We start from the raw sequence: 67,152 nt of genomic DNA, 5'->3' as shown, positions 1-67,152 counted from the left end.
TTTTTTCCCATGGAAATATGTTTACTTCTAGAAATGCATTGTTCCATAAAAAATTAATTAGTAACATAATGAACTAATACAGTACAAGTCAAATTTCGTAACCAGAATGGAAGCATATATGTTTATGTGCACAGAGCTTCAAGTGTGCTAGAATTAAATTTGTGAACTGCCCAGAGAGCTTCGGCTATTGGGCGGTATAAAAATGTAATAAATAAATAAAATAAATAAATAAAATTAACATGTTCAGTGTCATTTCCCACCTTAAAATTGAAATAATGGGTTGGCTCCTTCCAATGTTTGCCCCCATGGCCTCACAGAAAAGTAGTTGGCAATTATCAGCAGCAATGGTTGCATGCCAGCAGGAGGTCACTGGCCATGAGAGCCAAATGTTCAACCTTCCCTCCAGGCCCAGGTTCTGAAATACCCTCATGCATCTTGTTGCTGCTTTTGATTAACAGTATCCTGAGCAAAACTAACTTTTGATCGGCCAGGTTTAACTGTTGATCTTACCCAGAGCCTGGAAATGGGGTGTTGCCAGACATTTACAGGCCCTTTCCTGTAGTTTCCCTACCATCATTCTTCCTCCAAGAATAGGTAACGTACCAGGCTGGGACTACACAGTTGCCAACTTTTGATCTCAAACATACTGGCTCCCTGGGCTAGAAGCAAGTCAGGGCAGAACCAGTTGGATCATGAGGTGAGCAGTGCTTGGTTTATCATAGATGGAACCAGGACAGAACTTTGTAGATCCTGGTGAGGGTGCAATCTGGAGCTTTGCTGACACAGACCATTGGTTCTGGTTTAAATGGCTCTGATGTCTACTGGCTTTCCAAATCGCAGTGCTGGTATCCTGCCAGGAGATAGTTTGGACTAGGAAATAGTGGTTGACTGGTAACCCGAAGAATGATTAGAAGCAAGGAAAGGATCTGTATTGTTGGGAAGCCTTTGGACGTTTAATTGTAGACACAGTTGTACTGCAGGCTGGAAGCTGTTGAACCCTGAGCTAGGCAGTTGCAGCATGAACAAAATCCAAAAAAGATTCCTCAAGGAGGCAGGGGCACCAAGGAACCAGTGCTGGCTCCAGGTTTTTGAGGGCTCTTTGGCAAAACACCTTCAATGGGTTTCCTCCCTCAGTGAGTCTACCTTCTCACCGCCATGGTCACCACTATTCTTGCTCCTATTCCTCTTTCTCATCATTGCTACTACTTGCTTTCTTGACAGCCAGAAAGCTGGTGAGCGGGTAGACGATGGCATCTACTGCTCCTTCCTCCCACCTCTACTGAAACTCTAGTGAAAGTCAGGTGAGCAAGCAAGTTGCAACGGCGAAAATGAAGAGCATGTCCAGGGTGTTCTTCCCAGTAAGCCCCCTGCAGGAGTGTGGGGCCTCAGTAGGTGCCCAACCATGCCTACCCTTGACACTGTCCCTGAAAGAAGCAAACGAAAAGGAATTTGAAGGAGAGATGGGTAATCTGGGAGCAGGGCTGGTGCCAGACTATTTCGCGCCCTAGGCAAGGTGAGCTACTTGCACCCCCAAAAATTGCCAACTTCGATTCAGCTGTTCAAGAAGAGTTTCTGAACTATTATATTTTCCTTTTATTATGGTTTTTTTTCTTAAAACAGCTAATTTGTATAAAACTGTGACCCTTAAAGGGCAGTCCTGCGCCCCTCTGAGGTCTGCGCCCTAGTTGGCCTAATGGTAGTGCCGTCCCTGTCTGCGAGAGGAGGATGGGAAAGTTTAGAGTGGAGAAAATGGCTGCAAATAAGAAGTATGAAGGAGCTCATGAAAAGGAGGAGACAGAATGACAACTGTAGATGGATTTTTCCTCTGCAACGTTTTACCATCTCTTTGACTTTGTTCTCAGAAGCCCTGTGGGAGAAATTACACAGCTGGCAAAAAATTGGGCAGAACCGGCAATTACTGTCACTAATTGGTGAGAATGTAACATTCATTTTAAAAGATCCCAAACTTCAGTTTCCCCCAAATGATCGCAGCAGCTTCCTCTGTCAAATGCGTTATAGAACAAAAGGCGATTGCAGATGAAGACTAAAGTAGAAAATCGCCTTCTGAAAACTGCCTCTTGCACACACACACACACACACACACACACACACACACACACACACACACCTCACCTTTCATTAATATAACAATCACATATCAATTGCTCTCTTGTGACCGAAATAGTATTGGACATTTTGTTAGTTATATTTATTCACAGCTGTTTGGTCTTAATCTCTTTTTTGACAATATTAGGAAATGGCTAGGCTGCTCTTCGTTTTTGGAGATGATTCTAATACCAAGTTCAAACAAACAGAAGCTGAGATAGTAAACCTCTTCAGATTGAAAGTTAGCAGGGCGGTCCCAAGACGTTTCTCTGCCTGAGACAAACAGCAAATGGTGCCACCTTTCCTCAAGTCAAAGTGCATACTATTCAAGGCCAGACACATTATTTTTGGCAACTGAAGCAGAAAATCCCACAAGCAGCTCTCTATCACCCAAGTAATGGAGGTACAATAATAATTAGGGCCAAGCAAGATTCAGTTTCAGAATTTCAAAGCATGGTGGCCATTTTGTGTGCAATCTGCCATTTTCTGCACAGTCCTAGTAGAAAGAGAGAAAGGTCCTACAGCTCCCAGCATGCATTGCGGACAATCAAATGGCAGCACTGTCTTCTCCATGGCAATAATGGACTAGTCTGAGTGATGCTGTGTCATTTGTTGAATGATGGACCTAGGCTAGGGCCAGATCTACACCAAGTAGGATACAACACTATGAAAGTGGTATGAAAACAGTATATGGAGGCAGGATCTACACAACTGTTTTATAGAAGTATTGAAGTGCACTGACAACTGTTGGGGCCCATGAAAACATACCATATACTGCCTTCATACTGCTTTCATAGTGTTATATCCTGCTTGGTGTAGATGTGTCATGGGCCCTAACAGTTGTCAGTGTGGATTTATTTATTTATTTATTTATTTATTTATTTATTTATTTATTTATTACATTTTTATACTGCCCAATAGCCAAAGCTCTCTGGGCGGTTCACAATATTATTGAGGCGGATCCTGCCTAGATCTACACTACTGCTTTACAGTGGTATTGAAGTGCACTGAAAACAGTTGAGGGCATAGCCCACATTCCATATACTGCTTTCAAATTGTTATTTCTTGTTTTTTATTCCACTTTCGTAATGATTTGACACAAGGTGTAGAACTGGCCTTTTTGTAATTTTAAGAATAGAAAGGGAAAGTTAAGCTAGTTCTTACATACCTCTTATGACTGATGCAACAGAACACCTCCCACTTTCGGGGCAGGGGTTGGATTAAGCACCTTGGATAACTCCTTTAGAGTTCTGACTGGTTGTGACTGAAACCCAGAGTGGATTTACAGCCCCACTGACACCAGAGCCACCAGCTTCCACTGCCTTCTAGAACACACAAGATCAGTCGCCTGAGGTGGTCATGCCAGGGCCAAAACATAGATTACTTTAAAAGTGTGTCTAGTAGGAATGTCTTTTGGGTGTGTGTGTGTCATTTTCACTCTACAATAAGCACAGGACCCCAATCCTGACTGGGATTCCTAGAACGGGGGATGGGACTTTTAATATCAGGATTGGGGGCAGGGGCACTGCATCTACTCTAGAGTAAAAACAAAAAGAAGACAGCGCTGCTAGACACACATTGAAAGTAATGTGGATCGCCCGGAGCAAACATTGTTATCTTTTCGGCGCCAGGTCAAGACTTTTCTCTTCTCCCAGGCATTTAACAGCATATGCTGAGTTTTTTAACTGATCCCAGACTAGTTGTTTTTAAATGGATATTGTTTGTTTTTGTTTGTATTTTATGCTTTTTATGGTTTTAAATTTTGTATAAGTGAGTTTACTTTGATATCAAAAGTAGTTTTATATTTGCTTTTTGCTTTCCCGTTTGACATTGGTTTTCCCCACCACCACCACCACCCATCTTCCCATGACACTGTTGGAGGTTAGAGGGCTGGAATATCAAGCAGCACTTTGAATGGCCTTGATTAGTAATAACATGTATAGTTAATTGGCTAAAAAAAACCCTCATTGCCTTTCAAAAGTTGGTTCAATCAATTAACAGCACAAGGGCACAGGCCTATTACATGTCAGCCAATGATTTTCAAACTCTATCTCATTGGGGAACTGTCCATGTCAAGTTGTCTGACGATAAATCCCCTGAACATCTGTTACGGAGCCCCTCAGTGTGGCAACGGATTCCGGGGGCATGTTGTTGAGGTGCAAGTTCAAATAAGTCTTTTACTTTTGTATTAATTCAAAAGGCTGCATTGCTAGGTTAGTTCAGGGAAGTATTGTTGCTACAATTTTTACCTGATATTTTCTTGTTAACCCATTTTCTACTAACCCCCATTTTTCTCTCTGTACAGCACTTCTCTGTACCACCACAGGACTCTCTCAACTCTCTCAGTTAATCCTCCCTCTTTTTCTTCCTGTGCTCCATAGGGCTTTCTTTCACTGCACCCCATAGTAAACACATCTCTCTCTCCCCCCGAGTTCTGTACTCCTTCTTTTTCCCTTTTCCCCAACCCAGAACCCACACTTTTAATAATGCATTTTAAATGTGATTACAATATTTATATGTGAACTACTTAGGGATTTTATTATATTAAGTGGTATAGAAGTATCACTCATCAATCAATCATGGCTTCAGCTCAGGCTAATGAAAATCCAATTAAACTTGACAAAGGTCAGATTAAGGACCAGATTAGATGGTTAGACAATAAATGTTTGTTTGTTTGTCAGCCTCCAAGGAAACAAAGGAGAGTCTTAGGCTGAGAATAAACAGTCATGGAAACCTTAGCAGTACAAAATATTGCAACTCAATACTTAGCTATGCATCTTCAAAGAATTTCTCAGGGCTAAAACAGACAGCGGAGGCCGGTGGTTCTGGTTTTCATGGGGCGGTAAATCCATTCTGGGTTTCAGTCAGAACCAGCCAGAATTCTAAAAGTGCTATCCATGGTGCTGAACTTATTTTGAGGATAAGATTCGGCTTCTTGGATATCTCCTTTAGAGGTCTGTCTGGCTCTGACTGAACCCAGAATGGATTTACAGCCCCACTGAAATTAAAGCCACTTGCTGCCACTGAAAACATATTTAACACTGTAGTTAGCAGCTATGGGGCTGGCTATATGTTTTAAAAGCCCCGTGGTGGCTGCACGATGCCTGGAACGCTCTTCCAGAACATTTGAGAACTACAAGTTCAACCGCAGCTTTTAAAGCTCAGCTAAAAACTTTTCTTTTTCCTAAAGCTTTTAAAACTTGATTTTGTTCTGACTTTATACTGTTAGTTTTACCCTACCCAGTGCCTGTTTACCCTACCCTGTGCCTGTTTGCTTTCTCTTCCCCTCCTTATTGTTTTATCATGGTTTTATTAGAATGTAAGCCTATGCGGCAGGGTCTTGCTATTTACTGTTTTACTCTGTACAGCACCATGTACATTGATGGTGCTTTATAAATAAAATAATAATAATAATAATAATAATAATAATAATAATAATAATAATAATAATAATATGACACAGCAGCCACTTCTCAGCCACCATGGAACTTTCCTGCAAAGCTGAGCATTGGAAAAGTCAGGGACTTACCCCAACTTTTCCCACTGCAGTGAGGTCACGTGCCTCTTGTGCCGGTATCATGCCAGGGGATGTTCCCAGGTGGAAGGCAAACTCTGATTGGTCGCAGGAAGCTGGGCAAGGGGCAGGTGACAAGACTGGTGAGCTGAGTGACAACCAGAAAGCCCGTGCTGCCTCCTCCAGTCAGGATTCTTTGCCCCCACTCCACAGCAGTGATACCATGGGGTTTGGCAGAAGAGCGGTGCCCGTGAGGCGCCATGAAGACAGGTTCAGCGTTTTCCCCCTTTTCACTCTAGAATAGGCACAGGGGGCACCATCTTGATTGGGATGCTAGAAGTGTAGGGGGGGTTAAACACTTTCCCCCAGCTATTGAAATAATGCCTGCTTTGACTCTAAGATACTGATTACACAGCAAGCCGGTTATTTCCCTTCTCATCTTGTTTTAAATATTTCATACCAAAGGCACTAACTGTAAAATTGTGGCCCATAAATGGTTCACATTTAGATATTTTGAATCCTAACAACAGAACTCTCATGAGATTTCTCAACAGATGTTTTCCTTACTGTGTTTTCAGACTGTGGGCTTTCAGCGGCTTTGGCAGAGGCACCCATTCCTGCTTTGAGTGCTTAGCTCTTTAAAGTCTGGTTATTTAACAATGGCTTGTTGTGTCGAATTATGGTTGCTGCCGCTTCTTTTTTTCCTGACAAACGCTTCATTTTTAACAGTTATGTGGCAGACAGGTACAACATGGCTGCACCAAATGAATGTGGCTGGTGCAGATGCGTGAGAAATTGGAACTTACCAAAGTTTGCACTTTTCCTCATAAACAGGACAGAAATAACTTGAGATTTTACAAAAAGGAATGTGGAAGGAAGCAAAACTGCAGATTTGTCTATCTGCAATACCTACTTGATATATATATATATATATATATATATATATATATATATATTACATTATATTATATTATATTATATTATATTATATCAGGTCACCAGTTTGAGACCTTTTCCAAACCTGAGTACCAACAGTCTATATGTGTGAACGCATTGAACATGGTTAGTGAGAAAACTTCATGATGTTTTCTGGATGTTTTCTTTTCAACACAAGATGGCAGCACCTGCTTAGTTTTCACAGATAAAAGTACCACAACATAGTGTGAGTCACCACTGTACATGACAGTTAAGAGATGACAAACATCATAAGGGTCACCTTTCCTCTGCTCCAATATATATCTTATATTTGGAATTGATAATGGTCAATATAGGCTACAGCAGGACACCCCAACCTTTTGGGGTCGGTGGGCACATTTGGAATTTTGAGAATGTCATGGGCACTCTCACAAAATGGCTGCCATGGTGAGCATGACTGGTTTTAAAGAATTTCCCAGAAGGCAAGCTGGTGAAAGTAAAAACTTGCCCAAGAAGCGAAGTACAAGGCAGGCATGGGATCTGAGCTTCAAAACACAACAGGACTGTTTTGAACTCAAATAAAGATGGTGCTTTGCAGTATGCCAGACTCCCAGTTAAAAACAATTGAAATTATTTAAAAATAAAAATAAAATCAAGAGAGACAGGAAGCCTGGCAAATGCCAAAAGGATATCAGTGGGCGCCTTGGGGTACCATGCTGGAGACGGCTACAGTATATGGAGATAATGGGAATAACATTCTCATGGCGACAGGTAATTTGAGTCAGGTGGAAAGGGGAAAAAAATCTGCAGATGCTCAGACACACTTCTGTTTAGTAGTAGTACTTCAAAGATGACAAAGTGAAGGCCAAGTGGAGGCTGGTGGCTCCAATGTCAGTAGGGCAGTGAATCTGCTCTGGGTTTCAGTCAGAACTGTAAAGAAGCTATCCAACGTGCTTCGTCCGGGGTAGATTCATGGCCCCACTGACATGGGAGCCATTCACCTTGGATAGCTTCTCTAGAGTTCTGACTGGTTCTGACTGTAACCTGGAATGGATTCATCACACCCCTGACACCAGAGCTAACAGCTTCCAGTGGTGGGACCTGACAATGAAATAGACTCTAATGCTAAGCCTTGGTGAGCTTTGGCTCAAACAATGCCATAAGTCTCAAGGCTAGGAGTGCTGGGCCTCTTTCATCCTAAGGACTGGATTCCATTTGAAGAAACTCTAGGGAGCCACATTTCAGTGGTGTATGGAGCTGAAGGCCAAAAGGGGTGGCGCCTCAAATGCAAGCATACTTTAGTTTAAGCATGTAATTAAGCTTTGGGTATGGTGGTGTTGCAACCTGTTAAAGGGGGAACTGCACAAAAGCTGTAAAAACACCCCAAAATTGGTTATTGGGGGGGGGGAAACGATGTGACCAGGAAAAAGGGGTGTGGGCACCTCAGGTCAACTGAAGGCCCAGATTGGGATTCCAGGGGGGCAAATTTGCCCCCTGGCCCTGTGGTTCTGCACCCCTGATTGAGGCAGTAACTCCTTCTCCATCTAAATAATTCTTGGGACTTCCCAAAATTAATTGTTTTATTGTTGTAATTTATTTTCGCAGTGTGTCTTTCTCTTCCCCTAGGTTTATTCAGAGCCATGCCTCATATTGTTCTAGGCAGGATAAATTATAGGGCACTGCCCATAAAAGACCAAGTGCATAATCTGGGATTCCTCCTGGATTCTAACTAGGGAAGCCCAGGTGGCTGTAGTGTCAAGGAGTGCATTTTACTAGCTTCAGCTGGTATGGCAGTTGCAGTCCTATTTGGAGAGGACAGACTTTGCCTCATTTATGTATGCACTAGGCTGGACTACTGCAATACAGGGTATGAGGGGCTGCCTTTGAAGATAGTCCAGAAACTTCAGCTGTACAGAATACGGATGCCTGAGTGTTAATGAGGGCGAGGTTATCCGATCATATGATGCCCATACTAGGCCAGCTTCACTGGTTATTGGTGTGTTTCCAAGCCCAATTTGAAGTGCTGATTTTGACCATTAAACCCTTAAATGGTTTGGGACCAAATTCCTTGAAAGACCGCCTCACCATATCAACCTCCCGCACTTTAAGATCAGCAAGTGAAGCCCTTCTCATTTGCTTACCTATGAGAGCAGTTAGGTAGGCGTCCACATGAGAGAGGACCTTCTCAGTAGTGGCCTCCCACCTCTGAAATAAATGACCATCGGGGGTCTGCCATGCTCCATCATTGGAGGCTTTTAAGAAGACCTTGACACCATAGTATTTTACCTTGGCCTGATACGATTGCTGTTGCGGCTGTTTTTGTTGCTGGTTTTATTATTGGTTTCTGTTGCTGTTTCTACTATGTTCTTACTATTTTCTTGTGTCTTATTGCTTTTAATGTTGCATTGGTTTTATGTGTTTTATTGTTGTATGCCGCTTTTGGAGGGCTTTTGCCCTGAATAAACAAACAACAAAACAGTGGTGCAATTAATGGTAGACGCTGGACTTAATAGTCTTTGCCCCTCCAGTTTAGATGGGAATGTGTATCACTTCACTCACTTGCTCAAAATGTGGTTCGCCAGCCCTTGCTGCATTTCGGGGGGTCTCCTGATGATACTGCTGAATGAGGCCCCGGGAATCTGCCCCAAAGTCCTACCTTGAATGCACCGCTACAAAAAAGACCTTCATTGCATATTGAAGGCTATCAAATTAATGGTGTTATAAACTTCCCTGGGCCAGAGGCCACTTCGACAAATGCATTTGTCAGGATTCCAGCAGGCGAAGCAATTGCAGCTTTCATCCAAAGCATACATACCAGAAGTAAATCCCATAGAACTGAGCAGGACTTACTACCAAGTAAGTATTTTTAGGATCAGGTCCCCCAGCCACCTACCCAACCCCTTTGTTGCATGTTGTCTCTAACCATCTTTAAAGGAAAAGGGAGGCAGAATGAGTGATAGAGTTCAGATATTTATTGGCATTAGTACATCGGCTTTTATTGTCAGGTCCAGGGTGACATAATTCTTCATAAAGACAGCATAATTGTCTTTGAATGTTATAAAAGGTGAAATTCATTCTCCTGGAAATTAAAGAGAACATTGCAAAGCCTCTCTTTAAAATGAAGGCGGCGGGGGGTGGCAGGGGGGACTGGCTGATACAGATGATATAAAGCCAGGGCCTTAATTCCTGCCTATAAACCTGGAATAAAGCTACCGAGAATTAGGCAGCAATGAAGATTGTAATAACCTGAAATTAGTTTAGGTATCCTTCCCATCTCATTTTTCATGTTGTAGGTCTATTCATCATGAAATGTGTTCTCCCCGTTGGCATTATTCCAGCGTCCTACTCTCTGAATGAAAGCAATAAAGGGACAATGTGGGTAGGCACTAAATGAAATATACATTATATCTTCCCAAGGAAGCAATCCAGCAAAGAGCAGAAAGCTCAGAGTTTATCTTTAACTTCGCTTACGACCATGCAGAGAGTGCCAAGCTGCACAATCAGCAGAATTACGTGGTTCCTGGACTGTATAACTTTTAGGTTGAATGAAAGGGATCAGATTTTTTAGGTCTTAACACATTTTTAACAAAAACTGCCTTCACGTAGAAACCTAACCTATCAGGAAGAGAGGTTGCAATATAACCATTTCTCTGATGAACTGGTTTTCTACTAGGCATGTGCTCCGCTCCGATTAGAAGCGCAGAAGCAGGAGCGAATTGGCTTGCTCCGCCTTGCCCAGAGGCGGAGTAGAAGCGGACCGCGGACCCCTAGAAGCAAGGCGAAGAGAAGCGCCCATTTTCGGAGCGCTCCGGTTTCCGCGTTCTGCTTCTATCGCCATCTTGAAACATTTCGCCCATAGGATTGCATTGCGGAAAAGAAAGGGGGATAACTGTGTTGTTTTTGAAGCTATCTTTCTAAAAATTCTTGTGCTTGGAGAGTCGTGGATGGGGGTCATTTTGAGACTACTCTCAGCTCTCTGCGTGGTGCAGGTCGCGCGCTAGAATTTTTTTAAAAAACGGCAGGAAAAATACCTTTTCTGAAGGGCTGAGGGGCAGAGTCAACTCCCAGTCATGATCACATGATCCCAAAGTTGGAGGAGGGGATAGGCAAAACAGGTAACTTGGGATTCTGGGAACTTCTCTTTCTTAGTCTGAACGGACTTTTCCCAGTGTTTTTTAAACACAACCTGTGAAATCATATACTATTCAAAGGAGAAGAAATTTCAGAGAAATTCTCATGGGTTTGGTTCAGAGTTCTTGTGCTTGCCTTTCTTGTGAGATGGCTGAAGTGTGTGTGTGAGTGTCCTGTTTTTCATCATATATTCATCTCTGGCAGCTTGTAGACCCCTTGGCTTCCTGGACTTCCTGCCCAGGGGAAGGCATCATGGAGTTGTATTCCTCCCATTGGGTCTTCTCAGATCAGGCAATCTGAGAGACTATAGAGCAATAGTGAGATGTGTAATAGGAAAGAATGATATAGACAGCACCCTAAGCACCTCACAGGGATTAGTTGAGATCAAAAAAATCACCAATACACATTCAGAATAAATTATAAACTGCCCTGAGAATGAGGCAGAAAAAGGGAAGCCCCTTTCATGGGGAAAGAAAACTTTCAGGAAATTCCTGAGATTTTCCTTTACTTACCTTCTAGAAATAAAAGGGCACTTTTCAGAATTTTCTCCACATTTTCTTCACCAATTTGTGTGTGTGTTTGTGTGGTGGCTGCATTCTCTCCTCTCAATGCCCTGGAGTGGTGCTAGGTATATGTGGCATTGTGGAGGATGCAAAATGGGGGCCAGGTTGCCAACACAGTTGGTGCTGTGGCCACTTGCAGTGCAGAAACAACAACAACCGCAAAACCCTTAGGAAGGAGGGAGGGAGGGAGAAAGAAAGAAGCTGTTCCTAAGGCTGATGGCCTACTTGTGAGAAATTGTTGGAGAATTTCTCCTCTCCCTGGAGAAATTTGGTGAAATTGGCCTCCCAATTTCTCTACCCAAAAATAGGGTGGAGAATTTTGAGAGGCTGCTTGTGAGCACAGCTCTAAGTTTCAATCTGAGAATGCTTTTATTATCTCACTTCCATATATATATATATATATATATATATTCAATCAATTATATATATGGAAATGAAACAACAACATTTTCAAGAGGCGCCAGAAGCCCCAATGTTGTATGTTTCTGGAGCCTCCTGAAAATGTCGTTGTTTCAGGAAGCTTTCCCTGAGTGACCAGCCGCGGTTTTGGGGTCTTATTAGAACTCTGTTCTTTTAAAAATAGTAATTTTTAATATTGTGGTTTTTTCTATTCTATCTGTTGTTCACCACTTTGAAATAGTTTGGATGTTAGACAACTTTTTAAAAGGAAAAAAAATCCCTCAATGCAACTTACAACAAATTAAAACATACAAAATTTAAAACAACTAAAAACCATTCCCCACTACCGCATAAAACAACTGCAACATCAGTGACAACTATAAGCAATTCAACAGATGCATTAAAGAGCCCGTCACATGCTATCAAATGCCTGGGAACAGAGAAAAGTCTTAATCCGGAACCAAAAAGATGACAATGGGGTGCCAGGCAGCCCTTGCTGAAAACATTTCATAATCAGAGGGGGCCACCACCAAAAAGGAGCCACAAAATCAATATATTTCTATCATTACCCATCTGGAGGGCATCAGGTTGAGGAAGGCTGATATATTTCCGTTTTGGAATGAAAGAAGCTATAGTTTCTTAAAATTTATCTTACTTTCCGCCTATCCTTCCCTCAGGATTCCCCAACCTGGTGTCCTCCAGATGATTTGGACTACAACTCCCAGCATTACTGACTATTGCCTGTGCTGACTGGGGCTGATGGGGGTTAAAGTCCAAAACACAAAGCACCTGTTTGAGGAAGGCTGAGATCGAGGGCAGATGAAAAGTTGGACATTTTGATTCAATATTGATCTGAGAGCAATGCAATCATTCTGTGCGTCCTGGTAGTTGGAATATTTCTATAAAAATGGGATTGCTCAGAAGGATCTTTTTAAGACATGAAGGGGCATGGGAACCACTTGAAAATCCTGACTCTTTTTTTTTTATCAGCCCAAAGTAATGCATCCCCAAGAAGACAGAGAAGATAAATGCTGTTATTACTTTGAATCTCTAAGAGTACACCCAAAAATGCTGACAAGTCACTAATCTCAATAAAATATATATAAGTTAATTATAAGTGAGGCATACAAGAGTCATCCCACAGATTGCGATCAACAAGATTCAGTGAAGGAACACTTTGTTCTTTGCTGTTATGGAGACAAGACGTTCTCTCTTTCTTTCTCACTTAATTACGGGCACATGGGCTTATAAAGGTACAACCTGGGGAGAAATGAAACATTTTTCAAAGCTGCAGGTGTTGATGGAGTGCACCTCACGCACGTACTTATACTCCAACCTTTACATTTATCATTGCAAGCTTTAGTTGGTCAATTAATCTACAAAAGTTTGGCAAAGCCACTTTTAATCACAGCTGAAAACTGGTTTACGGCTAACTACGGTCTTCAAAAACAGCATTACATCTACACAGAGTCACCCCTGAAGCTGGTTCTGCTACTCTCAGATTAAGGTTAGTAAGGGTACAATTAGGGTGACCATATAGAAAGGAAGGCAGGGCTCCTGTATCTTTAGCATTTGTCTAGAAAAGGGATTTTCAGCAGGTGTCACTTGTATGCATACAGCACCTGGTGAAATCCCCTCATCATCACAACAGTTAAAGCTGCAGGAGCTTTACCAGAGCTACCAGATACAAAAGAAGGCAGGGCTCCTGCAACTTTAATTGTTGTGATGAAAAGGACATTTCACCAGATGCTGTATGCATACAAATGACACCTGATGAATTACCTTTTTCTAGACAACTGTTAAAGATACAGAAGCCATGTCCTTCTTTCCATATGGTCACCCTAGGTGCAAACGTATACATGTTTAGACAGACAAGAATCCTACAACTTCCAGCATTTTCCAGCCAGACAGGCATCCTAAGGCTGTAATCCTATATCCACTTATGTGGGAGTAAGTCAATGGGACTTATTTCAAAGTAGACATGCATGGGTTTGTGCTATAACCAATAGGGTGACCATATGAAAAGGAGGACAGGGCTCCTGTATCTTTAACAGTTGCATTAAAAAGGGAATTTCAGCAGGTGTCATTTGTATTTATTTATTTATTTATTTTTATTACATTTTTATACCGCTCAATAGCCAAAGCTCTCTGGGTGGTTCACAAAAATTAAAACCATGAAGAACATAAAAACAACCAACAATTTAAAAATATGAATACAAAATACAATATAAAAAGCACAACCAGGAATAAAACCACACAGCAAAAATTGATATAGGTTAAAATATGGAAGTAAAACAGCAAAGTTTAAATTTAAGTTAAATTACGTGTTAAAATACTGAGAAAATAAAAAGGTCTTCAGATGGCGACAAAAGGAGTACACTGTAGGCACCAAGCAAACCTCTCTGGGGAGCTCATTCCACAGCCAGGGTGCCACAGCAGAAAAAGCCCTCCTCCTAGTAGCCACCTGCCTCACTTCCTTTGGCAGGGGCTGGTGGAGAAGCACCACTGTGGATGATCTTAAGGTCCAGGCAGGTACATATGCGAGGAGGCATTCCTTCAAATATGGAGAATTTGGTGAAATTCCCTCTTCATCACAACAGTTAAAGGTGCAGAGCTTTACTAGAGTGACCAGATTTAAAAGAGGGCAGGGCACCTGCAACTTTAACTGTTGTGATGAAGAAGGAATTTCACCATGTTTCCCCATATATACAAATGACACCTGCTGAAATTTCCTTTTCAATACAACTGTTAAAGATACAGGAGCCCTGTCCTCCTTTCTATATGGTCACCCTAATAACCAAGCCCCTGTCTTGATGGCTTCAGGTCTGCACCCCGAGGCCCCGGGCTCCCAAATTGCTGCTCCTTCACAGCATCTGCCAAATTGCCACTGCTGCCGCTGGCAGGACCAAAGAGATGGAAGGAACAGGGCAGCCAGCTCTCCTCCCTCTGAGCTCCCTCTGGCTGCATCGTTCCTCCCCCACTTTTTTATTTTTAAACTGTAGATGCGAAGGTTAGCATTTACAGATTAAAAATAAAAAAGGGGGCGGTGAGGAACAGGGCAGCCAGTGTGAGCTCAGAGGGAGGAGAGCCGACTACCCCATTCCTAACCCCTCCCTGGTGCTAGTTCCAGCAGCAGCAGAAGCCTCCCTGCTGCCCCGTTCCTCTCCTCCCACTCCCACCACCATTTTTTAAAAAAAATATTTGTTTGTTTGTTTATTTATTTATTTATTTATTTACAGTGTGGAGCCCAGAGCTTCCTGTTTGACCCCTTCCAACACCCTCATTACAAAAAAAAAAAAATCTTAAAAAGGCTCCGCAGAGGCACGGAGCCTGGCTTCATGCTAAAAAAGTCATGGCAAGTACCTGACTTTTTTAGCGTGGAGCTTTGGGGCTTTGCCCCTGGATCCCTTCGGAGTGGCGGCTGCATCATGTAGATCGCCCGCTGCCACTCCAAAACTACCCCGCGGTAAAGCGCCCGTGTAGACGAGCCCCAAGGCTCATTCCTATACCAATGGGGCTTCTGAATAGATGCATTTCGGATTGCCCGCCACGAGGCACTTTTGGCAGTTCCTGTCTTCCCAGCACCATCTTCCTCATGCAAAGCATGGCCTCTGCCAATTACCTATTTTTTCCCTGCTTTTGTCTTTGGGAAATGCTTTGTTAAAATGCCCTAAGTGTGAGGCCTAATGGGCATTTTTAAAGCTTGCATATATTAAAATGCATTGTGAACTACAAGTGCTTTTATTTCAGTGGAATTAGCACTGCTGGAGTTGAGCTTAAGAATATGCTGACCCCTTACTCTCAGTGGAGGCTGGTGGCGATGAATCTGCTCCAGGTTTCATTCAGAACCAATCAAAACTCTAACAGAGCTACCCAGGATAACTGCTTTAGAGTTCCTGCTGGTTCTGACTGAAACCCAGGGTGGATTCGCTGCCTCCACTGCTTACTCTGTCCTGGGGCAGATCCACACACAGGCTTTGGGATGCCCTGAAGGCGCTTTAGGGCGCCCCGAAATAGATGATTTAGATCCTACCTTAATCGTTCCAAAAAGAGGCGGCGGAGAAGGAGGAGGCCCCGCATCGCCCCTCGCGGGGACGGGATGAAGAGTTGCTGCGCCCGGCGGCTTCGCCGGGGAATCAGCTGCCGCCCACCTACCCGCCGGCCTCCTTTTGCCAGCGAAAGAGCCACCCGGGCCCACCCGGGTCGGAGAGCTCAGCGGAAGAAGCTTGGCTCTATGACCCGGGCGGAAGCCGGCGGCGGCTTCTTCTGCCGAGCTCTCCGACCCGGGTGGGCCCGGGTGGCTCTTTCACCAGCAAAAGGAGGCCGGTGGGTAGGTGGGCGGCAGCTGATTCCCCGGCGAAGCCGCCGGGCGCGGCAACTCTTCATCCCGTCCCCGCGAGGGGCGATGCGGGGCTGCCTCCTCCTCCTCCTCCGCCTCTTCTTGGAACGATTAAGGTAGGGTCTACATCATCGATTTCAGGGCGCCCTAAAGCGCCTTCAGGGCGTCCCGAAGCCTGTGTGTGGATCTGCCCCTGTTTACTCTTCACACTTGCTCTAGATTCATTTCTAGAATCTTTACAGCTTTAGAAGTTTTCACAACCAAAGATCTATTCTCAGTGCTTTGCGTGTGGTGATGGTATTGGTTCCTGTCTTATTAGTGTAAATCTCTCATGTGAGAGCTAAGACAATGGTGTTATCTACCCATGCACACCTGGCACAAGGAACAAGTACTTGTCCTTCTTTGTGTTTTTTAGAAATGAAAAACAATTCCACGTCTCTCCAGAGAAATGTGATTGCTTTAAATGAATAAATAAAAACCATTTCAATGATCACTTTCCCAGCAAGTCTTACAAAGAAAAAACCTCTTTTGAAATAAAACAGCATGCTAAAATTGCATAGACAAACAATGTGGCAATTTGTATTATATACACCTATTTACAGCACAAGACTTACTTCCAGGAAAGTTGAATTGTTCAGAAAGATGCACAAAACATTTGATCAGGAATTCTAACACAAGCTCGCATCTCATTCCGTGATGTAAGTGCTATAGGGCAAAACTATGTCACTTTTGGTTTAAAAGCTATAGCCAAGGTGGAAATTGTATGTAAACTGATGTTTGTGAATCATTCTAGAGCGGCCTTTCCCAACCTTGGGTCCCCAGATGTTGTTAGATTTCAATCTCAATATTCTTTGTCCATTGGATGACTTGCAGATGTTGGACTACAACTCCCATCATGTTGGCCAGGGGTGATGGGAGTTATAGTCCAACATCCGGAGATCCAAGGTGAAAGCCTGCTCTAGAGCAGGGCTGAAGAACCTCAGGCCTGGGGGGCCAAATGTGCCCTCCCCCGGGCTTCCCGAGATGGTCACTACTCATTCCATTACCCATCACCCTGTTACTCTGAGTGTCCGCCAGTTGTTTCTTGGTTGCCCAGGTTTTGCACAGGCTTTTCCCAGTCTAAAATATTGAACTCCCTTAGATACCTACAGTATCAATTTGGGAGGCTTGTAGTGCTCATTTCAAAAATGAGGTGAGTTACAAGCCCCCAAATTCTTTTCCAGCACAGATTTTAATGGAGGAAAAAAGAGAGGTGAAAGGAGCTCTGGGAAATGTAGTTCTCCCCACCTTGTACTGTTTCTTTTGCTGACAGTTGGTTCAATCCATGACTTGCATGTCAGGCATCTGAGAGGGAAGGCGAGGTTAGATCCATGGAAACCCCCATGATGGGTCTCCAAATTAACTGTGTCCCCTCTAGCCAGTCCCATGTGAATGTTACATTCTAATATAACACTTCTGTGACATTAGAGCACCCAGTTCCCCTATGTGGCATGAGACCCAACCATGTGCTGGTATTAACATTTAAAGCCCTAAACGGCTTGGGGCCAGGCTATCTGAAGGAACGCCTCCTCCCATATGTACCTGCCCGGACCCTAAGGTCATCCTCAGGGGTCCTTCTCCGTGAGCCCCTGCCAAAGGAAGTGGCTACCAGAAGGAGGGCCTTCTCTGCTGTGGCACCCTGGCTGTGGAATGAGCTCCCTAAGGAGGTTCGCTTGGCACCTACATTATATGCTTTTAGACGCCAGGTGAAGACCTTTTCATTCTCCCAGCATTTTAACAGTCTATAAATAAATTTTAACTTGGTGTTTTAAATTTGTAATTTTGCATTGCTGCTGTTTTTACCTGGTTGAGCTTTTATATTGTATTTTATATTATGGTTTTGTTGTTTTATACTGTCTTCTGAACAGGCCCATTGAGACCTTCATACTCAGTATTGGAAGGTTGGGGGTGGAGCTAGGGTTTATGGGGGATAATTGTGGGTGCGGCTTGTTAGCAGAACAGCTAGATTCTGAGGAAGGCTGAGCTGTGTAAAATCTTAGCAGAAGGAGCATACTTTTCCCCAGATGAATCATACTGGAGACTCTGGGTCAAAGGAATAAGGCTGAAGGCTGCATAAATTCGGCTGAGCAGACCTAGGTCTACACATCACCCAACCCTGTTCCATGGCTACATGTGTTCTTTAAAGAAAAATGGTTATGTGGAATTCTAATTTGTTTGTTTATTTATTTATTTCATTTCTATACCGCCCAATAGCCAAAACTATCTGGGTGATTCACAAAAATTAATTCTTAACACGAATGAGAAGGATACACAGGTCAAAAGCAAATACGGAGAACGGTTCTTCTCAAACTGCAGGCGGGTCAGTTCTCACTACACGAATTTGTGAATCAGACACAAATGTTGGATAATTAAGTGACAAGAAATAAAGTGATATACATGTGTGAGTGAATCAGCCCTTTTGTTTACTCAGGGAGAAAAGAAAACCCTACTGTCATTTGTGAAGTTCATAAAGTATGAGCATTCAACTTCCGATAATGAAAAATGAAAAATTCCCAAGCAAAAACTTGATAGTACATTTCAGCTGGGAATAAATTTTTATGGCTGTTCTCTAAGATTTTTTTCTTTTTTAAATGAAGGTCTATAATGGGAAAGCGGACTCTATCTAAATTCCAGTACAGAGAGCCATATTGTCAAAAAAAGATTTAGAAAGAAACAATTAACTATATGCTTTATTGCTTTGTTTTTAATAGCTGCGGTATTTACAGTCCTTCACTACCCACACAGTGATAACCTAGTAAATTAAATTTAGCAGCTATACAATCATGTACATTTTGCTGATGAAGCAATACGAGTGAAGGGGGAAAATATTTTTAAAATAATAAGTCTGCTTGTTGTAAAAATTAATGCTTTTGTGCTTTATCATTCAAATGGACTAAATTATAGATTAGATTAGCAGATGTACTTCTGTCTTTATTCAGTAAGGAAAAGCACATGAGAAAATAGCACACCTGAGTAATAGCCTCAGGATTGCCATGTTTTGATACTCCATTAAGAGATCTGCTCCCACACTCAGTGTTTGCTTGATTGTTGTATTATTACTAGAACTGGCCCATGGCCCTAGAAACGTGCAGCTTCAGAATGTAAGAAGAGCCCTGCTGGATCAGACTAAGGGTCCATCTAGTCCAGCACTCTGTTTACACAGAGGCCAACGAACTGTTGACCAGGAACTAGGGCTGCACTCCGCTTCTCCTCGGACCAGAGAAGCAGAAGCGGATTGGGGTGCTTCGCCTCCCCTTAAGGCGGAGGTGAAGAGGATCGGGGGAGCAGCGGAGCGTTGCAGAGCGGATCGGGGTGAAGGCGGATCCTTCGCCTCGATCCAGAGCTCGGCAAAAAAGGTAAGGGGGGTTTACTTGGCCCTGCCGCTGCCGCTGCCGCCTGTGTGGTGACAGCGGCAGAGCCTGGTAAGGGGGCAAGGGGGAGGGGGCTCTTACCTGCATCCGTCGTGGCCTGTCACTGGCTTCACTAGAGCCCGCGGCTCAACCCGGAAGTGTAGGCCGCAAGTGGGGCCTACAGTTCCTGGTTGAGCTGCGGGCTCTAGTGAAGCCAGCAGCAGGCTGGGACGGAAGCAGGTAAGGGGGAGGAGGGGGGGCTTACCTGGTGCCGCCCCCCGCTGTAGAGCTCCGATTTGGAGCTGGAGCTCCGCAGCGGACCCTAGGCGGATCAAGGCGGGTGTCTGGGAAAGCTGCCAAATGCCGACGCTAGATAATACGCTGGAGAAACTCACAGAAGTGCAAAGGTATTTTATAGTAGCACACACAGGAAAGCAGTTACTAGATGGGCAAACAGGAGACACAGACAGGAACGTAACTGGGCAGGAGTGGGTCAATACAAGGCAAGAGTCCAGGTTTACAGCAATTAGGGTGGTCAGTAGCAAGTCCAAGGTCAAGGGCTTCGGCAGGCAACGTGGTCCAGAGTCACTCCTAGGGTCAGCACGATGGGCAGGCAATGAAGTCCAAACACGGTCCGAAGGTTCAGCAAGGCAAGAGCAGGGAGACGTGGTCAAGAGCCAGTCCAAGGTCATGGCAGGTATCAAGGTAGGAGTCCGAGTAATCAGGCAAGGGAGTCACAGGTACCAAAGACCAGGGCTTTCGCCAGGGAAATCAGTTAACCTCTGACGAACTTCCCTCGGCTTCCTGCTGCGTATTTATGCTGAGTCACGCTCCCCCAGGTGCTCCTTGATTGCTCGGCGTTTTAGATAAAGCCTGCGGGAGCGGCACCTAGATTCCTTTTCCGCACACTGCTGACTAAATGATGGAGCTGGTAAGTCTAGTTCTTCCTCTGGGCTATCGGGACTGGCGGAGCTTCCTGCTGGCACGCTTGTGCCTGGCTTCTCCTCCTCTGGCTTGGCAGGAACCTTTGCTGACCCTGGTTCCACGCTCCCTGACCTGGGCTCCTCGGCACTGGGTCCAGCCTCCTCCAACTCCTCATCCCCTGACTCCATTCCCATGCAGGGCATGACAGCGGGCCCGATCGATCGGGAGCAAGGCGGAGCGGGGGGTCCATGCACAGCCCTACCAGGAACCCACAAGCAGGGTGTGAGTGCAATGACACCCTCCTGCCCATGTTCCCCACCAACTGGTGTACATAGGCATACTGCCTTTGTTACAGGAGGCAACATCTAGCCATCAGGACTGGTAGCCATTGATACCCTTCTCATCCTTGTTGATATTCTCCTTATTGATGCCCTCCTTATCCTTGCCATCCTTGATAATGGTATTTTAGTGGAGAATTGTTTTTAGCTGTTTTAAGTTTTGTATGTTTCATTTTTGTTATAAGTCGCGTTGAAGTTTTATTTTATTTTTTCCTTTCAGAAGGGTGTCTAAGAAATCAAAATTAGCCGGTTTAGCTGAGATGCAGAACTGGAGGCGTGTTGTTGCACCTGCTCTGCTTTGGATACTCGCAAGCCACCAAGAATCAGAGGCCTAAGAGTACCCAGAGTGGTTTCAATAGGATTGTGCCCTCAATCATCAATCAGTCAATTAGGGTTGTATACAATGTTAGACTAATTTAAGTCCCATTCATTTCAATGGCTCTACTCTAAGAGCATCATCAGATGAGTGTTTTACCGCATGCTTGCTACTGCCCACTTACGGATGTCCGCCCATCCTTTAGATGACGTTGTCTGCCTCCCGCTCCTTCTGCTTGTTTTTCCATTGCAAAATAGACCCCCTTTTAATCTGTTTTTTTTTAAAGGCAAGTGCCGCCATTTCTTGCTGTGTGCAGGAAAAGTGGCACGATAAAAACAGTGTGATAAAAACAGCCCCATGTGGTCGTTTCTGCTCCCTCTTTCTCTCCCTGTGTAAAGAGATCATCCCTATTGTGGGACAGCAGCAGGAGGCCATAGTGACGGTAGGGAAACGTGAAAATCCACCTGTCTGATGACGCTCTAAGTAGGACTAACATTGGATGCAATCCAAAGTCAAAGATGGGGAGTCAGAATTGCCTTTTTAGTTGGCTTCTTTGAAAAATGATGTGTTGTGTTACTTAAGAGAAAGAGAGAATCCATCCTCTAACAAAGTGGTATCATGTTAGAATCATGTTAGAATCTATATTACAATTTTTTTAAAAAAGTAAATGGATTTTTTTTTTAAAAAAAGAACAGCCATTCTATCACCTACATGGTGAAAGGAAGAGGACACCATCGGAATTTCAATTAGGTTCACTCTAATCTCTTTACCAGACCTGCGCAAAAATGGTCGCCACCTAAGTTCAGGAGTCACTGTGAATAAGAGAAGATTTCCCCCTCTTTTCTACTTTAAACTGCCCTCCTTCCCTCAAACTTTCACCAAATTTTCAGGGTATGTAAAACCACCATTTCTTTCTGGGACGTAAATTTCAGCGAGATTGGTGAAAAAAAAATCAATTTTATGGATGCTAGAATGACACACACACCCCATTAGTCGTTTAGAATGGTAGAACGTGTTTTTCATGGACAAGCCTTATGTATGTGAAATTAACATCTGAGAATAGTATTTGTTGTTGTTAGTTGTTTTTTTGCTCCCCTGGAATTTAAATTCTCTCTCCATAGAAAACCGACTATATCGTACCAAAAATATATATATTAAAATATAGTTTCATCTGACTAGCTGCCTGTATCAGATGTGAATTCCCTGCGAAACTACTTATGTTGAACTTTAACGGTATTGCTGTTCACTGAGGCAAGTCATTTCAGTGAGTTTTTAGCCAGATAAACCTCTGGTGAGGAATGTTGTTTAGTTAACAAGCTGCATAACAACAGGCAGAAGTAGTTCATTGGTAATATCGGCTTCATTCTCATTGTTCTGCTGAGGAAGAGAGAGATAATTCTAGCATTTTGGGCCCTGTCCTGTCAACCCTGTCCTGCCAATCAAAGCGATAGGTGGCAGAATTGTTCATCAAAAGGATGCTGCTTGAAAATTTTGGTGTGGGTATGTGGGGAATGCTATGAGTTGTAGGTTTTGTTTTTGTTTTTGTCTAAACATGCATAGGATTGTGCTCTTAGGCCTAATCTACACCTACCATTTATCCCGGGGTGGTCCTGGGCTAATGTAGGCCAGAATGAAAGGTGTGGGAGAGAGGTACCACAAAGAGTCCAGCAGAAATCCATTTTTTTAAATAAAAAAAATCCCCTTGAAACCAATTTGGGGAATTAACTACAACAGCTCCAGGCTGGCATGGTGATGGTCCTGTTTGTGGGGCCTCAGGAGAATGAAAGAGTTTGGGATCCAGAAGATGGAAGGCCGCCTTTGACCCACCCCTCACCATTGGAACACTCCAATTCGGGCTCTACTGCTGACAGTAGATCTACAGTGACCAAGACTTTTGCAGGAGAAGAGGGAACCTATTTGCATAAAATTTGCATGTTCTAATTTATACGTATAAAATTTAGAAATAATTATTACAATACAGTACATCTCAGCATTGTGTGGAGGACTGTGACCAGGTGACCTATGTGCCTGCTCAGGCTGCTGTCCAGGTTTTGATGGGCAACTTCAAGGCCCTTTAGCTCTTCCTTCTGAGGTGTTTTTTTTAAAAAAAATTATGCCAGACTTGGATTGGTCAGTCCTTCAAATAGAGGAAACCTTCATAAGAACACAAGAAGTGCCCTGATGCTGGATCAGACCAAGGGTCCATCTAGTCCAGCACTCTGTTCACACAGTGGCCAACCAGCCATCGGCCAGGGATAAACAAGCAGGACATGGTGCAACAGCACCCTCCCACCCATATTCCCCAGCAACTGATGCACACAGGCTTATTGCCTCGAATGATGACCATCATCTGGCAGCCCTTCAAACAGAGGACTGTCCTCTGTAAAATAGGACACATCGATGCTGTAATGTACCTTTAAAAATACACATCACCACACTGCAATGCACATAATTCTGAAACGAGTCTAACCAATTTGGTGCAATAGCTTCTAAGTCAGACTGAGACCTTGGCCAACTCTGGTTCTGTGGATGTCCCAGAAGTGGCAGAATCACAGAGCCAAGCACAGGTATGAGGGGATCTACATTTGGCATGTGCACATTCAAACTGTACATGTGGTTGGGTTCTCTGTACAAGCCTGCAGCATAGGCATGCACAACACATTTCATTAGGGTGTGCGCCCAGGGATGTTTTTTTTTAAAGTGAACATTGCTTGAGACATTAGGGTGTGCCTAGGCACACCTGGCACACCCCTTGCATATGCCTGTGGCCTGCAGATGTACACTGTATGGATAGCGTCATTATATGGTTTAATCACTAGGTGGCACTGGACTTAGTAGCACCTGGGCAGAGCCAGGCGGTTCCTGTGTCTTGTTCTGTTCATGTTGGAGAGAGAGAGACACATTAAAGTTCTTGACTGGTGTGTCCCCTAAGCCTTTCGCGGCAGTTTATCTGCACGTATGCGCACTGCTGACAAGCAAACAAATATAAATACTGGAAGGGAGGGCTTTGCAGGCACAAATCCACTTCCTCCACCATTGCAACGGTGTCCGTAGAGCGGTGAATTTACTCCTCACACCTCAGAACCTGGCTGGTTCTGACTGAAACCCAGACCAGAACCACCAGCCTTGACTGGCTCATTGTGAAAGATGCTGTAGATTCCTCCACAACCAGAAATGCGACATTGTTCTATAGGCTATTGTAATTTTATTCAGAGTGAAAATAAAAGTTTCAATTTAATTGTGTGTGGTTTTTAAAAATGAAAGTAAATGAATGTCTGAAAGAGCCTTCTACTGATGATTTCCAATTTCTATCTCATGTGACTGTACGTATTAATAGTCGCTAGTCCAGAGGCTCAAGCAATCGTGATCCCCAATTTGAAACCAGGCCTTTCGCTCGCTGGCAGCAGCGCGAGGCTCAAAATGCTTCGAATCTTGGAATGCAAAAGCAGCTTCTCCGGCAAACTTTGCATACTGTACCAAATCTGGATGTAATAGGCTGTCTGGCAAAGCTTATTTCTGGATTACAGCCTACATTATTATAAGCAGTATTATTTCAGGCTCCCAGCATGGATAAGCGTATGGGTAAATGCACGCGTCGCTGGCCTCATAATCATTTATGAGCTCTGTGGCAGTACTTTTTTTTCAAAGCATCATTTACGTATAATCCCCGCACAGGCGACCGTAAGCCAGTTTTTGCTCAGATTTAACACTGTTTTCTAATTTGCAGCATTTGGGGGCTGAACAGCTTGGAGTTGCAAATGTCGGCATTTGTCACCCTTTCCTCTGCCACCAGCCATAGGGTGAGCAGAACTATTTTAATTAAAAAGTTTATCCGCAGACATTTTTCACCATTTATGTATGACAAATGGTGCCGCTTGCCCTGTGGGTTTATAGTGTCACTGTCTATGAAGAAAAGCATTTTCTTTGGAGGTTGGCACATTTTTGTGTGAAAACGCACATAGGAAACCTCTAGCATGGATTCCTCGTACAGATCCACTTGCTGTCTCTTTAAAAGAGAGAGAGAGAGAGAGATTTGTACCCACCATTTTTGTCTTTTCTTAATTAAGGGCTTCAACTGCATTAGGTTTCAAATGCAGGCTAGTTGGGAACGAAAACATCTGTAATGCAGGTCTATCTTTCAGTTTTTATCCGTAGGGTGGCCACTTGAAATGCCAAAGAAGAGAATATGCAGCATTAAGAAAAGGACAGCAGAGGGCAGTGATTTGCATAAAATTTGCATGTGCTAGTTTTGATGTATAGATGCAAATTTAGAAATAAATTATTATGTAAATAGAAATGCAGTACATCTCACTGTAGCTGGGAAGAGCGTAACCAGGTGGCCTGTGTGCCTTCCTGGTCAGCTTGCTGTGCAGGTGCTGTTGATGGACAAGGAGTTCTTATGATCCTTTGTCTTTATTCATTTGTTTATTTATTACATTTCTGTACTGCCTAACAGCCAAAGCCTTCAACTGGAATGGGAGAGGACAACCCTTTACATAAGAAGCATCATGCTGGATCAGACCAAGGGTCCATCTAGTCCAGCACTCTGTTCACACAGTGGCCAACCAGCCATCGGCCAGGGATGAACAAGCAGGACTTGGTGCAACAGCACCTTCCCACCCATGTTCCCCAGCAACTGGTGCACTCAGCCTTATTGCCTCGAATACTGGAGACAGCACACAACCATCAGGGCTAGTAGCCATTGATAGCCTTTGCCTCCATGAATTTATCCAAACCCCTTTTAAAGCCATCCAAATTGACCATCACTACATCTTGTGGTAGTGAGTTCCATAATTTAACTATGTGCTGTGTGAAGAAGTACTTCCTTTTAAATACAAGATTCCTTCAAACAGAGGATGGTCTCCTGGCTGTCATTCAAGGACTGTCCTCTGTAACAGAGGACACATAGCCACCCTTAGAGCCGTGGAGTTTGCATAAAGATGGCGCCAAGTGTGAGAGGGTCTCTGGCAAAGTGGTCATGCGTGAGCCAGTTCTGATACCAGTTGAGCCTCCCCCATCTGTCTCTCTCCACCTCCCTGGCCCTCCAAGCCAGCTTACTGGCAGTGGGGATGAGCAGAGGTAATAAGAGCACCATGACTGCCTCTGTGGTGGCTTCTTCCTTGCAATCCTACTTTAATGTTCATTCCCACAATGTCCTGACAAAACGTGGAAGCACTGAGGAATGCCAAAATGGCGGCTTCGCCATTGCTACTTGGTAAGTCTGTGGCAGGAAATAATTGGACAGCGATTCAATCTTAGGCCGAAAATAGGCACGATGGGGACAGACCAGTGTATTTAAACCTGGGTCTGCACACTACTTCCAGCAACTATTCTTCTAGAGTGACCATATGGAAAAGAGGACAGGGCTCCTATATCTTTAACAGTTGTGTAGAAAAGGGCATTTCAGCAGGTGTCATTTGTATGCATGCAGCACCTGGTGAAATTCCCTCTTCATCACAATGGTTAAAGCTGCAGGAGCCCTGCCCTCTTTGGTATCTGGTCACTCTAGTATAGCTACTGCATCTTTAACTATTGTTAAAGAGGGAATTTTACCAGGTGCTGCATGCATACAAAGGACATCTGCTGAAATTACCTTTTCTCTATAACTGTTAAAGATACAGGAACCCTGTTCTCCTTTCCATATGGTCACCCTAAGTTGGACTAGCATTAGAGCCCAGTTGAGGGAAAAGTGGTGGTGGAGGGGCTTGGGGTAGGGAGAAAACTGGGGACATCAGTGGGAGTGGAAGGAAAGTTTTGGATACAAACACACCCTTGGACACACCTTTCACTCTTCAACCCAGGCTCCTCAGATCCTGCTGTATATGTGATTTGGGTAGACCTGAAGTTCAAGATACACGTCTGCTGAAATCACATGTACTTCAGTAAGGCCGGATCAAGGCCATGATGGGCCCAGGGTCTAGTTGTCTGTAGCGGGCCTTCTACTCTGCCCCCAGAACTGAACCCTCTCATACATAAGGCCTGTTCAGACAACACACTAAGCCATGGTTAGGCCACTAGCCCTTTTGCAGCAAACGCTTAGTGAGCGTGTTTAAACCATGGTTATGTAGCCACCATGGTTAGGAATAGTTCACACAACATGCTTAAGTTATGGTTCACACAACACGCTACGCCTTATCTTTAGCTGCTCAAAGTGCTTAACCACCGTGGCTTAGTGTGTCGTCTGAACAGTCTCATAGTCAAAGAAAGCTTATTTTATGTACAACAATAATGCAACACATGCACACCACACAAAATACAAAACACTATTCTTTATTACATATTTTAGTAGAAATAATATTTCATGCTTTCCTGGAAGCAAAAGACGAATGTTTCATCCATGGTAGAAAACTCCAGTACAAAACAAGCCTTCCCTTTTACAATATACAGTCAGACAGGCTCATAGAAACTCTCTCTAGGAGCTATGTTAAGCAGTACTCCCTAACTGTGAGTATAGTCCATCAGGGAAAATGGGTTCCCATTCCACACAGGCCTAGTTCCCTTATCCAGATCACATGACCTTGCTTGCATTAAGCCCTTATTCAGCCACAACAATCTGGTGCCCTGTGTTGGACTACAGCCCCTATCCTCCCTAATCAGCATGGGACCAAGACAGCTACTCCCAAAACAAAGTAAATAAAATAAAAAAAGAAGAATTGGGCATCCTAAGGTTACTGATAACACCTCACTCTAAATATCTAGATGACCTTTGGAAGTATTTTAGACATGTAACACTAGAAACACTATGTCTTGGGTTTTATTAATTTATCCTCAGCATATTAGAATTCATTATTTCATTATCAGGTCCTACATTTAATTGAATCTGGTACAGAAGTCTAAACTACTACAAGAAACTTGTTTTAAAAACATACATTACAAATGAAAAATATTCAGAGTATAGTTATCGTTTCTTGCAGTGTAGGAACATTGAAATGAGTGAATGCTCAAAGTGCGATTTTGTGTGAGCACACACAGTGGTATGGATTCTGAACGCAAAAGCAATGAAATTAAGGGTGGGGAAACTTTGATTGGTTCTCCTGTGGGTTTTTAAAAGTGCATAGGCAACTGTTGGATCAGGGCCACGGCACAGGTGGTGGAGGGTTCCCTACACACCATTTTTCTATCCAGATTGTCCCATTCTGGAGCTGCAGAGCAAACTGTACAAGTGACAATATCCTGTTACTGCGGCTGCATTTGCCCTTAAAAACAAAGCGGGAGACCTGATCATAGATGTACCCTAATATAGGCTGCTTTCACATTGGCTGTTTGTTCTGCAATTCACAACTTTCTTTAGTTCATTTATTCGTTCCCCCCTCTTTGTAAAGAACAGATTTGTGGCGATTGTTCTGATAAAACAGATTAAGCATGAGACAGTCCTTTCAAAATCAAAAGGTACACTCCCACCTTTGTAGATGTCCTATTATTTTCTCTCCTTAGGTTGAGACCCGGAAAAGGGGGGGGGATCAAATTCTAACATATAAACAACACCCTTTCTCCAATCTAGTTAACTGGAGTTCTCATTAAGAATCAAGCCATATTCTGTTATGAAGTTGAACCCAGCTGTGCAACGTAATCTTCAAATTTTGTCAGAATCACTGATGCATCTTCAGACTTTATGCCTTGAAAGTGCGGATTATTATTCTGGGCTTGCAGGGATGCTTAGCGTCTTTGATTCTAGAGCTGCGGACATGTCAGTTTCATTTCTCAGCCTCTGTATTTCCATGCTTAAATCCAGCAGGGTTTTGGCAAGCTTGCGGTTCTGGGACTTCATCTCCAGCTATAAAGAAACAAAAGAGGATCATTGTTTTTAGCAGACAATCAGAAGGGCTCAATTAATACAAGTGATCAGCCCTGGCATATTTTCAGTGTCGCAGCTCTGTCCTGGAAAGCAATGACCCTGAGCAAGCACAGAGTGTATTTCCCTCGGCACTGGGTAAGACAAACCCAGTGCAGATTTTCAAAGTATGGACAGTACAAATGTATGTGGTGTGTCAGGTTTTTTTTTTTTTTTTTTTTAGTGTGCAGTTGGACACAAAATGTGCAGTTGGGAAAAAATGTGCAGTTGGAAATCTGATAATGTGCAGTTGAAAAAAAGTGGTGAAAAAAATAAGATATGTATTATGTATATGTGTTTATTAAAACTTAGCAATAGACAGTCAGGAGTGGCATGTAACACAAATTATATAAGGATGCAGTTGAAAGATCCCTTGATGGTGTGACTGATGTTATTATTATTATTATTATTATTATTATTATTATTATTATTTATATAGCACCATCAGTGTACATGGTGCTGTACAGAGTAAAACAGTAAATAGCAAGACCCTGCCGCATAGGCTTACAATCTAATAAAATCATAGTAAAATAATAAGGAGGGGAAGAGAATGCAAACAGGTACAGGGTAGGGTAAACAGGCACAGGGTAGGGTAAAACTAACAGTAGAAAATAACAGTAGAAGTCTGCACAACATCAAGTTTTAAAAGCTTTAGGAAAAAGAAAAGTTTTTAGTTGAGCTTTAAAAGCTGCGGTTGAACTTGTAGTTCTCAAATGTTCTGGAAGAGCGTTCCAGGCGTAAGGGGCAGCAGAAGAGAATGGACGAAGCCGAGCAAGGGAAGTGGAGGCCCTTGGGCAGGCGAGAAACATGGCATCAGAGGAGCGAAGAGCACGAGCGGGGCAATAGTGTGAGATGAGAGAGGAGAGATAGGAAGGAGCTAGACCGTGAAAAGCTTTGAAGGTTAACAGGAGAAGTTTATATTGGATTCTGAAGTGAACTGGAAGCCAATGAAGAGATTTCAGAAGCGGAGTAACATGGTCGGAGCGGCGAGCCAAGAAGTTGGGTCCTGTGACAGCGTTGCCTGGATAGAAAAAAGATGGAAGAGCTGAACAATGCATTTAATTCCAGAACCAACTAGCTACTGAACCCATGAGAAAAATAAAACCCAGGCAGTAATTTTAACATTTGCCTTCATTCAGATCACATTTCTAAATGCAAAGATATTTAGATGTCTCATGTTGCTTTGATTAAAGCTGAACAGAGGAGTGAGGGAGTATTTCTCTTTGTTCAATCTAGGGATCTCATCAAAAGAAATAAGGATTTAGTAAAGTTTACTTTAATTAGGTTGCAAGGAAACGAGGTTCCTGCAAAGTAAAAAGTGTTCCTGCACAAAAGTCTGCCCTGATCTAGCAGCTCACTCACTCCACAGCTTTGTCCTTCTATTGTAAACAGATATTGTTCAGCAGGGGATTAGTTGCTATTTGTGACAGTAGTAGCAAAGTGTGAATAGGTTGGTACCTGCAATTTTTAAATTAGTGTGATACATGAGGATGGGGAGAGATAATAGAACTGCCCAGAGAAGTACAGCTTTTGGGCAGTAGAGAAATGAAATGAAATAAATAAAATAAAGTTGCCACTTAGCAGCTAGCTGAGGACTTTGCTTTTCATCTCTGAGGTCAGGCTAAGCACCATTTTATATTCTGCAATACTTAGGATGCAATCCTATGCAATGTTTAAACAAAAAAAAAAAGTTGTATAAGACCTGCTAGGAGTTTATAGGACTTCCCCCCCCCCCCCGTATAAGCATGCACAGGTTTGCAAGCCTGGATGTGCTAGTATTAACATTTAAAGCCCTAAACGGCTTGGGGCCAGGTTATCTGAAGGAACGCCTCCTCCCATATGTACCTGCCTGGACCCTAAGGTCATCCTCAGGGGTCCTTCTCCGCTAGCCCCTGCCAAAGGAAGTGAGGCAGGTGGCTACCAGGAGGAGGGCCTTCTCTGCTGTGGCACCCCGGCTGTGGAATGAGCTCCCTAAGGAGGTTCGCTTGGCACCTACATTAAATGCTTTTAGACACCAGGTGAAGACCTTTTTATTCTCCCAGCATTTTAACAGTCTATAAATAAATTTTAACTTGGTGTTTTAAATTTGTAATTTTGCATTGCTGCTGTTTTTATCTGGTTGAGCTTTTATATTGTATTTTATATTATGGTTTTATGCTGTTGTTTTATACTTTGAATGTTTTTAATTTTTGTGAACCGCCCAGAGTGCTCCGGCTATTGGGCGGTATAGAAATGTAATGAAATAAATAAATAAATAAATAAAATAGATGTGTAAACACTAGCAAAAAAAAAGTTTTAAAAAGTCTGAAATAGCTGCAAAACTGTTGCTCTGCTTGGTGACAGAATGATTCACATATTCCATCACAAGTGCCTAGGTGACAAGAATGTCCTGCATTAATGTCACACAGAATCTTGTGACATCTTAAAGATTAACAGATGCTTCACTGCACATGCTTTCGTGCATGTGGATTGAAGTCCATGAAAACTTACATGACAATAAAGGTGTTGGAAGCCACAAGACTCTTTGTTGTTTTTGCCGTGACAGTCGGTGGTAGGCAAACTGGGGCTCTCCATGTGTTTTGGACTTCAACTCCCATAATCCTGACCATTGTCCTTGCAGGCTTGGGCTGCTGGGAGTTGTACTCCAAAACAAATTGTACGGCTTCAAAAGGAGGTTAGACAAATTCATGGAGAAGGCTATCAGTGGCTACTAGTCCTGATGGCTCTGTGCTACATCCAGTATCAGAGGCAGGATGCCTATGTACACCAGTTGCTGGGGGACATGGGTGGGCGAGTGCTCTTGCACTCATGTCCTGCTTGTGGGCTTCCTGTGGGGAGCTGTGTGAACAGAATGCTAGACTAGATGGACCACAAGCTCAGATCCCTTTATACTTGACGTTGGGATTTTTTTGCCCTAATGTGCATCACTTAACACTTGCTTACTTCGAACCACATTTGCCATTTGGATGCCCAGTCTTTCACTTTTTTGTTTTAACCACACTAAACAATTGGGTGTCATCAGCAAACTTGGCCACTTCACTGCTCACTCCTAATTCCAGACCATTTATGAATAAGTTGAAAAGAATTGGTCCCAATACAGATCCCTTTGGGACCCCATTTTTTACATTCCTCCACTGGGGAAATTGACCACAGATTCCTCCGCTCCGCTTTCTCTTCTTTACTGAGTTGATGCCCATCTCCCAGTTTGACTCCCATTTTCCCAGTTTGGAGACATCCTTTTGGAGCTCTTTGCAATCCCACCAATAATTTGGTGTCATCAGCAAATGCGCTTCACTGCTTGCTCCGAATTCCAGATTATTTAAGAACAAGTCGAAGAGCAGCATTTTGTATGCCTGTGTCAGGTGTCCCCCGTCCCCCGCTTTTTTTCTAAGCCAAGTCCCAGACGCTGTAAACTCTCCTCCTAGGGGAGGCACCAATGGAGGCTGGTGGCTCCGACTTCAGCGGGGCTGCGAATCCATTCGGGGTTTCAGCCAGAACCAGCCCGAATTCTAAAGGGGCTCTCCAGGGAACTGAACCCTATCCCTCCCTCCAATTCAGCGCCTTGGAGAGCTCCTTCAGAGTTCCGGCTGGTTCTGACTAAAACGCAGAATGGATTCGCAGCCCCGCCGAAGTCGGAGCCACCAGCCTCCCTTGGGGAGCGCATCCCTGCGCGCGCGCGCGCCCGCCCGCCCGCCGCTTCTTCCCCGGCCTTCTGCACTCACCAGCTCCACCCGCAGCCAAGCAATGGCTCCCTCTACGTGCGCCCTGCGCAGCTCCTCCTGAGCGGCCGCTGCTCTCCTGCTGCCACCGCCCCTACTTTCAAGAGGCCTGGGCCGGTGGGGAGGGGGGCCTCGCTGCCCCCGAAACGCTTGGCGCAGCCGGTGCTTCACGTCCTCCAGCAGCAAGCTGGAGAAGGCGTCCTCGCAGGGGCCCTTCTCCGCGCTCCTCCTCGCCTCCATCGGGCCGGGCCCCGGGATGGAGAGGAAGAAGCCCCAGGGAGGAGAGCTGCGCCAGCCAGCCAGCCAGCCAGCCAGCCGGCCCTCCTCTTCACCATGCCTTTTGTTTCCTAGCCCTGGGCGACTGAGGTTCTTTCTTTCTGCCGGGAAATCTCCACCCCCCACCCCCCTATATCATTGCAGAGAAAGTGGGAGTTCAAGAGGGGAGGCAGCAACATGTCTCACTGTGGGAATTCCCCTCACCTTCCCCAAGCCCTGCTGGGATCAGAGGAAAGGCACAACCTCCGGAGGAAATTTGCTCCCTACGAGAAATGAGGCCACTTAGTATTTTTAAAAATTCTGCTCATTCTAATGTCTCTCCTGCTTTCCTCCTGACAGCTATCCAAGGCTCTCCCAGCTGTTCGCTACGTGGTGGTAATAATCGTAACAGCTCTATAGAATCCAAAATCCATTCGAAGACAAGAGAATTCCACATAAGAACAATGTTGGGTATCATATCTGCAAGGAATTCTCAGCTCTCAACAGCCTGGTCCTTGAAGGCCTCAGGAAAGTGGCTGTTCCTAACTGACTTTCTAGAACTGGAACCTGGGGCAAATCTCCCTTAGAAGGAAAGGTGACATTTTCCCTTCCACCGAAGTTCATTCATAAAAAGTGAATGCTTCATTTCTAAAAGAAGTGGTGCCAGTATTAAAAACTGGCTTCTATTCTGTGCCATCTTTTCTAGAAGCCGATTTCCACAAGTGTGGAAGTTGGTGTTTACTTCAGTAGAGTGTGTGTGTGTGTGTATGGGCGTGCACTCTGCATGTGCCCAAGAATACTCTCTTCCTTATTGTGTTTCAGGGTTGCCTCTTGGCACTGAAAATGGGTTTCGGAGGGAGGCCCTGTTTTGCATTCATTGAATTAGGTTACACAGAATAGTACTGAGCAAGCAAGTGAGCAATTTTCTAGGGATCGGATGGGATGCTCTCAAAGAACTCCCAAAGTTAAACTTCAAAAGATATGTTTCTCCATAATCCAGAAGTCACATATTTAGAACAATTCAACATCCTGTAAGTGTGTATGGAGCTTTAGGCCCGTACCTAATGCTTCATCACGTGCCAAACCTGGTCCTGATCCATGCAACTCACATACTTAATAACATAGCAATTTGGTTGTGTGACTTGGCTTACCTCTTGTTAAAAAAGAAATGGAGGTAGGGCAGAGTGTGGACTTTTAAACTATCCCCATTATGTAGGACAGGTAAACAGTAGGGTCCCTCCACCCTTGCCTTTGCCATGATTTAGGATATAGGTCAAACCTCACTTTGTTTTTTGTTTTCAAGCCGTGCACTCTGCAAATTGCAAAGCCACAAAAGAAACTATAGTAACTTGTCACACATTTGTCCTTTTTCATCGGGCACCCCAGATAGTTTGGAGCTAATAAAAAAGCTGACAAGTACACAAACGCAATTATGATGCAAAACACCAAGGACAGCATGAACCGCCAGATCTTTTTAAGGGAAGAATTTAGCCGCCTTTGTTGTGGAAATGAAGTGGAGATAATGTTCCCAGACTATAAACTGGAAGAAAGGAACAGCACAAACTGTAGGAGCCCGTTCTCAAATTCTTTATCAATGTCAGCAGATTTTTCTCTTCTTCTTGCAGGAGGCTGGTGGGGTTTTGTTGGCAGGGATAGGAATGTTGAACTGCGTGTGAACGGATTGTTTCTGGTGAATGGCTCTTAGAAACAAGGCTCAAGAATACAAAAGGAAAAGGTTTGATTAGACCTTCCACAAATAACTTTAGCTCCTTGTACTGAGAAAGATATGCACGTGAGGTGTGTGTGTGTGTGTTTTTAGAAGACATATATTTCTGTAAAAGCAGTCATTTGGGAAAGAAGTTGGTGGATTACATCAATGATCCATTTAAACTCCAGCAGCGGCTAACCACGGCTAGGGTGGCAGCAGCCACTTATGCATAGCCAAAAAAGATGAAATACATATGCTAATTGTTAGTTCTGGATGTAAGTGCAGAAATGATGAGTATACTTTAAATAGAAATGTAATACATCTCATTATAGTGGGGAAAACTATGATGAGTTAAGTTGTGTGCCCACTCAGTCTGCTGTTCAGGTGCTAAATGTGGATGAGCAACTTCAGTGCCCCAGGGCGATCCATTCTTAGGGTACTTTATTTTTAAACAGAGGACTGTGCAAGTTTGAAGCCTACAGAGGTAAGGTAACAAAGTCAAGCTTAGAGGCCAGGACTTTTTCTGTTGGGAGGAGGTATCCCTGACAAGAGTAGTTTCATTTCTCTTTGAGTGTAATTACGCAAGGTTTTGATGGTGCATCAGGTGAAGTTTTGTCTCAATCTTGCAAACTTCCAGCACTTTAGAGTCACCCCCACCCCTTGCCAAGGTGATGCTGGAAGCACGGGATTAAGCCCCTGTACTTTACCCCACACCTCTCCCTTCTCATTGGAATATCATTAAAATAGGCGGCTGCAATGTTGTCAATAGGTGAAACAGTGCCAGGGCAGGAGGACAGCAACCGGGTAGGGGGATGACTCAGATGATACACAGTAACATAAGCTACGCACTGTAGCTTATTTATCTGATAGTGGGGACGACGACAGTAGCTTCTTTTCAAAATAAGCTACAGTGAGCTGCTTATTAACAAACACATCATGGCTTAAAGTGATGTCTGAACACAGCCAAAGTCTCATGTGGAAATACCCAGTCTATGCCTGTACAGTGGTTTTCTTCGTGAGCAACATCTTTGAGAACCGATGCATCTAAAAGATAGTTAAACCATGTTCCAGAGTGGTCTAAGCTGGAGTCTGGGCACCTTGTTCAAATCCCTGATAGGGAAATGAAATTCAGCATACACATGGAGCAAATGCCACGTCATAAGTCCTAGAGCCATCCACTGATTCTTGCTTTTATCATGTAAGCTACCCAGGGAACTTCTGTTATAAGGTGGTATCTATCCATCCATCCATCTACGTAACTATTTTTATTTCTTTTTACTGCATTTCTATATTGCCCAATAGCCATAGCTCTCTGGCTGGTTCATAAAAATTAAAACCATAAAGTACAATTTAAAATATAAAACTTAAAACACAATATAAAAGTACAACCAGAATAAAACCAAGCAGCAATGCAGAGATTTAAAATACAGATTTAAAACAGCAAAGTTAAAAGACTAAGCTGATAAACTATTTAAATACTGGGAAAATAAAATGGTCTTCACCTGGCGTCTAATAGAGGATAATGTAGGTGCTAGGTGAACCTTTCTAGGGAGCTCATTCCACAGCCGGGGTGCCACAGCAGAGAAGGCCCTCCTCCTGGTAGCCACCTGCCTCACTTCCTTTGGCAGAGGCTCATGGAAAAGGACCCTTGAAGATGCACTGTATCTAATCTTGTAATCTATCTAATTTGATAAACAGATTAGACCTATCTCTTTACCCCAAGCCTTCCCTGATTGCCTAGCACGTGCTGCCCAGTTTGCCTGCTAATTATGGCATTCTGAGTATTTGTTTTAATGTTTTATAAATGCTTTATTTTAATGTATGTTAGGGCCCAATCCTAGCATGCACAGACAGAATAAAGAACGGGAAGGCTGTGAGTTGTAGGACATTTTGCCTGTCCAAACATTCATAGGATCAAAGCCTTAATGTATATTCTTGTAAACGGCATAAGTTATATTTTTAAAAATATGGTAGGCACCATATAAATCTATTAAAGACACACAGAGAGGGAGGGGGGGTGAGAGAGAGAACACAGCCCAGAGAACTTCTGTTACAGGGCAGCTTTGTGTGTGTGTGTGTGTATCTATCTGTTTTTATATATATAGCTTCTAAACATGGAAATTTCAGTTAGAATATGCAGCAGAAACCAGGCATATTTTATTATTCTTATTAACTTTTTTTAATATTTAGTTAAGGAATTACTGGTAGGAACACCAGAGATCATTGTCAGAGCTAAGCTGTAGACAGCGTTCAAAGTGGAGCCAGAAACCAGGGGCCAGGAATTATACCAGCTATGACGTGTGTGTGGAGGGTCAGTCTAGGAATCAAACTAGAACATGCCAGACCCAGGAAAACCATGGCTGCCCAGGAAAAGTCCCAGTCTAACTAGAGAGATTAATATATCCCATCCTGTTAAAGAGAGTCAGTGGGTTCTATCTAGTACCTGGCCAGGGAGATACTGCACACTGCAATGGTTGTAACTTGCCACAAGGGGGCAGCTGTGCGCTGAGCTAAGGGTTCCTGAGTCTATCCTTGGCCAATCATCTGAATTAGTGCTGTGCTGACTAGGGTGACCATATGGAAAGGAGGACAGGGCTCCTGTATCTTCAACAGTTGTATAGAAAAAGGGATTTCAGCAGGTGTCATTTGTAGGCATGCAGCACCTGGTGAAATTCCCTCTTCATCACAACAGGTAAAGTTTCAGGAGCTACACTAGAGTGACCAGATACAAAAGAGGGCAGGGCTCCTGCAGCTTTATTTTATTACATTTATATACCACCCCATAGTCCTTCTCTGGGCGGTTTACAAAGATTAAAAGACTGAACATTAACAATCAATAAACAAAACTTAAAACCATAAAAACAGCTAATGTTTAATATTCTTTATTACATTTATTTAACCGTTGTGGTTTTTCTGAAGTCTTACATCCCCCCTGCCCCACTGTGGTCACTTGTTGTACCCTTTCCACACTAGATCTGTATCATTTTACCTACAAACACATGAAAGAGTTGCAGTAAACAAGCCAAAATCTGGCAAAGTGTCTGAGAACTGACAGCATCTGTAACTGAGAATGATTTTTTAAAAAAAAAAAAAAACATGGAAGGATCAGAGGCATACAGAAAGACTTTCTGAACTTTTCAGTTTATCGGAGCTAATGCATCTGTTTCTGAGATGCTGGTATAAAACCGTTTGTTTGTTTTAAAGCATGCACAGCCCATTGAAGTGATATAGGGCTCATTTACACCAAGCCGGATATTCCACTATGAAAGCGGTATATAAAAGGCAGAAGCTACACTACTGCTTTATAGCAGTATTGAAGTACACTGACCACTATTGGGGCCCTTTGACACATACCATATACCATTTTCATATCGCTATATTGGTGTGGCTTCTGCCTTTTATATACTGCTTTCATAGTGGAATATCCGGCTTGGTGTAGATGAGCCCATAGTGTATGGAGAACAGCCAATACATTTAGCAGTGTCCAAGCAATCCCTTATTCGCTGTCCAACAAAATAATTTAAAGCACTGAAGTGAGGGCACGTTTTGCATTAATCTACCAGTAATGATGTGGCAATGAATTATACTTATAAGGGTGTACACCTATGTATGTTTAGACAGGAAAAAGGGCCTGCAACTTGTAGGTCTTCTTTTCTGGCCAAAAATGCATAGGCTTGCACTTTAAGCAAATCAGTTATATGGCCATTTCCACAACCAATTCACACTTTAAACATTGGCCTTTAGAAGAACATGGATGTTGTAGCCAGATGACACAGGTGTGCTGATGTATGCTTCTGGGCCAGAGTTATTACTCTTACTCCTGGGACTGGATGTCATAAGATCCACTAAACGGCAAAACCATCTTCCTGGTCTTTAAATTGATTTGAGAGCTACAAGATGAAGAATTACTAGGAGTGGAATCCCATGCATGTGTGGACAAAGTCCAACAACTCACAGCATTCCCCAGCCAGCCATGTTGTAAGACCTTTTCTATTCAAGCATTGCAGAGGATTGCGCCCTAAACTGAATTTGTTTAGCCTTTTTATTTACCAACATTAACTAGAGTGACCGCATGAACAGGAGGACAGAGTTCCTGTATCTTTAACAGTTTTATAGAAAAGGGAATTTCAGCAGGTGTCATTTGTATGCATGCAGCACATGGTGATTTTCATCATAACAGTTAAAGCTGCAGGAGCTATACTAGCGTGACCAGATACAAAAGAAAGCAGGGCTCCTGCAGCTTTAACTGTTGTGATGAAGAGAGAATTTCCAGGTGCTGCATGCTTACAAATGACACCTGCTGAAATTGCCTTTTCTCTACAACTGTTAAAGATACAGGAGCCCTGTCCTCCTTTCCATATGGTCACTCTAATACCGTAACAAAGTTAGCTCTTCTGTCAAAATGGAATTTGTAAAAATAAAAATGGAGTAAATAAATTTCTCTTGGGTTCTACAAAACATCTTCTGTCTTTGTACGACTCAAGAGAAATGAATGTGACAGTGTCTAGAGCATTATAATGTAAACTCATGCACAGTACAATGTTACTTTACAATCAAAAAGAGCTATAGAAAAATAAAATAATTTCCACAATTGCAGCGCACATTACTTAACATTGTAAATCCATCTCCTGTGCCTTTTATGTTTCCCTTTGTCTAATTAGATGAAAATATCTAAATGCTATAACACTCTTGATGCCACTTTATTCTACAAAATAAAACATTGGGTTCTGCATCTTCCTTCCGTAATAGCTGCCAATTAATTGCAGCACCGAGTTAAAAAAAATCATTAACAATTTTATCGGGGTTTTCATGCTAACAGAAGAATCTTATGGTTCACAACAAATCATTTATGATTCCCCCAAGACCCCACACCCTCAATACCTTGTTGAGAGCAGCTAATAAAAATATATACATATATACCCACACACGGAAATAAAAATGGGATAAGAATGGGCACCAGTTTTTCTGAAAACACTGCAGACACTGGGAAGAAACTGTAAAATAATCTTCCAAATTGTCTCAAAGTTTTGTGCATACAATATTTTTCTTTTGTTGCCAGTTGTCTTCACTAACCATGCATGCCTTGATGTCAGATCATGGAACTTTTACCAGCACAGCATTAGCTACTTTGCCACTGATGCTGCTGCACAATTTCTTGGAAAGGCCCATAATATATCTGAATTTAAAATCACTCACTGACTTTAACAAACGCCATATTAATATGAAAAGCAGGCCCCTCCAGAAAAGGGAGGTGAACTTGCCCAATCACTGTTGTTGAGACCCTGCAACTCATGTGAAAGAGAACAAATATTTCCAAACATCATTTTGATGCCCCCAGAGAGAGGTTTCATATCTCTAATGAATGTAATGTGCCAAGGGTTAAAGATGGCTTCTCTGCCAAAGGGTGGCTACATGTGGCTATATGCCAGATTTGCATTCCTTAATGGTGGACATCATGTCCTAGCAGACAAAGAGAAAAACTTTCAACCAATAGAGCGTCGAATGTAACCTATGACTCATTGAGATTGTGCACCTTAACTTGAAAATTGAATGTAACTTAACTTGCTAATCCAGAACTGACCAATAGAAGGGTTAGAAAGAGACAAAGGCCATAGCTAGACCTAAGGTTTATCCCTGGATCGTCTAGGGGTCAAACCTGTTCATCTAGGTGACACACAGGGGATCCAGTGCTCAGGCAGGGGCAAACCCTGGATGATCCCAGGATAAACCTTAGGTCTAGCTGTGGCCTAACACCCTCTTGTAGTCAGGGCCTATATATACTGTGAGATTCCTTTGTTCTGGGTGCCTCCATCTTGTGGAACCGGAGAGCACCCCCCATACTGCAGTATCGGAAGTAAATGGATTAAGTGTATTCTCCAGCCTCGTGTGTTTGATTGGCTGTTAACACGCCGGGGAAGCGGGCCTTTAAATCCCTGGTTAAGGGGCAACAATGTCATGGATAAAAATGGCTTTAGATTTATTGAGGTAGTGAAACATGCACACATACCCAAGCAACTGCAGGAAGTCAGCATAGAGATGAGTTCATGACAGTCAGTCTGGGCCTGCCCTACCATTAGGCAGAGTGAGGCAGTTGCCTCAGGTGGCAGATGTTGAGGAGCAGAAAGTAGACAGTGCTGTGTGTGCACCATGCCTGCCCTGCACCTCCTCAGCTAGCCTGCTGCCCTCTGGTTCAGCGGAGGACGCTCACAGTGTTGAAGTAAGGGCATGTCTACACCTAAGGGTGTAGAGGGAGGGAGGGTGGAGGATCGCAGACTTACCTGCTTCCACAATCCTCCCCCACCGTCCAAACTAGTGCCAGAAAGAAAGATGGATGTTGTGGCCGCCATTTTTTTTTATAACAGGAGACAGAGCTCAACCCGAACCCGCTCCCCCTCTCCATGGCACGGAGCCTCCCCATACATCTCCGTGCCCGTTTTCAGAGCCCCGCTACTCATGAGGAGGAAAGAAAGAGGCGAGGGAGCAGTGGCCGCAGCACTTGCAGTCCGTGGTATGCTGCTGGGACCACAGGTTTTCCACGGTTCCCAATATCCTGCTTTGGAAAGCCCGTGGCTGTCCCTGCTTGCCCCCAGTATTTCCTGTGCGTCATATGAATGCACAGGGACACAGAAGAGACCAGCCCCGGATTCAATGGTTGGTGTAGACATGCCCTAAGACTCAACTGCCAGTACATGGAATAGTTTGGTTGTGGGGGGCGGGGGAGACATCTTCCGCTTTGTCTCAGGCAGCAAAATGTCTTGGGCTGACCGTGTGGCTAGACATGTTCCCTAGATGTATGAGAGGGCAGACTCCAAGTGATGAGAGGCGGTGTAGTGGTTAGAGTATTGGACTGGAACTCAGGAGATCTGGGTTCTAGTTCCCATTCGGCCATGAGGATCACTGGGTGACTTTGGGCCAGTCACTGACTCTCAGTCTAACCTACTTCACAGGGTTGTGGTGAGAATAAAATGGAGAGGAGGGGGGCCAGGTAACCCCCCTGGGCTTCCTTGCAAGAGGAAAAAAAGTGGGATCGAAATGTGATGATGATGATGTTACAATCACAGTCAACTTAAAGCTCCATCACACCTTGGAAGAAACATTGGCTACCGTCGCTTCTTCGTGGACACTCCGTTACTTCCTGTTTTCAAACAGGAAGTAAACAAGGTGCATGAGGGCCATTCAGTCCCTCGTTGTGAACACACTGCTTCTCCCACACACAGGAAAGAGCAGCAACTTCAGTTTAAAAAATATTTCAGAGTTTTTCTCATTTTTTGTGGCACGAGAGGCAGATAACATCATGTGAACTACCTCCGAGGAATCCGTGAGTGCCCAGTAACGAACGTGCAATAAAACGCTAGTTGGATGGAGCTTTCAGATTTCCTAATAGCTGAACACCTTATATATACTGACATAAGAATATGGTTATATAGTTATTTCCCCATATATATTTCTTTCCCCTCCCCAAGAACTAACAGATAATTTGGGAAGACATGGAAGTTTGATAACTTGTTTGGATTTTGCTTTGTGAACATTTTCTTAAAAATGAAACTTGCAGTTTTTTTGCCCACACTACCTTTAAATTCAATCACATTCCCCAAATTAAAAGAGAAACCTTGTCTCTTTAAGCACTGATTCAACTTATCAAAAGTAATTTAGAACAATCTGTCTTCAGCAGATAATACAATCTTGCCTATCTGATGCAACCTCCATTTCCGATTAAACAAAAGGCTTTGGTATTGAGCAATGGGCATTGGCAGAAAATTCCAGAATCCTAGATTCTCAGAAAACTAGAGACTTCAGTTTAGGACTAACAGGTAAAGGGGGACACAACAAGCATTTATATTAAACTAACAAACAGAGCTGACTTACACAGCTGTTACAATTGCAAACACAGAGCTCTTGAACAGCAAAAAGTCTCCAAGAATCTTTAACCTGCTACATTCTGTACCTAGAAAACTAAAATAAGTGTGATTTGAACATTATAACAATTAAATTAATTTAAAAACAACTTGTGCTTTCCTATTCACATAAGGCTGAAAACCTACACATACTTATCTGGGAGAAAACTTCATTTCACTTAATGGGATTTATTTATTTAACTTCTATACCACCCAGTAGCAAAACCATAAGGTACAGCATAAATGATAAAATATGGATTTCTGAGTAGGTATGTATTGGATTTGCACTGATAATGCTCTACAGATTCCTTTAAAACAGAAAAAGAGCTCTGTGTAACTCAAAAACTTGCACAGCTCTTGCACTAAGAAACATTTTTGCAATGTAGAATATCATCTCACAATACGGCTTACTATACTCCCTTGTTTCTAGAAAATAATAGCGAAAACTAGAAATCCAAACTGCACAAGACACTATGCATTCCCCTACCCCCACCTGAAAATAGGATAGAGGGAAAACTGCGCATGCGCCAGGCACAAATCGCACGTCCTCTTGCTTCACTCACTCGCCTGCAATAACCCCGCCTCCTCATAGCACGTTCCTCAGCCAATAAAACGCTTTCGGCTCCGTCTCATTGGTTAACGTCAATCCTACGTCCGCCGCGTGCGCCGCTTAGCCCGTGCGGTCCATTCTGTACTACAGTGACTTCCTTCGCGCAGGCGCGTTAGGGTCTCTCCACTCCCTACCCCCTCCTTCCTTCATTTTTTTTAACGGTAAACATCCTGCCGATTTTTGAACGGCTGGTTTGGGCGGCAGGAAGGGGAGCGGCCGCCATCTTGTTTGTTTGAGTGGCTCGGAGAGGGGGGTGGGGGGAGACGGTGGCAAAGGGGAGCGGCGGCCGCAGCCCGAGCGCTCACCCCCGGCCCCTGGAGCCCGCTGCCCTCGGCGGCCGCGCAGGACTCGAGGTGAGGGCCGGAGGCGCTGGAGGGCTGGGCGGCTCCTGGGGGAAATGGAGCGAGGCTGGAGGCGGGGGTAGGCCTAGGCCTGGGTCCAGGTGCCTGTTTTGGGGGGAATCCCGTTTGCTCGTGGGGGAAGGCCGTGGTCGGGGGCGAGGATTGTTGATAGCGTCCTCCGACCTCCGGCCCAGAGGGAGGCGGCGGCGGGGGTTTGACTTTCGCCCACCCCTTAACCGTATCGGGACCTCTGCCGGGCCACATTCCTAACCGGAGGAAGGGCTGCCTTCTTCTTGCCCCTAACTTCCCCGCCTTAACCCCATGTACCTCGGCTGCCTTTTTCCTCGAAGGCGGGCGCGGGGTGGTGGTGGGTGGAAAAAGGGTTGCTCTGTAATATGGCCGTTGTACGGGGAGAAATCGCCCTTTTGCCCTGACGGGTCCTCTCTCTCCCCCCCTCCTTTTTTTGCATCTTGACATTACAACCCCGTCCCTAATCTTTCCTTTTCACCCGGGGAACGTTTTTTGTTGTTGTTTCCGTGTGATTGAGCGGAACAAGTTTGGGATGTAGTGCGCGTTGGACTAACCCCCATTGAACGCAGTGGAAGTTGTTTGCAAGTAAATGTGCATAGGATGGTGCCGAAAATCTTGTATTGCATAATGTTGCAAGATGGAGTGGACGCGCAAGCGTGTGCAAGTTTTTCTTTGCCCAGCCTAGGTGGCCCCGTGTTGTTAACTCTGTAGTGCATAAAATACTCTTTTAAACGGCTCTGCCAGAAACAATTTCTACTACTGCTTACGGATATGAAATATTAATATCCTGATCGTGTTCTGTAAAAACATTGTGAGTCTGGCAGCTGATGCTTGTGCCATCAGTCCACTCAACTTCCTGAAATGTTTGGTTTGCATAGGAGAGGCTGGCAGAGAAAGGCCAAGGGAATCTGAGGTGTATTGTCGGAGATCCATGGGTGCAGTCGGGTCATATGGCAAGATGTATCCACCTGTTAGACTTCTTACGCTTGGGAGGGAATTGTGGCATGTCGGTTTGCAGACTAGTAAGAATGGATTTTCCATGAGATAAAAGAGTGGCATTGACAATGTTCTGGGGTGACGGATTTGGAGAAAGTGTAGAAGTCGGATGTGTAATATCAAGAGTCATTTAGGACAAATTCCTGCAATGCCACAATGTTAGTCTTCTCTTATGTCTAGTGGATGCTTAGCTTAGCAAGTTCTTGTAGGATTACAGTAGGCATGGTGGCTTCCCTCCTGCTATTGGAATGCAAGAGATCCTTGATCGGTTACTCTCCTCACCACACTGCCCTCCCCTTATGCAAGTAGCAGCATGTGGAGGGCCTTCACTAGAACAACCAAGTGCATCAGACATTGGATTTAGTACTGTTTTTCTTAAACGCTGAAATTTTGTGTGCTGCATTGTAAATAGTTCTTGGGAAATTATGAATTATTCTTTCTAGTTCAATTGGCTAAGTAGGCTGCATCTTAAGGCCCAAATGTATTTCTAGAGAACTCAGTTTTGCATTGTAGGGACCTGTTCTGGCCATGGTGAAACATAATTTGTATCCTAGTCTCCTACAAAAATACTTTGTAAAATGCCATCTGGATTGATGGTGCTATATAAAGTCTATAGTCTTGCTAAGATCTCTTGCACATGGCACAATTACTCATGGGCTGTTTAAGCTCTGGGTAGTTGACAATGAGCAGGAGTGTGTGTGCTGGTGCCTTCCCACTGAGCTAAACAACCTTGGGATGCTTCATCCTTGAGTTGTTTAGTGTGATGTCCAAACCCGGAATTGTGAATTGTTGGGTGAGAGACAACCCAAAGTTGTAATTTAAAAACAAACTGGGTTACAACTCTGGGTTGTCTCTTCCCCCTACCAACAATCCACAATTCCAGGTTTGGATGTGATGCTAAACAATGCGTCGGGAGATCTGGGTTCTAGTCCCCACTCGGCCATGGAAACCCACTGGGTGACTTTGGGCCAGTCACAGACCCTCAGCTCAACCCACCTCACATGGTTGTTGTGAGGATAAAATGGACAGGCGGAGGATTATGTACCTTGGGTTCCTTGGAGGGAAAAAGGCGGGATATAAATGCAATAATAAATAAATAAATATTTTTTTCAAGGCATGACTGGTTAAATTTTAAAGTAAAAGCCAGAAGCACTGAAAACCATTAAACTATTAATTTTAGCACACCCAAAGAGCAGTATAGTATATAAAACATTTCCTAGGTATAAACCTTCTCATATTCTGTTCATACATTCAGTCAATGTGTAGAGGAGGTCTTGCCTCCAGCCTCCATGTATTCGGCAGTGATAATGGGTTCTGTTCTATACCGCTTGTGCATACAATTGTATGTATGTTTGGGAATCCCAATCCTGTTCACAAGCTCTTAGTCTATACAGACCATAATGTGTGTACAGCATATTCTCCCCTTCCAGTATAGTTATATGAAAAAGTTAATTATAACTTTTTGAAACTGCACAATAGATTGGTCTTTTTATCCATTATGATTTATTTATTTGTGGCATTTATATATCGCTGAGTATCGTAAAAACTGCAACGGTGTCCTTCTGCCAACAGAATGGAAATTGCTTGCAGAAAGGATTTCTACTCCCCTTACGCATGCATCCCCAAATCTGCTCCACAGGGTTGGGAGACCCTCTGGAGCATGTTGGGGCGGTGGGCATGGTGGGGAAGGAGAGGATTGGAAAGTTGGATTTAAGCCCATGACACTAATTGAATCTTATGAAACAGTTTATTTTCCGAAATGGAACATTTTCTTCTGTTCAGTCTGATTTTCCCACTACCCCCGTCTAAATTGCTGGAAAGGAGTGAGTTGTATTGATACTGCTGTGGTGTGCAGCAGTATTGGGTGTGTGTTTGCTAAAGTTAAAGCAAAGAGAAGTGGTAGGAGATACAAGTGAGATACAGGTGAAGTAAGCATTTGTTTTTTCAGGTTTGCAGTTAAGGACAATGGGTTGGATCCAGACGTAGTCATATTTAGAATAGGCCCATCGGAAACTATTTGACTTAACTTAGACAAGACTAATCTAAGTCCCATTGATTTCCATGGCTCTTCTCCAAGTACGGTTAAATCTAGTCCAACCTATAGTTTTGCTGTAGGTACTTAACATGTTAAAAAGAAGCATTTGTATGTGCAGATATGTTGAAGCTTACAAATAGTCCAGAGAAACATTTCTGGAAGCTTCAAGTGGTTATGATTCTTGCTGTGGGGTAGCATGTCACTTGATCTTGTAGTTCTGAAAGAAGGTAATGTAATAACCAAAGAAGTACAAACATCTCAATTCTGCTTTTTGTCGTTACAAGTGAGAGGTTCCATCACATAGTCTTCTGTTGTAGTGCCCTGCAAACATGAGTGAATCATATGATGCATTACGTGAGGAAACAAGCTTGAGACAGCGTGTTACCAGACATTCCTATGCACGTCAGTGCTCCAGGTTCCTGGTTTTGGGGCTTGGTGGTTTCAAAGCATTATCTGCTTGCGTCTAGGTGTCATGTCTGAAAAACTTATAGGCCCAAACTCATGCCATTCCTTTGCTGGCAAACTCAAAACAACATATCCTTTACAAAATAACTCGCAAGAATGATTTGTATAACCCTGTTACATATGTATTGAATGTACTTGCGTTTCTTACAGGTTGTTGCATAGACAGTTGGAACAATGTTCTACGCTCACTTTGTCCTGAGCAAGCGAGGGCCGCTAGCCAAGATCTGGCTGGCGGCCCATTGGGATAAGAAGCTAACCAAAGCCCATGTATTCGAATGCAATTTGGAAAGCAGTGTGGAGAGCATCATCTCGCCTAAGGTATTACTTCTACATTTATGCTGTAGTTCAAGTTAATAGGCTTCTGCATTCTTGTAATATAAGAAATATTGACATACCAGCACACATTCACTCAATTGCTGCACCACTGAATATAGCATAAAAACTGCTTTACTGGATCAGACCAAGGTGTATTTAGGCCAGGGTCTTGTTTCGAGCTGCAGCTAGTTGGATGCTTTTTGGCACAAAAACTAAGTTATGAAGGTGATAGGAGAAGGTGATAGGAGAAAGCTATCTGCTCACAATGGCCAACCAACTGTCAACCAGGGACCTACAAGCAAGACATGGTGCTAGTAGCCATTGATAGCCTTCTCCAGGAATTTGTCTAACCCCTTTTAAAGCCACTCAGAATTAATGGCCATTGCTACACCTTGTGGTAGCGAATTCCATAGTTTGACTAAGTGCTGTGAAGAAGTACTTCTGTTTACCTGTCCTGAAACTCCCACCAATCGGCTTCATGGGAGATTCAGGACAGGTTCTAGTATTTTGAAAGAGGGAGAAAAAATTCTCCATATCCACATTCTCCACTTAGCCTCCTTTTTTCCAAGCTACACAATTTCATCTGTTGTAACCTTCCCACATAGAGGGGATGATCCAGGCCTTTGATCATTTTAGTTGCCCTTTTTTGGCAACTAATGTTTGAATTGCTTAGCTTTCTGTTGATATTATTGCATAGCTTTGCATTTCACTCCTTGAATATTATACTCCATATTGCTTTCATTGAAGTGCACCAGCTATGCTAACAGGCTGGCGAGGTGACATCGTGTAAAACATGACCTAGAACAATAGATACTTACTGTCTTAAAATGTAATCTCATAATTCTGTAGTTCAGGTATTGATTCTCTTCTAGAGATTTCTGTAATAGGGTTTTAGACAATTTTTAAAGAATATATAGTTTTGCAAAATGCTAAAAGTAGTAATCATTGTGAAAATAAGTCTACAAATTTACTAGCCCATCTGCTCATGCAAATAGTTCAAACTCATTTGCGTTATAGTCTAGTTGAGAGGTGGGCAGAATTCATCTACAGATATTTCACTACCTGTTTGCCTGGAAATAGTGATCTTCCTCCCAAATAATATGTTTCTTCATCCAATAAAATTGATACATGATAATTATTAACTTTTCAGGTGAAGATGGCTCTTCGAACTTCAGGACATCTTTTACTGGGTGTTGTTAGAATCTACCACAGGAAAGCTAAATACCTCCTTGCAGACTGTAATGAAGCATTCATAAAGATCAAGATGGCTTTCCGTCCAGGTATTTGCCACATACTTGCTTTTTGCAAATTTACTGCTATTACACAAACAGCAAATTGTAAGGTCATTTGCTATTGTATCAACATACCTACTAGGTTTACAATATTTTTTCTATTAGGAAAAGCATTTTTCCTTATTCATCTCTTACTCCCAAGACTACATTTGTGCTTGGAAGTAAGGCCCATTGAATACAGTGGGCATGAATACGTACATTTTTTGCTATTGTATCAACATACCTACTAGGTTTACAATTTTTTTTTCTATTAGGAAAAACATTTTTCCTTATTCATCTCTAACTCCCAAGACTACATTTGTGCTTGGAAGTAAGGCCCATTGAATACAGTGGGCATGAATACGTACATTTTTTTTAACTTATAGGTTACTCAGTAACTTCCTAATGAATTCTTTAACCAAAGCATGAGCTAATTGGACTCTGACATTTTTCTAAGGCAGTTGTGTTAATGCTCTGCCCTTGTATCTATCTTGACGTGGCCACGCAAATAATGAGTGGGGTTGAGTGATAGGAGTTTTCCCATGCTAAATCTTTAAAATCTTGTTTATGGACTCACTTAATAAACTAAGTACATGGTGCTGCAGCATTTTTTAAAAACAACAACAGCCCTATTTTTGAAAAGGTTCAATTCCATATGATGGAATCATTTATTGGCTTCAAAACTCATGCCACAATAAATGTGGTCTTTAAGCTTCTGCAACTGTTGCTTTTCCTTTAAAACAATTATGTTATAAGAAATATATAACATTTCTTTTTCAGGTGTAGTTGATCTGCCTGAGGAAAATAGAGAAGCTGCTTACAATGCTATCACCTTACCTGAAGAATTTCATGATTTTGACCAACCCTTGCCAGATTTAGAGTAAGCTTCTTTGTCTTCTGATTGCTTTCTAAAATGGTTACCCTTATTTGTAAACACACACCTGGTGAAAAATGTTCCCTGCATTGGTTGGAAAGCTGTAAAATATCTGCTTTAAGCACTTGAATCCCATAAAATACACAGTCGGCATATTGATTTGGGGATGACTGATCATAATGATCACATTCTGAATTCTGTGTACTACAGTGCACGTACTTCATAGTTGGATAGCTACCGATTTCTTAAAACATGTAATGATATGAAGTATCCAGTACGTAACATTCTGTGTTTTGCATCTCATGTTGATTTGAGAATGTATATTTGAAGTATTCAAGGAAATGTAAAACTATCTTTAGTTACTTTTACAAATATTTGTGGAGCTAAAATAGGACTCTTCATACTATTTTCATTTGTTTAGCAGAATGCTTTTCTATAATTATTTTCTGTTAATTCTGTTTTGGGATGGTTTCCATTTTTTGTGTGATATTGTGTTTTTTTTTCAAAGCGATATTGATGTGGCTCAGCAATTCAGTTTGAACCAAAGCAGAGTGGAAGAAATTACAATGCGAGAAGAAGTGGGCAACATCAGTATCCTTCAGGATAATGACTTTGGTAAAACATAATTCTGTTGCCTATTGTATTTGAAGTAATTGTACTACTATAGTTAGATATTAGCATTATGTCATGGTTGATGTACTTGTATCTTGTTTTACACATGATTAGATATCTTCGACAAACTTTCATATTTCTATTGATTATCAAACACTCGACCCACAGTTCTCAAACTTTTTTTTGTGTGTGGACCATTTGAAGATTGCTGGAGGTCTTGATGGACACTTGAACTTGTTTTATTCTACAAATCTCACATACCTAACTTGCATTTTAATTACTGCAGCCTGTCCTTTCTAATGAGATGGATATGCCCGTTTTTGTGAGCAATGTTGGGTGTAATGTTTTCACCTTTAGGCTTGGGTCAGCAACGTTTCAGCAAAGTTACTTTTAACTGGTGAGTCTTCAGGCAAAAGGTAGTAGATTGCACCAGCGCTGTATTATGAAAATCATGGGCAAAATCATGTACATTCAATAATCCATCCCTGGACAAAATCGCCTCAATCTGTAAGCAGGGGGAAAAATCAAGTACATGGGGAAGTGCAGTTATTCTCAATTGTTCCACAGTCTTTCTTTCTATGTACCACCTGAATGGAGCTGAATCTTGGGTATACTCAATTCGGTCAGTCTGGATTGGTAAGAGCACACACTGTAGACTTAACATGTAAATGAAAGCTTTGATAACTTACGTCAAGGCGCATTAGAAAAAACAGTTTATGAGCCTTCTGGTCATGTTTAGTTTTTAGGCCAATGCAGTTTAAGTGCTATTGATTGGAGATGTGTTTCAGATCAAGAATAAGAGTGATTCATGGGCCTCAAAGAAAAGGTTTTGAACCAACTACATATTAGTCAAATATTTGAATGCATGAGAGATGAGTAATAATATATGAGCTAAGAAAAGCTATTGCTTATATGTTTGAATCTTTTATAATACAGAAGGAAACTTTCTCCACTGGCCAATTTTAACACATATTAAGAGTATCCGTGAGCATGTTCATTGACAGAACTATAACATTAATATTGCAGAATTAAATTAGTAACTTGTAATGCTGATATGAGATTATTTGTTTGAAAAACACCCTCAAACTCAGTTGTTGTTGTTTTGCATTTATGATGAATAATCTTAATAGGTGACTTTGGAATGGATGACCGTGAGATGATGCGAGAAGACAGTGCGTTTCCGGATGACATGCTGGATAGTACTAGTGCTTCCAACCTTCTACTGGAGCCTGAGCAGAGCACCAGTCATCTTAATGAGAAAGCTAATCACTTGGAATATGAAGATCAGTACAAGGATGACAACTTTGGAGAGGGAAATGATGGTGGAATCCTAGGTAAGATGGAAATGCATACTTTCCCCCACATAATTTAAGGCAGTCCCCCCACATGGTAACAATTTCTAGACATGTAGTCAGTCTGTTTGAACCCTGCTTGGACGTTTCTTTAAAGGCAATACAGTTTCTTAAACCTTGTTTGAAGCTATTGGCAAATGCCACTTATTTGCCCAAGCTCTGGAGTGCTAACGCCAACTTGAAATGTTAAATTGGTGTTTATGGATTAGGATATTACTCTGGGTTGAAAAAATGCTAGTGTAGAGGACAGACTAAGCACTGATACTGGATACTGTGGCATTAGCAACAAATGGGAATGTGTTTTCTGGCAGGGGAGGATCAACGCTCCTAATATATTGTTTGATGTATTTTTTTGGCTCCCAGTGCAGAGACCCCCCTTTCCCTTACATACATGACAGGGCACTTGGCTTAACAGTACTGAAGATACAGGGCTCAGGTTTTATGTGTGCTGTCTGAATGGCATTCTCCACCCAATAGGTAGATTCCACAGTGCCATATTCAGTCTTTCTTGCAAAGATGCCTTTGTTCATAGGTTGCAGGTATGGATGTGACTTTGAAGTTATCTGGGCTATTGAGATTAAGTTAGTGTCAGCTGTTCTGAATAAAATTATCTTGGCTTTTGAAGAGAGACAGAGATGAGTAAGTGACTGTGTGGGTACCTAGTGTTTGAATTCTCTGAACACATGAACAGTGGATAGATTTTTTTTTACTCATGACTAGCTTGCTCCCTAAACATAAATGTGTGTGGTTTGGTGTCAACTGTTGCATTTTTTAATTATTATATTCTAGTGTTTTGTGGTAGCCAATATTCAGTTGAGTCGCTAGCTGAGGAGATATTTGACTGAGACGCCAAGCTTTGCCCGAATAGGATTCTGTAAACCATTAGTAGAACTTTGATTGTGGAATGAGGTTTTCCTGCTCCATCCTGCGCATTGCAGCCTCTTATGTTCTCCCTCAAAAAACAGATTGGATTTGGTATTGCCGGGGGTGGGATGGGGGCTGCAACATGAGGGAGGAGTTGATTGAAGTAATGTATGTTCACACGGGCATGACATGAATATGAAAAGATGCTCCTTCCTTCTCCCGGCTCATCACAAAATGATCTCAGTTGCCTTCAAATAAAAGTTTCAACGTACGTTTGTTTATTTATTTAAAACATTTGTATCCCGTCCTATATCAATAAGATCTCAGGGCGGCGTTTAGAGTATAGAGGACTCAATCATTATTTTTATATATTGCATTTATATCCTGCCCCTTCTCTAAGGAGTTCAAGGTGACATTCTTGGTTCAACTCCTCCCATTTTATCCCAAGAGCCCTGTGTGGTAAATTAACCTGAGTGCTAGTAATTGGCCAAGGTCACCCAGGGAGCTTTATGGCTAAGTGGTGATTTGAACCTGGATCTCCCCTGTTCTAGTCAATACTCTAACCTGAGGTGGGCAATTTTAGGCAGCCAGGGGGCCAAATTCCAGACCCCAGATACCCTGCTCCCAGGGCTCCTACTGTTGACATACTGCTGTATTTTACAAAAAAACCCCAACAATTTACCCCCGAAATTCAACAGCAAACTGCTATGCAAACTCAAAAACTACATATTTTGCTTGAAAACAAGCTACATTTGGCACTTCTGAGTCATTGTAGCGGCTTGCCACTGAACTTTGACAGCAAAGCCCCAGGGTTTGCTTCTTTTCTGCAGCTGTGTATTAGCGTTTGAGGCCGTGTGTTTTCATGACTTAAAGTTGGTAACCCTGTTTCAAACGATCTTTGATGCTGAGTAGAAGTCTTCAAAATAGCCTGTCTCACGGGGTAGGTTTGCGGGCTTGTATCCTTTAAGAATATAACTCCGTGTGAACCGCCCAGAGAGCTCCGGCTATTGGGCGGTATAGAAATGTAATAAATAAATGAGGAAAAGGACTATAGCTCAGTAGTAGTAGAACTCACTGGATCACAGGAAGCTCTCTTCTACTAGGTCAGCCAATATGTTCATCTAGTTCAGACTGTGACTTTCTAGGGTCTCAAGCTCTGCTACAAGTCAAAGCCCCTAGATTCAAAGCTTTCTTTTTTAAAATGTTAATGATTAGATTGGTCAGAAAAGTTGAAACCCTGTGACTGAGTTCAGATGATCAGTGGAGGAAAAGAAGCTACATGGCTTCTTTCCCCCGCCCCATGTGCTACAGGTAAGTACTGATGACAAGCCCTGGCTTGTGGGGTAGTTTGGAAACCACCTCTGACTCGTCTACCTGTGGTAATTAAGGAAATGGCAGGCGCTGAACAGCCTGCAAGGGTTGGGGCTTCTTTAACTCGCTGATCGTTTGAACCCAGCTTCAGGATGCATTAACATGATAAAAGCCATTAGCTCTCAGCCCTGCATGAACAATTTGTACTGGACTGGATAATTTGAGCCACATGGATTATTTGGTCTCTGAGCCCTGGTTTGGCAGAGTATGATTATAAAAGCCACACATGTTGCGTAACTCTATTACTATAAGGGTTTGGCATTGGTACATTTTAATACATGAGATGTTCCTCCAATTTCAGACGACAAACTTCTCAGCAACAATGAAGGAGGCATATTTGATGACCCGCCTGCCCTTTCAGAAGGGGGAGTAATGATGCCTGAGCAACCTCCCCATGATGACATGGATGATGATGATAATGTCTCAAGTGAGTGTTTAATCTGTTCCTTTTAAACATAGAAAACATAGGCTGTGAATCATGCATTATATAGGCAGCATTGCATAAACATTCTATTAAACTTGTCAAGGTGTATATTATATCTTCTGGCCAAAGCTTATGCAATCAAATCCTGGAGACTGAAAGAAAGTGCTCCTTTCTCTCCCCCTCCGTCCCCTGCCTCAAAAACACATTTGCTAGCACTAGTAGGCATGCCTGGTGTTTCACTAATGGAAAATAGAGCAGGGTGTCTATTTGGATGGAAGGCTGCAAATCAGCTCCATTGTTTAGCTTAGTTGCCTTCTCAAACCCAAGCCCCCTTCCTCCCTAAACATTGCATGCCTATCCCAAGCACATCACATGGGAGCATGAGAATGCAGTGAATGGTGTGTGTAAATATAAATGGGGAGGGCAGCATGAGGATAGTTTCTTTGGGGGGGATTTGCAAACAGGCATAGTTGTATGAACTTCTGTTCCAGTGGTAGCCGGCCCTGTCCCCTCCAGATGTTTTAGACTGCAAATCTCATAATCCCTGATTGACTGCTGGCTGGGGCTGATGTGAGACATGGTTACTTTCTCCTGTTTTATGCATTTTCATTTGTGATCATATATAATAATGCCGATTCAAGTCTTTCCTTGCTTGTGGAACTGGAGTCAAAACTGCACCACCCATGCACAAGACTGGTATTGGCAGACTTGGGGTAACCCAAAAGTTTGGAAACACACAAAGCATCTTTAAAAAAACCACACCTCTTAAGGAGATAACCCTCCCCCCCACCGCAACAGATTCCTAATAACAACGGGGTGGGTGGGGGCAGGAATGACAACAATGTGAACCGAAGGAATAGAATGGAGTAGCTGGAAAAGGGAGGAGGAGGCCTTTAGGCTAGTTCTACACTACTGCTTTATAGCGGTATTGAAGTGCACTGATAACTGTTGGGGCACAATCCACATTCCGTATACCGCTTTCATAGTGTTATTTCCTGTTCTTTGTTTCACATTTGCAATGATTTGACACAAGGTGCAGATTGGCCATAGATACGCAGAAAGGAGAGAAAACCCTCACATTGTCTGGATAGTTTAGTTCCTGGTTCATCCTGAGAAGCTATTTTAAAATCTCACTAGGGATGGAACAGAGCTATCCATAGACATCAGTAGAGGAATCAGATAATTGAATGTGGCTTGGATTGGGAGGCAGTGTGCTCACCCCAGTCCTAAATGAAGAATGCCCCAAGACAGGCCAGTGCAGACTCAGTCTGGTCATGAATGGGAGTGGAATGATGACTGATTATTCCAATTCCCCTCCCCACCCATGAACAAAGTGGCCGAACCCTGAACAGAAGCACTCGCTACTGTGACATTTTGTTGCATGGCTACAATTGTATTTTAGCCATTAAATATTTTAGCTGTAGCGGTTTATTGTAACTCTTTGTTTCACAGTGGGTGGGCCTGATAGCCCAGACTCAGTAGATCCAGTTGAACCATTGCCAACGATGACTGATCAGACAACACTGGTTCCAAATGAAGAAGAAGCATTTGCCTTAGAGCCTATTGATATAACTGGTAAATAAGCAATTTTAATATCTTTTGTACTGGAAAATATTTTTTGCTAGAAAAGTCTTTCACTTAAAGTGAAAAAAAGATAACATCTTAAAACAATAAATATTGTATATAGCATAATTCTTAAACCTGTTCTCTCTGTGGTATATGAACAGCAGTATCAGCACAACATATATATTAAAAGCAGCACTACATAAAATTGTAGGTAAAGACCAACCTGGTCAAATTTGGGGTTATCTTCTCTCTAGTTATTCATACACTTTCCTGCAAAGTGTTTTGTTTGATTCTCTGATAGTGGCAGAGCATCACATGGTTTTTAATTCACAACAGAACAATCTTCAGTCCTTGTTTGGCTAAACAAATGCTATTAATAATAATATTGAATCTGAAGCAGGATTCAGTCACATGGTGCAATTAATTGACTGCAATGCTAATTGCAATTAAAATACCCCTCCCCCCAAGGGAGGTAAACCCACTAGCAGGGCATTCATGAAGCTAGGATTTGAATCTCTTGAATGTGCTGTCACCCAGATGTTCCAGATACTGTAAAACACAGAAAATAAACTAATTTGTTCACCAAATTCTTGTTGTATCCAAGTTTAGAGCTGATAATACTGACGTTAAAAATGCTTTTAAAGAAACAAAAATGGTTAATGCTGTGATTTAATTCTAAATATGAGTACTTTTATAATTTCCAGTGGCTTTAACACATTTTCCCCCTAACTAGTTAAGGAAACCAAGGCAAAGAGGAAGAGGAAGCTGATTGTAGACAGTGTGAAAGAACTGGACAGCAAGACTATCAGAGCTCAACTAAGTGATTACTCTGATATTGTCACTACACTGGATTTGGCACCACCTACTAAGAAGTTAATGATGTGGAAAGAGACTGGGGGTGTTGAAAAACTTTTCTCTCTTCCTGCTCAGCCTCTGTGGAATAATAGACTGTTGAAGGTGAACCAAACTTTGTGAACTTTACTTTAAAATAATTAATCACATAAATAGCAGATACTTTGAACTGAGTGCTGTAACGCATAATATATTGCAAATAGCAAGATTGTAGTAGTTGTCAATTCTATAATTTTGGGGTATGTGAATGTGCTAGTCATTTTATTTATAAGGCAGCTAAAAGCCTATTCAGAAGGCTATTTTTAATTGTATATATAACTTACTCTGCTTTGGTTATAGCTTTTCACTCGCTGTCTTACACCTCTTGTACCAGAAGACCTTAGAAAGAGGAGGAAAGGTGGGGAAGCTGATAATCTGGATGAGTTCCTTAAAGACTTTGAGAATCCTGAAGTGCCCAGAGAGGAACAGCAGCGCAACGTTATTGGTTTGTGCTTCAATAACATGCATTTTGAGTGGTAGAGGGTTCAAAAAGTACTCTAAAAGCTTTAGTGCTCAAAACTAGTAGCTGCTTTGTGTATATTGCTATCTTCTCTATTTAGAGAAAAACAATGCTCTAGTAATGAAAAGGCATGTGTTTAGTATTTGTGTCGTCTCTTCCCTTGGGAGTAGAATAATCTGCAGCGCTCTTAAAATATAGAAAGGGAAATGGACTCTTAATGACTCTGAGTAAAGTAGTCTCTCATCAATTTCTTTTTGCAATAGATGAACCTATTTTGGAGGAGCCAAGTCGCCTTCAGGAATCCATTATGGAAGGCAGCAGGACCAACTTGGATGAATCGGTCATGCCACCACCTCCACCCCAGACAGGGGTAAAGCGAAAGGCTGCACAAGTGGAACCAGAACCTGTGCTACCTGTGAGTGATGTAGTGATCTTCTTTATACGCACTTGACACTCAAAACTTGGTGCATAAAATTATATTGTGGAAAGAGTCTGCTATCTCTAGGGTTGTGATGAAACGTAAGGGAGAAAGTGGCCTGTGAAACGCACAGGGCTCTGAATGATTAGGGTTTAAGTCAAAAAACAACACATGTATGTGGAATGTTATAGGAAATCGGTGTAGACTCAAAGCTGGGCACTTTAGTATATTCTCTAATGCTGTACTTCAAAGTTGATACAAATGGAAGCACCTTTTGGTTCTTAGTCCAAATAATAGACTATCTACCCTTTTGTAAAATGTAACATGGCTCCTTTTTCCACCTGAGAACATCATCTTTAATTGAGGAAAGTGACAGTGGGTTCAGTACTCATTCTTTCTATTGAAAGATGGCTACTTAAATGCACCTTGTAATAACATTCTGCAAGAGAATGCCAGCATATGTCAGCTTGCCCAGCAGATTAGGTTTTGTAGCAACACAGTGGGCTAGTTAATGGATGTTAATAGTGTGACGTTATCTCAGTCTCTGTTATTCTTGGAAATATTTCAAACCATATTCTCCAAAGAATTCTTCTGATAACAAATTAGACATTAAAGGCAAATGCAAGCAAAATCCTTTAATAGATTTTGACTAATAGTGGATGTATTTTACTAGAATACTGTGTAATAAAGTAAGTCTACAAGATGCTTTTGAAAAATGAGAGATTTTAATTAAGATGCTATCAACTGTATCAACTTTGTAATTACTAGCAGACTAGTTTCAGTTTTTTCAACTTGAATGTCTGTCCTCAGACTCAACCATTACAACAAATAGAGATGCCACCTGTGGAATTGCCTCCAGAAGAGCCTCAAAATATCTGCCAGCTAATTCCAGAACTGGAGCTTCTACCCGAGAAAGAGAAGGAAAAAGAAAAGGAAAAGGAGGAAGAAGAGGAGGAAGAGGTAAGCATGGAGTTAATTTATAGCGATAATGCAACACATCTGTTGAGGCTCCATTAAATTATACAACTTCTAGAAATTGAACACTTTCACATACTTGTTCCTGATCTTCCCTAAAATTATTGCGTTATCTGCTTTGTATCTTCATTTTAGTATTAAGCATGCAGAAACAGGATCTTGCACAGTTCTTTATCTGGATTTGTTTTCATAGTTTTTGTGTTGCTTCTGCAGATATAGAAGAGGATTAAGCTTCAAAATTTGTATTCTTGGCTTCAGCTATCATGCATGATGATTATTTCTCAGCTGGGCTTGAGCAAGTTCCAGAGTGCTGCTTATAGTTCAGATACTTGCATTTGAACTCTTTTAAATCACTTGTCCAACCATTGCATTTGCTGGAAGTCTTCGACGCTTCTTTCTCTTGCTCTTGTGTCCTTCCCCCCACTTCCCCAAGCCTGCATCCATAGACTTGTTTGGGGCAGCATGGAAGAGCAGGAATTACGCTTCTTGGTTTGCAGTTGGCCGACCAGGCATTTTCAGGAGTTTGTTGGTAACAGAAATCTTGAACCAAAATTAAAGCAAATAACTTCTTCTGTGGCAGCAAGATGTATAGAAATTTGTAATCCAAATAACTGAGGTTGCAATCTTATACTTGCTTACCTGGGAGTAAGTAATTTTGGCCTCAATGGGGCTTACTTCTGAGTAGACATGTATAGGGTTAAGAATGTAAGAAGAGTCCTGCTGGATTAGACCAAAGGCCTATCTGCTCCAGCATCCTCTTTCCTACAGTGGCCAACCAGATGCCCTTGGGAAGCCCACATGCAAGTTATGAGGGCAATAGACCTCTCCTGTTATTCTCTAGCAACTTGTGTTTGTGTTCAGAGGCATGGCACCTCTGGTCCTGGAGGTAGCATATAGGCATTCTGACTAGTAGCCATTAATAGCCTTTCATGTAGTTAAACTGATCTGTCTTTTAACCCACTTACATTGGAGGCTATCACTTACACTGGAGGCCATCACCACATCTCGCGGAAGCAAATGCCGTACCACCATCACCATTATCACCATTTCCATACTACCCACCAGCTGGAGCTCTCTGGTAGTCCACAACAATTCACGAGATAAAAAAATAGCTTAAAATTTAAATGCACATTTTAAAAAACAATTTAAACTGCTAAAAACAATTTCAAAACAATGCCCTGTGTGAAGAAGTTCCTTTTATCTTATCTGAATTTTCTAACATTCAGTTTCATTGAACAACCCTGGGTTCTAGTATTATGAGAGATGAGGAGAAACCTTTTTCTTTCCACGCCATGCATAATTCTATACACCTTTGTCATGTTCCCTCCCTCCCCTTTTAAAAACTAAATAGGCTGAAATATGTTAAGTTTCCCTCAGATGGGATTTGCTCTAGTCCCATGGTAATTTTGGTTGCCCTTTTCTGCGCCTTGTCCAGATCTACAGTATCCTGTTTGAGATGTGGCAACCAGAACTGTACACAGTATTCCAAGTATGGTGGTGCCATAGATCTGTATAATTTATTTATTTATTTATTTAAGGATTTTTATGCCGCCATTCAGCCAAAAAAGGCTCTCACGGCGGCTTACAAAAGTATTTCTTGACATATAATGGCATTACAATATTAGTAGTTTCATTTTAGTCCCTTTACTAATGATCCCTAACATAGATTTTGTCTTTTTCACAGCTGCCATGCATTGCTTTTTCAAGAATACTTGAAAAGTGCATCATGTGTACATCAAGGGAATTGACTGAACATTAAAAAAAATGACAAGTAGAAAATATTGAAAGATAAATACAACTTTTTATGTTGTAAAATTCTTCTTAATGTAAGGATGGACGTGGTCTTAAGACTTATTGGTCCAAAACATCACTACTATATTCCATTTTTTCTATAAATATATCTGCTTTGCTCTTTAGTGCAGTTCCTATCATTATAGAAATAATGGTACAATTTTTTAATAAACCATTCTGAAACAGAACATGCCCTGCTCATTACATCTTTGTTTCTTTAACAACATTACTTATGCTATCTTCAGTGTTATTTTAAGATCTTAGGATGGGTAGTTTGTCTTACTGCCTAAAATAAAAATGTAAGCTTCCTTAGAAATGTGAAGATCCTTATGGTGTTCCTTATATAAAAAAGTGTAATTTGTATGAGATGAAAAGGATATCACTAAAATTCACGGATATTTTTTAAGGTGCTTCATTCCAACTAGTGGGCACAGAAAGTTTGTACATTTCTTGGTCTTTGAGATATTTTTTTAGGACAAGGTAGAAAAATCTGCATTGCACTTATTGCATAGAACTAGGAATACCTCAGCTGAATGCTAAAAAAGTATTTGCACCAATAGCATTCAAAAGAACATAAATATAAAGGCCATCCACGATGCTTCGGTTATTGAGGCGTGATGACTAATGTATTCTACTTTCAGTAATGGAGTTAGAACTGTTAGTCCATGACCTATAAAATGAGGAAAATATTTGCATGTGATCCTATTTGAATGGGGCTGCTGCACCACCACCATGTTGACTTGTAAAATCAAATGCATCTTCTTCTCCTGCTTTGTAAAAACAAAACACAACCCTATAATTATAGCCTCTTGTTTCCTCCTCTTTCTGCTGCTAATGTAGAAAATACATTTTGCAAAGTGCTTTATGCTATTGGTTGAAGCTCCATAACAAACCTGAATAACTATTTCCGATTTATGTGTGTGGAGTGGATGTGCGGCTGAGAGCAACTTGCATAAGGATGCACAAATGAAACCATGGTTGAGGTGAGCTTTTAACCCAGCAATGTGACTTGACAGGAGGAAGATGGTACGGGAGGTGACCAGGATCAGGAAGAAAGACGATGGAACAAGAGAACTCAACAGATGCTTCATGGTCTTCAGGTATGAAATTGTTTTTGGAAATGTAGTTCTGAATCTGGTTTGTCGGCAGACACCACGTACCTGACTCTCCCAACACTGGCCAGCCAGATGCTAGCATGAAGGCAGCAGCCCTCCCCTTGGTTGTCCTCTAGCAACAGGTATTGTAGGGAATTTAGTTGGTGGAGGAGATTCCCTAACCTAAGCATGAACACAGATTCCTCAAATTTGTTAGTTAGATGTTTTATCATCTAGCAATTCAAACTGTCTGTTCTTAGACCTAAAGTTCTGAAAGGCTCCCAAATAAACAGAGGTTTTCTTGTTCATTTCCACATGTAGGAGTGAAGCCTTCAAATGCAACCAGTCAAATAGTGTATTAGAAATGATGGTTTGAGGCTCGAGCATGTGTAGGGAGGTAGTATTCTTTTTTCTTTACAAAGACTTGCATGTTGTTGCTTTTCTACCATCATCTCTCCCCTCCTGGCTGCTTGTGTTTTTACTCAATCATGTTTTGGCTTCTGTACTAATTAGGGATCTACATTGGCCTTAGTAGCCAGCCAAAATTGGTTCTTAGTACCAGTCCTCACCGGAGATGAAGGGGTCTTGACTGTGACATTGCAACTGAGTCCTGGAGGTGCTCTGAGCACATCCAAGGCCCGGCATTTATCACAGAGCAGACGCCTGCCCTTGTCCCCAGCTTTGAGCAGGAATTGAGAGAAGGAGCTTCAGAAAGAAGGAAAACAACTTGCTCTAATTTCCAGAACTCAGCATGAGGATAGGGAGAGCCATCCTTTTCAGGCCTCTTGAGAATGGCAGGGGATCTCGCCAGCAATGAGCTATTAAGCTCATTTGTGGTAGCCTCACACTAGTATGTGTGCAGAATAAGCTCAGAAGTGATGACAACTAACCACTTTCTGTGTTTTTTTTCTTTTACCCCAGAGAGCTCTTGCCAAGACTGGAGCAGAATCCATCAGTTTGCTTGAGTTATGTAGGAATACAAACCGCAAGCAAGCAGCAGCAAAATTCTACAGTTTCTTGGTACTTAAAAAGCAGCAAGCTATAGAGCTGACCCAGGAAGAGCCGTACAGTGACATCATTGCAACTCCTGGTCCCAGATTCCATATTATTTGAATGTGTGGCTTACTGTATAGTTAGCATCATTAGCGCTTACACATTGTTCCATGTGTAGGGCCCACAACAGAAGAAATCTAGATTTCATTGTCTGTACAGTCATTGACTTTTGTGTTTCGGGGTTTTTCTATTACATTTTACCACTTTCGCATTTCTAGTAACTCTTTGGCGCTGGGTGACTTGTGTTCCGGTTGCAGAGATTGCAGAAAGTGACTCAAGGACCTTATAAAGAGTGTTTTTTAAAAACAAACAATTTGGACAGATGTGTGCAATATTGTTGCATGTAACTATGACTAATACATTGTTTTACAGTTATTTGCTTAGTAAATTAGAATGCTATTTAACCAACTCCAGAAGACCCAAAAACGGCCAACCCATTGGCCTGTTCAGAAGACACCTTAAACCACAGCTTTAACCACAGTGACTAAGGCAAAAAGCCTTACTCAGCATGGTTAAAGCCATAGTTTTAGGTGTCTTCGGAAGATGGCCCGGCTTTCTGGCTTAACCACCATGGTTAAAGCCGTGGATTAAGGCGTCTTCTAAACGGGGCCATTGTCTCGTTAAGTTTTTTTTGCCAAACTTGTCTAAAATGTGCTCTCTCCCCTTCAGAATTCTTCCTGCCCCAGACTTCTGTCAGTGTTTATCACCTTTCTGCTTCCGATGGTGCTCTTGGAGCTGCCAATATGAATGTTAGTGCCTGGCAGGGGTCCTTGCTGTGCCATGGTATCTCTGTAATAGGGTTTAAGCAGCTCACTGGGATTAAATGTAAAAGGATGTCTTTTGGAAAATACTGTTTTTTATCAAAACTTGTTTTAAGTGCAAGAGACAAATTCTGGTGTTGGATAGTACATACTCCTCCTCAAGGCAGTCCACTTCGGATGAAAGGGTGGTTGTGAGGTGAGGATAGTTCTGCTATTAAGCACCAACTACAACTAAGTTTTTTTTCCTCCCTCTTTGGATTTAAACCTCTTGATCATTTATATTTTCAGTGCTTTGTAGAAATATTGTTCCTCTAGATTGCAAGCAATTTTTTGGGGTAAGTTGGTAGCTGGATGGCTCTTGGGAGATTGAGCAAGTTACATTTGTAAAATAAATAACTTAATGCGAGACACCACTGGCCCTGAAAGGACAGCAAGCTCCAGATGTATATTTTAGAGGCAGGTAAACTTGCATTTATCGAACATAATCTTGTTGTGTAATAAGTGTTAATAGACTACCAGTGACCTTTACAGCTTTTGTAACAGTGTATTTTCCAATAAAGCACACTCATGGATCACTGAATAGCTTTGCAAATGACCTCCAATTTGGTTTACTATTTTTTAAAAATATAAAGGCTTTATTAGGACCATCCATACCAGAAATCATGTGAACTTGCGTTGATGGGATATGTCAACATTTCTTAGGTAAAATGACTAAAGATTGATTTTAAACGTTGGCACTTTTGTGAAATGATTCTCTTCTGGGATTGAGATTTCAGTGCATACCCAAGTGTAAAATTATGTGAATGTTTTTAAAAAAATTGCAACATGTTTTAATAATCCTTGAGAAAGTTAATTGTATAAAATAGTTACTGCAGCTTTATTTTTGACATGTGCCTGTACAACCATGATTCCCCTCTTTGTACAAAGAAACATTGTAGATAACTTGAATGTTTAATTGTAGAGGTCATTAGTTCCTTGTTAAAGTTTGTTAGTCTGTTTCTGTTGCCTTTCAAGGTTAATATTCTTGAAAATAGTTGCTGTTATGTATAACTTTTCTAATAAAAGTTGTGTTATAAGCCATTGCATATTGATACTATTATCTTACCTCTTTTATGTGTTCTATGCAAGAAGTGTCTCTTGTTTAGTAGCCACCACAAAGTAAGTGACTTGTGTTAATACCAAATTAACCCCCTGGCCTTCCATTTAGCACCTTCCTCTTCTTGAGCCACCTTCATAATGCAGCTTCAAGCAGGAGTATATGAAAAAGATATGGTAGGGTTTGTTGGGGCGGGATGAGAAGGAGCAAAGACTATTTAGAATATTTCTAGATTGCTTCAAGCATTCATCGAGCTGAGGGGCATGGTAGAATTCATTTTTTTTAAAAAAAATACATGAAAAACAGGAAGGTGCACTACACAAGCTGCACATAAACTACAAATACTAATACTGTTCTGATTTTGCTATAAACTTAGGGCCCATTGCCTTTAAAAGGTGGAAGTTGGCATTCTAAGTCTGACCTGCAATGCTGGCAGGGAAAGTAAGCGCTCCCAACTCCTGATCATTTGGTTGCCTTTATACACACATTTTCTGTTGTTACAGAAAGATTTATGGGTGTTAAAAAAGTTTCAACTTACTACAATAATGTTGGATGCCAAATGCTTCCAACTGAGATATTAACCGTTGAAGCAACTATGTTCAAGTTACTATGGCTAGTTAAATAGTGACTGAGAACAGAACTTAAAAAGTGGCCTGCTGAATCAGAGCAAAGGCCTGTTTAGTTATCTATCCTTTCTCCCACAGTGGCCAATCAAATGCCTATTGGAAGTCCACAAGCAAATACATATCCTTCTCCGGTTCATTTTAAAATGACTGAAAACAAGCAGGAAGTTTGTTCAAAATGAGACTGCTCTCAGTCTATTAAATTGAGCAATATTAAAAGATACTCAAGAAGGCATGTTATGTTATCTTGATGGCTTACTGAGCTTAAAAGAGTAAAGGAAATCTTTGGACCTCTCCATGCTAATTTAGTAGATTTATATCCCACTTATTAGATTTATATGAACTCTACCAACTGCAAAGCTATGCTCTGGGTAGGGAATTCTGCCACTGTGCCTAAAGATAGTATTGCAGGATTCAAACACACAGATTTAAATTAAAACTAATTAGCACATGAAACCAAATTATCCCAAAGTGCACACCTCTAGGGTCCCCTAAGTACACATGCCCAAGTTTCAGTTTTGGAGCTCTGGTGCAGACCGATGTGCATAATTTATTGGTGAACTGAAATTATGGGAGTAGGGGGTCCACTCATTTTAGGTTCACCTTTATGTAATTATAAAGGGTGCCTGGGTATCCTAACAGGTGCACTAAAACCAAATGCAGAAATTTTTAATACACAAATGCATCTGGGCTTTTAAAGGGGATGAAGGCCAACCGTCACTTAAAGCTGTACTATTCTAGTTTAACCTTGAATAGGGGCTCAGTCTTATCAGGATTCCCGTCAGCGAATCTGAAGTCGGAGGTTAACAGGAATATCCTATGCAGAGCAGGAGAAGCAATGCCCTTTCCACACATGTAATGTTACTTACACCCATACCAACCAAACAAAAGGAGTTTTTGGTGGAGAGGGATGAACATGAAAGGGTTGAGCAGTTTCACCTGTCTCACTCCACCCCTCACCTTGGAGCCTGATATAGCTGTCTGCCTGAAGATCAGTGGCAGAAGGGGTGTTTGGTAGAGAGATTGAGTAAACTTTGAGAATGTGTGGGGCTTGAAGGACTGGTAACCTTTACTTCCGTAGATGACAGATGGAGAAGAGAGTCAAGGGACTAGGAGAGGAGACCCAGATGAGAACTGAGAAGAGAGCCGCCACACTTCAGAGGTGTAGCTGCCAACCAGGGTTTATAGGCTTAACTGAAAAACCCATGGGAAATTGAGATTTATTTATCTTTGTAGGATAATACAGTCCTGCACTTAGCTTAAAACAGAAGGGAAGGCTTATCTGGGAGTAAGCCCAATTTAACTTAATGGAACTTACTCCTGAGCAGACATATAAGAATAAAATAAATATGCTGAATCATCATAGGGTCCATCTAGTCCAGCACGTTTTTTTTATACAGTGGCCAACCACAGCTGCCCAAGGAAACCCACAAGCAGGACGTGAGTGCATCTATACGTGCCCTCCTATGTTCCCCAGCAACAGATTTATTTTATTTCTATGCCGCCCAATAGCTGAAGCTCTCTGGGCAGTTCAAAAATTGTGAAAATGTACATAGGCATAGTGCCTCGGGTACTGGAGGCAGCATATAGCCATCAGGGCTAGTAGCCATTGATAGCCATTTCTTGCACAGGTTTGTCTAGCCCCCCTTTTCAAGCCATTGAAATTGGTGGCCACCATGCTGCCTGGTGGCTGTAAATTTCTTATTTTTTATGTTTATTAAACTCGTTACCTTTCTATACTGCCCAGTAGCCAAAGCACTCTGGGTGGTTCCTTTTATTTGTCCTGAGTCTTCCACCAATCAATTTCATGGGATGACTCTGGATTATAGAATTATGCTGGGGGAAGAAAAGTATTTCCCTATACCTATCCATGATTGCACAGCAAATTACTAACACATAGGTTGACTTCTAGCTTTAATTGTAGATCAATATCATTTTGCTCAGGCTTTCAGTATCTCTCCTCTCTGTCTCTCTCTCCATCATCCAATTTAGTGCATACTCAAATTTTGTAACCTTTTTGGTATTTATTTTCTGGCCTTCTGCAGTAATTAATATCATGGCTCATGTTCTGACTGGAGAGAAGTCTCCAGCCTCTTTTTTTTTGTGCTAAATGACCAAAATGATATATATAAAATTTTCAAAAGACTTTTCACTCCGACTCTAGGGTTTGTCATTCAGCATTACAAATGGTCTTTCAGAGAACTGTTTAGTTCCCAGCAGATTGGAAACCTGACTGAGTCAGATAATAAAGAGAGATAAAGAATTCCTAGTGAAAGGTTTATCTATTTCAGATCTTATAATTAAATAAACTAGATGTGGAATAGGAATGTAATTAATTCTTTGGGGTTACAATTGATAACGCATTCAAAATTAATCTTTAGTGGCAGAAATAATCCCACTACCCTGTATATTTAAGGACATGAGTCAATGACATTTAAGCACTTCTAAGTCCTGTTGTTTTAGAAGTGGGAGAGAAATGAAAGTGCTAAATATGTGCTTCTCTCCCATTAAAATAATGGGAC

The 67,152-nt window shown here is 42.3% G+C and overlaps 2 protein-coding genes across 2 annotated transcripts; one reads left to right on the top strand and one right to left on the bottom strand.

Annotated features, from left to right (window-relative positions):
- Positions 1-28,394: 28,394 nt before the first annotated feature.
- On the bottom strand, positions 28,395-32,724 carry AARD (alanine and arginine rich domain containing protein). The gene is made up of 2 exons (XM_063131324.1): positions 32,488-32,724; positions 28,395-28,708 (listed from the first exon to the last, which is right to left on the bottom strand). Exons 1-2 carry the CDS (start codon positions 32,722-32,724, stop codon positions 28,568-28,570), a joined length of 378 nt encoding a protein of 125 aa, XP_062987394.1. The 3' UTR covers positions 28,395-28,567.
- Positions 32,725-43,224: 10,500 nt separating this feature from the next.
- RAD21 (RAD21 cohesin complex component) lies at positions 43,225-63,996 on the top strand. Its single transcript, XM_063131077.1, has 14 exons — positions 43,225-43,305; positions 46,970-47,137; positions 48,285-48,414; positions 49,186-49,285; positions 49,788-49,894; positions 51,022-51,225; positions 53,780-53,905; positions 55,355-55,477; positions 56,202-56,425; positions 56,660-56,804; positions 57,083-57,234; positions 58,048-58,197; positions 61,020-61,103; positions 62,019-63,996. The coding sequence occupies exons 2-14, from the start codon at positions 46,994-46,996 to the stop codon at positions 62,208-62,210; spliced, it is 1,881 nt and encodes a 626-aa protein (XP_062987147.1). The 5' UTR covers positions 43,225-43,305; positions 46,970-46,993; the 3' UTR covers positions 62,211-63,996.
- Positions 63,997-67,152: the final 3,156 nt, after the last annotated feature.

This window comes from Elgaria multicarinata, chromosome 7, assembly GCF_023053635.1.
Source record: "Elgaria multicarinata webbii isolate HBS135686 ecotype San Diego chromosome 7, rElgMul1.1.pri, whole genome shotgun sequence".
Lineage (NCBI taxonomy): Eukaryota > Metazoa > Chordata > Lepidosauria > Squamata > Anguidae > Elgaria > Elgaria multicarinata.
Note: the sequence above shows the minus strand (reverse complement) of the source record. Positions and strands in the feature narration are given on the sequence as shown.

Coding starts and splice junctions, on each gene's coding strand:
- AARD (XM_063131324.1), bottom strand. CDS start 32,724: ATGGAGGCGAGGAGGAGCGCGGAGAAGGGCCCCTGCGAGGACGCCTTC. Junction 28,709..32,487: donor CTTGGCTGCGGGTGGAGCTG/GTGAGTGCAGAA, acceptor GTTTCTTTATAG/CTGGAGATGAAGTCCCAGAA.
- RAD21 (XM_063131077.1), top strand. CDS start 46,994: ATGTTCTACGCTCACTTTGTCCTGAGCAAGCGAGGGCCGCTAGCCAAG. Junction 49,895..51,021: donor CCTTCAGGATAATGACTTTG/GTAAAACATAAT, acceptor TAATCTTAATAG/GTGACTTTGGAATGGATGAC. Junction 56,426..56,659: donor GGAATAATAGACTGTTGAAG/GTGAACCAAACT, acceptor CTTTGGTTATAG/CTTTTCACTCGCTGTCTTAC.